At 43.8% G+C, this 72089-nt stretch overlaps 1 protein-coding gene across 1 annotated transcript; it reads left to right on the top strand.

Moving 5' to 3' along the window:
* Positions 1-34452: 34452 nt before the first annotated feature.
* Positions 34453-35632, top strand: LOC123394920 (uncharacterized protein At4g22758-like). Its single transcript, XM_045089806.1, has 2 exons — positions 34453-35148; positions 35236-35632. Exons 1-2 carry the CDS (start codon positions 34878-34880, stop codon positions 35427-35429), a joined length of 465 nt encoding a protein of 154 aa, XP_044945741.1. The 5' UTR covers positions 34453-34877; the 3' UTR covers positions 35430-35632.
* Positions 35633-72089: the final 36457 nt, after the last annotated feature.

Genomic DNA, 72089 nt, shown 5'->3' with positions numbered 1-72089 from the left:
GTGTGTTTGTCGAGATTCAATGAATTGTGGATTTATGTTCAGATTATCTATGAATCTTATTTGAGTTTCTTTTGATCTCTTATATGCATGATTTCATATACTTGTAATTCTCTTTGAGTTGTGGGTTTTGTTTGGCCAACTAGATCTATGATTCTTTCAATGGTAGAAGTGCTTGGTTTTCGGTTCATACCGTGCGGTGACCTCACCAGTGACAGAAGGGGTAGCGAGGCACGCATCATGTTGTTGCCATCAAGGGTAAAAAGATGGGGTTTTCATCATTGGTTTGAGATTATCCCTCTACATCATGTCATCTTGCTTAAGGCGTTACTCTATTCGTTATGAACTCAATACACTAGATGCATGCTGGATAGCGGTCGATGTGTGGAGTAATAGTAGTAGATCCAGAAAGTATCGGTCTACTTGTCTCGCACGTGATGCCTATATGTATGATCATTGCCTTAGATATCGCCATGACTTTGCGCGGTTCTATCAGTTGCTCGACAGTAATTTGTTCACCCACCGTATTATTTGCTATTTTGAGAGAAGCCTCTGGTGAACACTATGGCCCCCGGGTCTACTCCACACCATATTTTCATCCTTACTCTTTTACTTCGTTGCCCTTTCCGCCTTCAGATCTCACATTGCAATCAATCTTGAAGGGATTGACAACCCGTTTATAGCGTTGGGTGCAAGCTCATTTCTGTTTGCGCAGGTACTCTAGACTTGACGAGATTCTCCTACTGGATTGATACCTTGGTTCTCAAACTAAGGGAAATACTTACTGCTCCTGTGTTGTACCACCCTTTCCTCTTCAAGGGAAAAACCAACGCAAGCCCAGCCTCCATCAACGTGTCAATCTCTAGCACTGTTGTCTGTTACCGCAGCATGGTGTGCTAACAGTCTCACCTTGGCAACCAGTTGTTTCACTTCCAAACTATCCTCTTGGGAAGGGCTCTTCGGGCGTGAGTTGAATCGTTTCTTTAGGGGCGGTTGAGAATTCGGACATACCCCTCCGAACTGGATTGAATAAGGGGACATCTTCAATATAGAACCTTTCGGAGTTCCACTCTTCGGAGTCCTTCTTTGGGGTCCCTACAGGGTACCCCGTCCCTGCTATACGCCATACTTTGGATCCGTCTACTTCAAAAATTATCCCTCCTTGATTACGGGGGACGAGACAGAAACATTTCCTCCAGAGATTGAAATGGGCTTCACAGACCACAAACATATCACAAAGGGCAACGAAGCCCGAGATGTGAAGAATGGATCCGGGGGTGAGGTGGTGGAGTTGACTCTCGTAAAATTCTAATGGCCCCCTTTAAAAAGGGTGAAAGGGAAAACCCAAACCTCGTAAGAGGAAGGGAATGGAACATATCCTCTCTTCCTTGCGGGGAATAGGGAATTTCTCCACAAAGGCTTCACCATTTACGGAAGCTAATCCAGAACGAGATGGTGCTCGATCTAAGGAAGGAAGGTATCCATGTACCTCTAGGTCGCACAGACGAAGACAGAAAACTGAGTAGCTTGCCGAGTCACCTGGGAGAGGGCCGTGAGGGCGCGAGGAGGAGCTTGGAGCACTCGCCATGTCTCTGGGCTCTGTGATGATCTCTGCGACGGTTAGGGGAACAGGGTGTGTTTCTTGAGGCACACCTGGCTTATTTAAGAAGTGGTTTCCCCCCTCACGCGTGAAGGGCTTTTTCGAAAAGATTATTGGAACCACCTATCTCCTATTGGTGCACAGGAATAGAGGGGTATCATCAACCCTGCATTGGAATATTCAACTTTGTGGGCCATGCGATGCTTTGAAAATTGGGAATGCACTACAAGCCGAACTGGAGTCAGCAGGACATGAGAGAAGAGGGGAACTCGCCCCGGAAGTAGAAGACTTTGGATGCGTGAAGACACTAGATCAAGACTGCGACATTGGAGGCCAGTTCGGGGGCTACTAAGGGAGTCCAGGACTAAGGGGTCCTCTGGTCGCTTACTTATTTTCATGGGTCGAACTCCTCGGGCATCCTACAATTATCATTGGATCCCGAATTACAAGACGATGTTGTATTCGGAACAGACACTTCCGAAGACTTGGTGTATGCTCCAAGGCAAGATGAGAATCAACATGTTGCCTCCTTGGTCTAACCAACATTGTGTAACCCTAGTACCCCTGGTATCTATATAAACTAGGGGATTTAGTCCGTAAGTCACGTTAAGATCATTACTCCTAGCGTTTTAGTCCACAACATACGATCTCAAGGTAAATCAACTCTGCATTCGATACTCCACCATAAAAATAAACAAAAGCAGGATGTAGGGTTTCACCCATTTCAAGAGGGCATGAACCTGGGTAAGTATCGTCTCCCTTGTCCCATGTTACCCATTGATCTAAGATCCATAGTTCGGGACCCTCTACCGAGATTTGTCGGTTTTGACACCGACAATGCTCTTTTCATTTGAAGCATCCACATAGCCTTTGTGTTGTTGTAGTTGTAGATGTAGTTCAGATTGGTGATCCTCTCTTGCTCCCTCATTGGCATTGGAGCATAACTGGTGACATGTCTCTCACCATGAAGAACTGCTCTCTTGTGCAAGAACATGAGCCATGCCTGAATCACAGCTATCTGTCCTTTTGCCTGAACTACCAACTGTTCGAAATATGCCCTAGAGGCAATAACAAAGTGGTTATTATCATATTTCCTAGTTCATGATAATTGTCTATTACTCATGCTATAATTGTATTATCTGAAACAGTAATACATGTGTGAGTATATATCACAATGTGTCCCTAGTGAGCCTCTAGTTGGGTAGCTCGTTGATCAGTAGATGATCATGGTTTCCTGATCAGGGACATTAGATGTCATTGATAACGGGATCACATCATTGGGGAATGATGTGATGGACAAGACCCAATCCTAAGCATAGCATTAAATCGTGTTGTTCGTCTGCTAAAGCTTTTCTAATGTCAAGTATCATTTCCTTAGACCATGAAATTGTGCAACTCCCGGATACCATATGAGTGCTTTGGGTGTCTCAAATGTCACAATGTAACTAGGTGATTATAAAGGTGCACTACAGGTATCTCCGAAAGTATCTGTTGGATTGTACGAATCGAGACTGGGTTTTGTCACTCCGTGTGACGGAGAGGTATCTGTGGGCCCACTCGGTAGTCCATCATCATATTGAGCTCATTGTGACTAAGGAGTTAGCCACGGGATGATGTGTTACAGAACGAGTAAAGAGACTTGTCGGTAACGAGATTGAACAAGGCATAGGTATACCGACGATCGAATCTCACGCAGGTATCATACTGGTAGACAAAGGGAATTGCATACGGGATTGATTGAATCCCCGACATCATGGTTCATCCAATGAGATCATCGAGGAACATGTGGGAACTAACACGGATATCAAGACCCGTTGTTGGTTATTGATCGGAGAGGTGTCCCGGTCATGTCTGCATGCTTCTCGAACCCGTAGGGTCTACACACTTAAGGTTCGATGACGCTAAGGTTATAGGGAACTAGTGTATGTGGTTACCAAAGGTTGTTTGGAGTCCCCGGATGTGATCCTGGATGTCACGAGGAGTTCCGAAATGGCCCGGAGGTAAGGATTCATATATAGGAAGTGAGGAATTGGTCATCGGAAGTGTTTCGGGCGACACCGGTAATGTACCAGGACCACCGGAAGGGTTCTGAGGGTCCAACGGCAAGGGCCATCAGCCCCGAAGGGGTATATGGGCCATAAGGTGGATGGCAACCAGCCCATATGTGGGCTGGTACGCCACCACCAGCAAGCCAAGGCGCAAGAAGAGGGGAGGTGGGCTAACCCTAGGCGTGGTGGGCTAGCCCACCCTAGGGCGCCACTCCCTCCACCCTTGGTCGCTGCCCCAAGGGCCATCTAGGGCTGCCGCACCCTTAGGGTGGGAAACCCTAAGGGTGGGCACCCTCCTCCCTCTTCTCCTATATATAGTGAGGGTTTTGGGGCTGATTTGAGACAACTTATCTCTCTCTCTCGGCGCAGCCCTACTCCTACTCCTCCTTGTCCTCCATAGTGGTTGGGAAGCCATGTCGGAGTACCACGTAGCTCCATCGTCCCCACGCCGTCATCCTGTCAGAGCTCTCCCTCAACCTCTCCTCCCTCCTTGCTGGATCAATGCGTTGGAGACGTCACCGGACTGCACGTGTGTTGAATGCGGAGGCGCCATCATTCGGCGCATAGATCGGAATCCACCGCGATCTGAATCGCTGCGAGTACGACTCCATCAACCGCGTTCTAGCAACGGTTCCGCTTAGCGATCTTCAAAGGTATGAAGATGCTCTATTCCTTTGCTCGTTGCTGTTTTCTCCATAGATAGACCCTTCTATGGCGTAGGAATTTTTTGGAAATTACTACGATCCCCAACAGTGGCATTTGAGCCAAGGTTCTATGCGTAGATTCTATGCACGAGTAGAACACAAAAGTTGTGGGCGCTGATTTGTCAATTTTCTTGACGTTACTAGTCTTATCTTGATTCGGAGGCATCGTGGGATGAAGCGGCTCGGACCGACTTTACACGTACTCTTACATGAGACTGGTTCCACCGAATGACATGCACTTGGTGCATAAGGTGGCTAGCGGGTGCCTGTCTCTCCCACTTTAGTCGAATTGGATTCGATGAAAAGGATCCGTATGAAGGGTAAATATCATTGGCATATCAACATTGTGGCTATCACGTAGGTAAGAGGCATTCTTGCTAGAAACCCAAACCAGCCACGTAAAACTTGCAACAACAGTTAGAGGACGTCTAACTTGTTTTTGCAGGGTATGCTATGTGATGTGATATGGCCAAAAGGATGTGATGTTACATATGTGATGTATGGGATTGATCATGTTCTTGTAATAGGATTCACGACTTGCATGTCGATGAGTATGGCAACCGGCAGGATCCATAGGAGTTGTCTTAATTTATTGTATGAGATGCAATGCCATGTGATTACTTTACTTCATTGCTAAACCGTTAGCTATAGTAGTAGAAGTAATAGTTGGCGAGACGACACAATGATGGAGATCATGGTGTCATGCCGGTGACAATGATGATCATGGTGCCCCGAAGATGGAGATCAAAGGAGCAAGATGATATTGGCCATATCATGTCACTATATGATTGCATGTGATGTTTATCATGTTCTTTCATCTTATTGCTTAGAACGATGGTAGCAAAGATAACATGATCCCTCGTCAAAATTTCGAGATATGTATTCCCCTAAGTGTGCACTGTTGCGAAGGATCGTTGTCTCGAAGCACCACATGATGATCGGGTGTGATAGATTCTAACGTTCGCATACAACGGGTGTAAGCCAGTTTACACACGCAAAACACTTAGGTTGACTCGACGAGCCTAGCATGTACAGACATGGCCTCGAATACGGGAGACCGAAAGGTCGAACATGAGTTGTATGGTTGATACGATCAGCATGGAGATACTCACCATTGATGACTAGTCCGTCTCACGTGATGATCGGACACGGGCTAGTCAACGTGGATCATGTAACACTTGGATGACTAGAGGGATGTCTATCTAAGTGGGAGTTCATTAGTAATTTGATTAGATGAACTTAATTATCATGAACTTGTCTTTACAAATATTGTAGATCCAATAGCCAACGCAAATGTCTCATTCAACTTCAACACGTTCCTAGAGAAAACCAAGCTGAAAGATGATGGGAGCAACTATGCGGATTGGGCTCGTAACTTAAAGCTCATCCTCACTGCTTCCAAGAAGGCATATGTCCTTAATGCACCGCTAGGTGATCCTCCCGTTCCCACGGTAGACCAGGATGCTAGAAATGTCTGGCAGTCGCGGAGTGATGACTACTCTCTCGTTCAGTGCGGCATGCTTTACAGTTTAGAACCGAGGCTCCAAATGCGTTTTGAGCAACACGGAGCATATGAGATGTTTGAGGAGCTGAAACTTGTTTTTCAATCTCATGCCCGGGTCGAGAGATATGAAGTCTCCGACAAGTTCTTTAGTTGTAAGATGGAGGAGAATAGTTCTGTCAGTGAGCACATACTCAGAATATCTGGGTTGCACAACCGCTTGACTCAACTTGGAGTCGAACTTCCGGATGATGCGCTGACAGAATCCTCCAGTCGCTTCCACCGAACTATAAAGGCTTTGTGATGAATTACAACATGAAAGGAATGGAAAAGACTATTCTCGGGTTGTATTCAATGCTGAAATCTGCGGAGGTAGAAATCAAGAAAGAACATCAAGTGTTGATGGTCAATAAGACCACCAGTTTCAAGAAGGGCAAGGGGAAGAAGAACTTTAAGAAATACGACAAAGCAGTTGCCGTGCCCGGTAAACTAGTTTCCGGGAAGAAGTCAGAGAAAGGACCCAAGCCTGAGACTGAGTGTTATTACTGCAAGGGAACCGGTCACTGGAAGCGGAATTGCCCTAAGTACTTAGCGGACAAGAAGGCCGACAACGTCAAAGGTATATGTGATATACTTGTTATTGATGTGTACCTTACGAGCGCTCATAGTAGCCCTTGGGTATTTGATACCGGTGTTGTTGCTCACATTTGCAACTCTAAGAAGGAACCGCGGAACAAGCGTAGGGTGGCTAAGGACGAGGTCACGATGCGCGTCGAGAATGGTTCCAAGGTCGATGTGATCGTCGTCGGGATGCTACCTCTACATCTACCTTCGCGATTAGTTTTAAACCTTAATAATTGTTATTTAGTACCAGCTTTGAGCATGAACATTGTATCGGGATCTCACTTGCTGCAAGATGGCTACTCATTTAAATCTGAGAATAATGGTTGTTCTATTTATATGAGTGGTATATTTTATGGTCATGCCCCGCTGGTCAATGATTATTCCTGATGAATCTCGATCGTGATGTTACACATATTCATAGTGTGAGTACCAAAAGATGTAAGGTTGATAATAATAGTCCCGCATACTTGTGGCACTGCCGCCTTGGTCATATCGGCGTAAAGCACACGAAGAAACTCCATACAGATGGACTTTTGGAGTCACTTGATTTTAAATCTTTGACACATGCGAACCGTGCCTCATGGGCAAAATTACCAAACACTGTTCTCCGGAACAATGGAGTGAGCAACCAACTTGTTGGAAATAATACATATTGATGTATGCGGTCCAATGAGCGTTAAAGCTCGCGGTGGCTATCGTTTTGTTCTCACCCTCACTGATGATTTAAGTAGATATGGGTATGTCTACTTAATGAAGCACAAGTCTAAAACCTTTGGAAAGTTCAAGGAATTTCAAAGTGAGGTGGAGAATCAACATGACAAGAAAATAAAGTTTCTATGATCTGATCGTGGAGGAGAATATTTGAGTCACGAGTTTGGCACGCACCTAAGGAAATGTGCAATTGTTTCACAACTCACGCCACCTGACACACCGAAGCGTAATGGTGTGTCTGAACGTCGTAATTGCACTCTATTGGATATGGTGCGATCTATGATGTCTCTTACGGATTTACCGCTATCATTCTAGGGATATGCATTGGAAACTGCCGCATTCACTTTAAATAGGGCACCGTCTAAATCCGTTGAGACGACACCGTATGAATTATGGTTTGGCAAGAAACCTAAGATGTCGTTTATGAAAGTTTGGGGCTGTGATGCTTATGTGAAGAAACTTCAACCAGAGAAGCTCGAACCCAAAGCGGAAAAATGCGTCTTCATAGGATACCCTAAGGAAACTATTGGGTACACCTTCTATCTTAGATCCGAAGGCAAGATCTGTGTTGCCAAGAACAAATCCTTTCTGGAGAAAGAGTTTCTCTCGGTAGAAGTAAGTGGGAGGAAAATAGAACTTGATGAGGTAATTGTACCTCCTCTCGAACCGGAGAGTAGCGCAGCGCAAGAAAATGTTTCTGAGGCGCCTACACTGGCTAGAGAAGAAGCTAATGATGATGATCATGAAACTTCGGATCAAGTTGCTATTGAACCTCGAAGGTCGACAAGTGTATGTTCCGCACCATAATGGTACGACAACCCTGTCATGGAAATCATGTTGTTGGACAACAGTGAACCTTCGAACTATGAAGAAGCGTTGGCGGGCTCGGATTCCAACAAATGGCTTGAGGCCATGAAATCCGAGATAGGATCCATGTATTAGAACAAAGTATCGACTTTGGTGGAGTTGCCTGATGATCGGCGAGCCATAGAAAATAAATGGATTTTTAAGAAGAAGACTGACGCGGATGGTAATGTGACCATCTATAAGGCTCGACTTGTCGGTAAGGGTTATCGACAAGTTCAAGGTTTCACTACGATGAGACCTTATCACCCGTAGCGATGTTGAAGTCGGTCCAAATCATGTTAGCAATTGCTGCATTTTATGATTATGAAATCTGGCAAATGGACGTCAAAACAGCATTCCTGAACGACTTTCTTAAAGAAGAATTGTATATGATACATCCGGAAGGTTTTGTCGATCCTAGCAATGCTAACAAGGTATGCAAGCTCCAATGCCCCATCTATGGGCTCGTGCAAGCATCTCAGAGTTGGAACATTCGCTTTGATGAGGTGATCAAAGCGTTTGGGTTTGTACAGACTTATGGAGAAGCCTGTATTTACAAGAAAGTGAGTGGGAGCTCTGTAGCATTTCTCATATTATATGTGGATAACATATTAGTGATGGAAAATGATATAGAACTATTGGAAAGCATCAAGGCCTATTTGAAAAAGAGTTTTCAATGAAGTACCTTGGAGAAGCTGCTTACATATTAGGCATCAAGATCTATAGAGATAGATCGAAACGTCTCATAGGTCTTTCACAAAGCACATACCTTGGCAAGATATTGAAGAAGTTCTACATGGATAAGGCTAAGAAGCGGTTCTTGCGTGTATTACAAGGTGCGAGGTTGAGTACTACTCAACGCCCGACCACGACAGAAGATAGAGAAAAGATGAGTACCGTCCCCTATGCTTCATCCGTAAGCTCTATTATGTATGCCATGTTGTGTACTAGACCTGATGTGAACCTTTCCATAAGTTTGGTAGGGAGGTACCAGAGTGATCCAGGAGTGGATCACTGGACAGCGGTCAAGAACATCCTTAAGTACCTGAAAAGGACTAAAGATATGTTTCTCGTTTATGGAGGTGCCGAAGAGCTCGTCGTAAAGGGTTACGTCGATGCTAGCTTCGACACAGATCCAGATGACTCCAAGTCACAAACCGGATACGTGTATATTTTGAATAATGGGCAGTTAGCTGGTGCAATTGCAAGCAAAGCGTCGTGGCGACATCTACATGTGAAGCGGAGTACATAGTCATGTTCATATAATACGCATAAACTAGGGTTTAAGCTTGTGTCACTCTAGCAACCCATCATCTACTTACTACTTCCCAATGCCTTCCTCTAGGCCCAAATAATGGTGAAGTGTTATGTAGTCGGCGTTCACATAACACCACTAGAGGAAAAACAACATACAACACATCAAAATATCGAACGAATACCAAATACACATGACTATTATTAGCATGACTTATCCCATGTCCTCGGGAACAAAAGTAACTACTCACAAAGTATAATCATATTCATGACCAGAGAGGTAATGACTAGCATCAAGGATCTGAACATAAACTCTTCCACCAAGTAATCCAACTAGCATCAACTACAAAGAGTAATCAACACTACTAGCAACCTTACAAGTACCAATCGGAGTCGCGAGACGGAGATTGGTTACAAGTGATGAACTAGGGTTTGGAGATGAGATGGTGCTGATGAAGATGTTGATGGTGATGAGTCCCCTCCGATGAGAGGAGTGTTGGTGATGACGATGGCGATGATTTCCCCCTCTGGGAGGGAAGTTTCCCTAGCAAGATCGTCCTGCCGGAGCTCTAGATTGGTTCTGCTCAAGTTCTGCCTCGTGGTGGCGGCGAATCCACGAAAAAGCCTCCTCCTGATTTTTTTTCCAGACGAAACCCTTCATATAGCAGAAGAGAGGGGCCAGAGGGCTAGCTGGGTGTCCACAAGCCCCCTAGGCGCGGCCAGGGGGGTGGCCGCGCCTAGCAGGCTTGTGGCCACCTGCCGGCGCCCCTCGGGCACTTCTTCGGCCCAATATTTTTTATAAATATAGAAAAAAATCATCGTTGATTTTTACGGCGTTTGGAGTTGCGCAGAATAGCTATCTCAAACTTGCTCCACTTTCAGGCCAGAATTCCAGTTGCCGGCATTCTCCCTCTTCATGTAAACCTTGCAAAATAAGAGAGAAAAGGCATAAGTATTGTACCGTGAAGTAAAATAACAGCCCAAAAGCGATAAAAATATCAACATGAAAACATGATGCAAAATGGACGTATCGACTCCCCCAAGCTTAGACCTTGCTTGTCCTCAAGCGAAAGCCTAGCTCAATAAATATGTCCACATGTTTAGGGAGAGAGGTGTCGACAAAACAAGATACAAACATGCAGGCATCATGATCGTGATCAGAACAACAATACCAACATATAATCTCTCATGCTAAAGTGACAAATCCTTCACAAAGTAAAGTATGGATCAAGAACCTTACCGAGAAGTAACAACCGATAGCCTTCAGTCATTCAAGCAATTGCAATTTATCACAACATCAGAAAGAGTCAAATAAGAGCTTGTAAAGGAAATCCACATACTCAATCATCCTTTCGTTCTCTATGATTGCTACAGCTCACGTGGTACTCATGGGATCAAAGTTTCAGCTGGACACAGAGAAAGATAGGGGCTTATGGTTTTGCCTCCCAAGTGCTTACCTCAAGGGTAATGTCAACAATAATAATTCATGAATACTTACTTCCAAGTTCACATATGAATATAGATCTTTCCCTAGCATATGACGTTAGCCAAGATAAAGGTGAAATAAGGAATTGGTGTAGATCACCATGACTCTTTCAAGGGAAAAAAGCAAAAGTACAAGATAGGCCCTTCGCAGAGGGAAGCAGAGGTTGTCATGCAATTTTGAGGTTTGGATGCGTGTCCTCTTAGTGCGGAGGAACGTCACTTTATATTGCCTCCTGTGATCAAGAACTTTATTATGCAGTCTGTCGCTTTTATGTCTTCCTCATCACAGGTTCGTACAAAGCTTGTTTTCCACACACTAATAGATCATACATATTAGGGAGCAATTTTTATTGCTTTCACCGATGACAACTTACTTGAGGGATCTTATTCAATCCATAGGTAGGTATGGTGGACTCTCATGGCAAAACTGGGTTGAAGCTTTATGGATGCACAAGTAGTATCTCTACTTACTGCGGGGTTTTTGGCTAATATGAGGTGGAAGCAATCGTCACATGCTAAGGGATCTCTAGTCATATAACATTGTTCGGAACCAAGCAAACATAATTAATTATGTTGTCTTCCTTGTCCAACATCTACTTCTAGGCATGTAATAGTTTAGTGAGTGTTCACAATCATAGATGGTGTCAAAGATGATATATTTATATGTGAAACTCCCCTTCTTTATCACTTCCTATTAATTGCAACAATGACCAAGGTCTACGTTTGTCTACCCTCAACAAGTTTCAATCGTCATTCTTTTTATATGTGAAGCCATCACTTCCCATAAGATCACTACATGATCTTTCATGCTTTTGTTCTTTCTCATCCTTTTGATCATGGCATGAGGCAAAGCCCTTCAACTAAGACACTCTTTATTATATGGCTCACGAGCTCGAATACATTGGGGGTGACACAAAGCAAAACTCAAGACTAAAACACTAAGACTTTTATTCTACTAGAGAAAGAGAAAACTGAAAAAGGAACAGACTAAAACAAAGGTAAAGGCAAAATATGTGATGGTGATACGATACCGGGGCAACTCCCCCAAGCTTGGCACAAGCTAAGGGGATTGCCCATACCCATGTTTAGTTGTCTTCCTTTGGAGGTGATGGTGGTGGAGTTGTTGCAACATGAGTTTGATCCTCCATCTTCCAAGGCATAGGTGCTCCATCATGGAAAGATGAACGAGTCTCCGGAATCCTCAAATCTGCAGCCAACCGTGTCTATTTAAATCTATACTCATACTCACAGTTTTGGTTCTGCAGGTCATAGATCTGGGCCTCGAGGTGATCAATCCTGTCATAGAGCCTGGAGAGGTGCTTCCCAATGTCATTGGCATCGATCATGTGCTTGCTGGTGAACTCCGTGATCATCATGTGGTTGGCGTTGAGTCCACGCTCCACCATCCCTTGGCACTTGAAGACTTGTTGCTCCATTGTTTCAAGCCTTGCCTCCACGCTTCCGGTCTTCTTGGGCCCCTCAACATCACAGATGTGCAACATCCCCTCACGCATCTCGATAGATTGAGGGTGTTGCAGCACTCCCGAGAGGTAGGGATTGATGACCTTCTCGAAGATCTTGTCTTTCGGAGCTTTTGGGGACGTCATAGCGATCTAGGTCTGCAACAGAAATAGGCTCGAAACGAAAACAGAGGAAATCTGCATGATACAAGGGTTAGATCAAACGGTAGAATATATATTGATTTTTTCAAACCAGAAGGAGTACTCCGCACGAAAACGGAGTCCGGGAGGCGCACGAGGTGGCCACAAGCCCACCAGGCGCGACCAGGGGGTGGGCCCTCGTCTGGCAGGCTTGTCGCCTCCTCGCGCGCTTTCCGGACTACTTCCAATTTTTGTATTTTTTCAAATATTCCAAAACAGAGAAAATTTCCTACTAGAAAAGTTTTGGAATCTGTTTTCTTACCGAATCACATACCTCTTCGTTTTCGGAGTCTGAAACAGGCCGATAAATATCCCTTAGGTATTCTTCCGTAGTTATGGTATTGATAATATTACTTTCAACATTTATGGGAGTACCTCAGATATAATGCTTGATTCTCTACCCATTTACCACTCTTGGACAATTACCTTCCGTGTTGTTGATCTTGATAGCACCGGAACGATATACTTCCTCAACAACATAGGGACCTTCCCATTTAGAGAGAAGCTTGCCTGCAAAGAATCTTAAACGGGAGTTATATAGCAAGACATAATCACCTACATTGAACTCACGCTTTTGTATCCTTTTATCATGTCACCTCTTAACCTTCTCTTTGAACAACTTGGCATTCTCATATGCCTGAGTTCTCCATTCATCAAGCGAGCTAATGTCAAATAACCTCTTCTCACTAAAAAGTTTGAAATCAAAGTTGAGCTCTTTGATTGCCCAATAAGCCTTATGCTCTACCTCAAGAGGTAAATGACATGCTTTACCGTACACCATTTTGTACGGAGACATGCCCATGGGATTCTTATAGGCAGTTCTATAAGCCCACAGTGCATCATCGAGCTTCTTAGACCAATTCTTTCTAGACTTGTTAACAGTCTTTTGCAGAATTAGTTTAATCTCTCTATTGCTTAGCTCTACTTAACCACTAGACTGAGGGTGATAAGGGGACGCAATTCTATGGTTGACATCGTACTTAGCAAGCGTTTTACGGAAAGCACCATGAATGAAATGTGAACCACCGTCGGTCATTACATATCTAGGGACTCCAAATCTAGGGAAAATAACTTCTTTAAGCATCCTCATAGATGTGTTGTGATCAGCACTGCTAGTGGGGATAGCTTCTACCCACTTAGTGACGTAATCAACAGCAACTAGGATATGAGTATACCCATTGGATTTTGGAAAAGGTCCCATATAATCAAAGCCCCAGATATCAAATGGTTCAATGAAAAGTGAATAGTTCATAGGCATTTCCTCACGTTTACCGATATTACCTATTCTTTGACATTCGTCACAAGACAAGACAAACTTACGGGCATCCTTGAAGAGAGTGGGCCAATAGAAACCTGATTGCAATACCTTGTGTGCAGTTCTATCTCCCGCATGGTGTCCTCCGTAGGCCTCGGAGTGACACTTCTATAGGATTTGTCCCTGTTCATGTTCACGTACACAACATCTAATAACACCATCTACTCCTTCCTTATAAAGATCAGGATCATCCCAAAAGTAATGTCTCAAGTCAAAGAAGAATTTCTTCTTTTGCTGGTATGTGAAACTAGGTGGTATATATTTGGCAACGATATAGTTGGCATAATCAGCATACCACCGTGCACTACGTGAAGCATTGATGACATTCAATTGCTCATCAGAAAATCTATCATCAATAGGTTGTGGGTCCTCAAGAACGTTCTCCAACCTAGACAAGTTATCTGCTACTGGGTTATCAGCGCCCTTCATGTCAACAACGTGCAAATCAAATTCTTGTAGCAAGAGAACCCATCTGATAAGTCTAGGTTTAGCGTCTTTCTTCTCCATGAGGTACTTAATAGCAGCATGACCAGTATGAATAGTGACTTTGGAATCAACTATGTAAGACCTGAACTTTTCACATGCAAACACAACTGCTAAACATTCCTTTTCCGTAGTAGCATAGTTTCTTTGGGCACTGTCTAGAGTTTTACTAGGATAGTGAATAACATTCAACTTCTTATCAACTCTTTGCCCTAGGACAGCACCAACAGCATAATCACTAGCATCACACATGATTTCAAAAGGTAAGTTCCAATCAGGTGGTTGAATAATAGGTGCGGTTATCAAGGCCTTCTTAAGTATTTCGAAGGCTTCCTCACAATCATCATCAAAAACAAAAGGAATATCCTTTTGCAAGAGATTGGTAAGAGGCCTAGAAATCTTAGAGAAGTCTTTAATGAACCTTCTATAGAAACCAGCATAACCAAGGAAACTTCTTATACCTTTGATATCTGTGGGGTATGGCATTTTCTCGATTGCATCAACCTTAGCCTTATCGACTTCAATACCTCTTTCAGAAATTTTATGTCCTAAGAGAATGCCTTCATTAACCATAAAGTGACACTTCTCCCAATTCAAGACAAGATTGGTGTATTTACATCTCTGCAAGACTCGATCAAGGTTGTTGAGGCAATCATCAAAGGAAGACCCGTAAACGGAGAAGTCATCCATGAAAACCTCAACAATCTTTTCACAAAAGTCAGAGAATATAGCCATCATAGATCTTTAAAGGTGGCAGGTGCATTACATAAGCCAAAAGGCATACGTCTATAAGAAAAGGTACCGAAAGGGCAGGTGAAAGTGGTTTTCTCCTGATCAGATTGTGCAACTGGTATTTGAGAGAAACCAGAATAACCGTCTAGAAAGCAGAAGTGTGTGTGTTTACCCAACCTTTCTAGCATTTGGTTGATAAAAGGCAGAGGGTAATGATCTTTCCTAGTGGCTTTATTCAATTTCCTAAAATCGATCACCATCCTATAGCCAGTAATAATCCTCTGTAGGATCAATTCATCCTTATCATTAGGGACTACGGTAATGCCTCCCTTCTTAGGGACGCAATGCACTGGACTCACCCAATCACTATGAGCAACATGATAGATAATACGTGCTTCCAGGAGCTTTAGTAGTTCTTATCTTGCTACCTCTTTCCTCTTAGGATTCAATCTCCTTTGATGATCAGCAACTGGTTTGGAATCAGGATCAGTTTTGATCTTGTGCTGGCATAGAGTGGGACTAATCCCCTTAAGATCATCAAGAGTATATCCAATAGCAGCACGGTGCTTCCTAAGAGTTTTTAGTAACTTCTTTTCTTCATGCTCTGAGAGGCTAGCACTAATAATAACATGATATATCTCTTTTTCATCAAGATAAGCATACTTAAGAGTATCTGGCAACTGTTTAAGCTCAAACACAGGATCACCCTTTGGTGGAGGTGGATCCCCAAGCAGTTCAACAGGCAGATTATTCTTAAGGATAGGATATTGTTCTAAGACGACTCTATCTATCTCATCCCTTTCTTCCATATGCATATCATTTTCATGCTCAAGCAAGTATTGCTCTAAGGGATCAGTAAGAGGCACGACAATAGAGGCTAAGGCAATAGTTTCATCCTTACTAGGCAACTCTTTTTCATGAGGTTGTCTACCAAACTTGGAGAAATTGAACTCATGTGACACACCTTCAAAGCCAACAGTGACAGTTTGCTTCTCACAATCAATATGAGCATTGACGGTATTGAGGAAGGGTCTGCCAAATATGATGGGACAAAAGCTATCTTGTGCGGTACCAAGAACGAGGAAATCAGCAGGATACTTCGTTTTACCACACATGACTTCAACATCCCTAACAATTCCCATAGGGCAGATAGTATCTCTATTGGCAAGATGAATAGTGACATCAATAGGCTCCATCTCAATAGGTGCAATCTCGTCTTTGATTTCATCATATAAGGATTGAGGTATTGCACTAACACTAGCACCCACGTCATATAAACCATGATAACAATGATCTCCTATCTTAACAGAAACAACATGCGTGCCAACAACAGGCCTATGTTTGTCTCTAGCGTGAGGTTTAGCAATTCTAGCAGCATCTTCACAGAAGTGAATATTATGTCCCTCAACATCGTCGGACAGAAGATCTTTGATGATAGCAATGCTAGGTTCAACTCTAATTTGCTCAGGGGGTGTAGGTGTTCTAATGTAGCCTCTACGTATCACAGTTGAAGCTTTAGAATGATCCTTCATCCTAATAGGGAAAGGTGGTTTCTCAATGTAAGCACTGGGAACAATAGGATCATTATAGGCAATGACTTTCTCTTCAACTGGATTGGGTTTAACTACATTGACTTCTAAAGGAGGATGATATTTAAACCACTTCTCTTTGGGGAGATCAATATGAGCAGCAAATGATTCACATGGTGAAGCTACTATCTCAGAGTCAAGTCCATACTTAGCGCTAAAGTCACAAAAAGTATTTGTTTCAACAAAGGATTTAACGCAATCAAACTTGAAATTCATACATGACTCCTTACCTTCTTCAAGCTCCCAATCTTAAGAGTTGCGTTTAATTCTCTCCAATAAATTCCATTTGAAGTCAATATCTCTCTTCATAAAAGAACTGGTACAAGAAGTGTCAAGCATGGTGCGATCATCATGAGAAAGCCGAGCATAGAAGTTCTGAATGATAATTTCTCTCGAGAGCTCATGATTGGGGCATGAATATAACATTGATTTAAGCATCCCCCAAGCTTGAGCGATGCTTTCTCTGTCACGAGGCCAAAAATTATAAATATAATTCCGATCACGATGTACTAAATGCATAGGATAAAAGTTTTGATGAAATTCCAATTTCAACCGATTGTAGTCCCATGATCCAGTATCATCACATAGCCTATACCATGTCAATGCCTTATCCTTCAAAGATAAAGGGAAGATCTTCTTCTTGACCTGATCCTCGGGCAAACCTGCAAGCTTAAATAAACCACAAACTCCATCTACATAGATTAGATGCAAGTCTGGATGTGATGTTCCATCTCCTGTAAAAGGATTAGCCAGCAGTTTCTCAAGCATACCCGAAGGAAATTCAAAGCAAATATTTTCAGTAGGTGCAGCAGGTTGAGGAGAAATTCTTTGTGCTTCCATTCAAGGTGAAGATGCCCTGAACAAGCCCCTCAAAGGATTAGTTTCCATAGTGACACGTGACAATAAATTTCAGCACACTATATGAATGTTTCCTTACCAAGTTCCACTTACCAAAGGCGCTTCACTCCCCGGCAACGGCGCCAGAAAAGAGTCTTGATGACCCACAAGTATAGGGGATCAATCGTAGTCCTTTAGATAAGTAAGAGTGTCGAACCCAACGAGGAGCAAAAGGATCTCACAAGTGGTTTTCAGCAAGGTAAAATTTGCAAGCACTGAAATTATCGGTAACAAGTGATTGTGTGGTGAGATGATTCGTAGCAAGCAACAAGTAACAAAAGTAGCAACGGTGCAGCAAAGTGTCCCAATCCCTTTTGTAGCAAGGGACAAGCCTGGACAAAATCTAATACGAGGAAAACCGGTCCCGAGGAAACATGGGAATTTCTGTCATGTTAGTTTTCATCATGTTCATATGGTTCGCGTTCGTTACTTTGATAGTTTGATATGTGGTGGACCGACGCTTGGGTACTGCCCTTACTTGGACAAGCATCTCACTTATGATTAACCCCTCTCGCAAGCATCCGCAACTACCAAAGAAGAATTAAGACAAAGTCTAACCATAGCATTAAACTAGTGGATCCAAATCAGCCCCTTACGAAGCAACGCATAAACTAGGGTTTAAGCTTCTATCACTCTAGCAACCCATCATCTACTTACTACTTCCCAATGCCTTCCTCTAGGACCAAATAATGGTGAGTGTTATGTAGTCGATGTTAACATAACACCACTAGAGGAAAAACAACATACAACACATCAAAATATCGAACGAATACCGAATTCACATGACTATTATTAGCATGACGTATCCCATGTCCTCAGGAACAAAAGTAACTACTCACAAAGAATAATCATATTCATGACCAGAGAGGTAATGAGTAGCATCAAGGATCTGAACATAATCTCTTCCACCAAGTAATCGAACTAGCATCAACTACAAAGAGTGATCAACACTACTAGCAACCTTACAAGTACCAATCGGAGTCGCGAGACAGAGATTGGTTACAAGTGATGAACTAGGGTTTGGAGATGAGATGGTGCTGATGAAGATGTTGATGGTGATGAGTCCCCTCCGATGAGAGGAGTGTTGGTGATGACAATGGCGATGATTTCCCCCTCCGGGAGGGAAGTTTCCCCGGCAGGATCGTCCTGCCGGAGCTCTAGATTGGTTCTGCTCAAGTTTCGCCTCGTGGCGGCGGCGAATCCACGAAAAAGCCTCCTCCTGCTTTCTTTCCGGATGAAACCATTCATATAGCAGAAGAGGGGGGCCAGAGGGCCAGCTGGGTGCCCACGAGCCCCCTAAGCGCGGCCAGGGTGTGGCCGCGCCTAGCAGGCTTGTGGCCACCTGCTGGCGCCCCTTTGGCACTTCTTCGGCCCAGTTCTTTTTATAAATCCAGAAAAAAATCATCATTGATTTTTACGGCGTTTGGAGTTGCGCAGAATAGGTATCTCAAACTTGCTCCACTTTCAGGCCAGAATTCCAGTTGCCGGCATTCTCCCTCTTCATGTAAACCTTGCAAAATAAGAGAGAAAAGGCATAAGTATTGTACCGTGAAGTGAAATAACAGCCCAAAAGCGATAAATATCAACATGAAAACATGATGCAAAATGGACGTATCACATAGCTGCTTCAGAAGCAGCACGTGAAGGAGTTCATCACCGACCTACGAGTGATTCCAACTGCGTTGGGCCCGATGACTGTGTTCTATGACAACACTAGAGCTATTGCCATTGCAAAGGAGCCCAGGTTTCACAAGAAAACCAAGCACATAAAACACCGCGTCAACTCCATTCGTGGATACATCCATGGTGGAGATATATATATTTGTAAAGTACGTACGGATCTGAATGTCGCAGTTTCATTTACTAAACCTCTTCCACGAGCAAAATATGATCAACACCGGAACTCTATGGGTGTTCGATTCATCACAATGTAACTAGATTATTGACTCTAGTGCAAGTGGGAGACATTTAGAAATATGCCCTAGAGGCAATAATAAAGTGGTTATTATTATATTTCCTAGTCCGTGATAATTGTCTATTACTCATGCTATAATTGTATTATCCGAAAACTGTAATACATGTGTGAGTATACAGATCACAATGTGTCCCTAGTGAGCCTCTAGTTGGCTAGCTCTTTGATCAATAGATGATCATGGTTTCCTGATCATGGACATTAGATGTCACTGATAACGGGATCACATCATTGGGGAATGATGTGATGGACAAGACCCAATCCTAAGCATAGCATTAGATCGTGTTGTTCGTCTGCTAAAGATTTTTTAATGTCAAGTATCATTTCCTTAGACCATGAAATTGTGCAACTACCGGATACCGTAGGAGTGCTTTGGGTGTTTCAAACGTCACAACGTAACAGGGTGATTATAAAGGTGCACTACAAGTATCTCCGAAAGTGTCTGTTGGGTTGTACGAATCGAGACTGGGATTTGTCACTCCGTGTGACGGAGAGGTATCTCTGGGCCCACTCGGTAATCCATCATAATATTGAGCTCAGTGTGACTAAGGATTTAGCCACGGGATGATGCGTTATGGAACGAGTAAAGAGACTTGCCGGTAACGAGATTGAACAAGGTATAGGGATACCGACGATCGAATCTCGGGCAAGTATCATAGCGGTAGACAAAGGGAATTGCATATGGGATTGATTGAATCCCCGACATCATGGTTCATAAGATGAGATCATCATGGAACATGTAGGAACCAACATGGATATCCAGACACCGCTGCTGGTTATTGACCGGAGAGGTGTCTCGGTCATGTCTGCATGCTTCCCGAACCCGTAGGGTGTACACACTTAAGGTTCGATGACTCTAGGGTTATAGGGAAATAGTGTCGTGGTTACTGAAGGTTGTTCGGAGTCCCGGATGAGATCCCGGGCATCACGAGGAGTTCCGGAATGGTCCGGAGGTAAAGATTCATATATAGGAAGTGAGATTGGTCACCTGAAGTGTTTCGGGCGACACCAGTAATGTATCAGGACCACCGGAAGGGTTCCGGGGGTCCATCGGCAAGGGCCATCAGCCCCGAAGGGGTATATGAGCCATAAGGTGGATGGGAACCAACCCATGTGTGGGTTAGTGCACCACCACCAGCAGCCCAAGGCGCAAGAAGAGGGGAGGTGGGCTAACCCTAGGCGTGGTGGGCTAGCCCACCCTAGGGCGCCACTCCCTCCACCCTTGGCCGCCGCCCCAAGGGCCATCTAGGGCTGTCACACCCTTAGGGTGGGAAACCCTAAGGGTGGGCACCCTCCTCCCTCTCCTCCTATATATAGTGAGAGTTTTGGGGCTGATTTGAGACAACTTATATCTCTCTCTCGGTGCAGCCCTACTCCACCTCCTCCTCGTCCTCCATAGTGCTTGGCGAAGCCCTGTCGGAGTATCACGTAGCTCCACCGTCACCACGCCATAGTGTTACCGGAGCTCTCCCTCAACCTCTCCTCCCTCCTTGCTGGATCAAGGCGTCGGAGACGTCACCGGGCTGCACTTGTGTTGAACGCGGAGGCGCCGTCGTTCGACGCATAGATCGGAATCCACCGCGATCTGAATCGCTGCGAGTATGACTCCATCAACCGCGTTGTTAGAGCATATATCTCCATATGTGGTTTTGGTAATTGATGACAATTCCTATGGACTAATGGTTGCCTTAAGTTATATTTATAGGATTTGTCCATAGGCACTTCTTGAAGTCCATCTGTTGGGTTCAAGGAGTTTATATGATGACCAATGTAGTATTCAAGGTATTATACAAAGAATGGTCATAGAGACACAAGGTTGATCAAGATCGTCGGACAAAGAGTAAATCAAGATGATAAACACACAAAGCGTACAAGATGTACCGAGAGGGATCATGTGATACCATGTTGTGGTAAGCATTGTCCAGTACGTATTTGTGTACTAACCCATGGTCTTCTTGAGAGTTCTATGTGGGGTTAGGTGTGTTTCCATGGGCTTGCGTCAAGAGGAATATCTCATACAACACATGGAGGATGATGTCAAGTGATGGAGGATGGTGGCAATGGACTTGTGAAGATATGCTGAAGAGCGGCTCACCCATAGTGTGTATGGGGGAGCAATCAACTAGTCTTCATCAAGCCAACGCAAGCAAGAGGAATATCTCATACAACCCATGGAGGATGACGTCAAGTGATGGAGGATGGTGGCAATGGACTTGTGAAGATATGCTGAAGAGCGGCTCGCCCATAGTGTGTATGGGGGATCAATCAACTAGTCTTCATCAAGCCAACGCAAGCAAGAAAGGTGGTCCATCTTGAGGAAGCCAAGATCATCGTCATCTAGCTCAAGAGGACAAGGTGCAAGGTATAGGTTTGCCCTTGATAGGTTTTCTATTTTAGGATAGATTGTCGTACTGTCAAGGGGGGCTCTCAAGTGAGTAGCTTGATCGTATCGTTCGTTGAGAGCTCAAACCATTTGCATCCTTGCATCATACTTCTTGGTTCTTGTTTGGTATTTATCTTTGTTAGTTTTAGAGCTTATGGTCATCTTCATGACACGCTGGAGTTCATCGAAAACGGAGTCCATATGCATATTCTATGATGTTTTTGATGTTCGGAGTTTTTACCGGTCTTATTCGAAGAAGGGTTCTCACCATTCTCTTATGGGACTTTTCTCACTTGCTTATTACTGATATTTCTATCAAGATTGTGTTATCCCATGTCGTTAGCTTTCCAACAAACTTGGTTTCATTGAATTCGGAGTCTGTATGCAAAAATTAAAATAGTTTTAGTATCGAGCGGTAGTACCGCTCCTGGTGCGAGCGGTAGTACTGCTCCTGTAGCGGTAGTACCGCCCCCGGAGAGGTAGTACCGCCCCCGGAGCGGTACTAATTTTTTACTACCGCTAGGGAGCGGTAGTACCGCTCCGTCGGACTGTTTTTTGCATACTTTTTGGCCTCGGCATGCTTGGTGAACCTACCGAGCGGTAGTACCGCTCTGTGCGGGATGTGAAGCATAACGGTTGGATTTTTCCCCACCTATAAAAGGGGGTCTTCTTCCCCATTGAACCTTATCTCTTTAGCTCGTGTTCTTCCCCCATTGTTGACCTTCTTCGAGCTTGCTAACTCTCAATCCCTCCAATGATTCTTGCTAGTTCTTGAGGGAAAAGAGAGAGGAGATCTAGACCCACATTTCCACCAATCACTTTCTCCTCTAAGTGAGGGGAACCCCTTGGGTCTAGATCTTGGAGTTCTTCGTGTTCTTCTTCGTTCTTCCTCTCATTTTCCTCCCTAGCATTAGTTTCTTTGGTGGGATTTGGGAGAGAATGACCTTGGCACCCCATGTGGCCTTGCCATTGCATTAGTTGCATCGTTTGAGTTTTCCACGGTGATACGTGGAAGTGAAGTTTGAGAAGCCTATTACCTTTGGTACTTAGTACCCTAGATATTGTTCTTCGTGGATGCTTTGGCGTCCTAGAAGCTTGGTGGTGTTTCGGAGCTCAATCATTGTGGTGTAAAGCTCCGGGCAAGCGCCGGGGTCTCCAATTAGGTTGTGGAGATTTCCCCGAGCAATTTGTACGGGTATCGGTGACCGCCCCCAAGGTTTGCCATTTGTACGGGTTCGGTGACCGCCCTCAAGGGTCCCTTAGTGGAATCACGACATCTTTCATTGTGCGAGAGAATGAGGAGATTACGGTGGCCTTAGTGGCATCTTGGGGAGCATTGTGCCTCCACACCGCTCCAATGGAGATTAGCATCCGCAAGGGTGTGAACTTCGGGATACATCATCGTCTCCGCGTGCCTCGGTTATCTCTTACCCGAACCATTTACTTATGCACTTTACTTTGTGATAGCCATATTGTTTATTTTTATATATCTTGCTATCAGTTAGTTGTTTATCTTGCTTAGCATAAGTTTTTGGTGCACATAGGTGAGCCTAGTTGTTGTAGGTTTTGTGCTTGACAAATTAAACGTTAGTTTTATTCCGCATTTGTTCAAGCCTAAACCGTAATTATTTTAAAGCGCCTATTCACCCCCCCCCCCCCCTCTAGGCGACATACATGTCCTTTTAATTGGTATCAGATCTAGGTCTCTCTTTATTAGGTTTAACAACCTAGAGAGTAAGGATGTCGACTAGGGGTTTAGGATTCACTGACACTCTTAGTTTCGATGGCACAAATTTTGATGTTTGGGTAATGCGCATGCTTAATCACTTTCAGGTCTTGGACCCAAATTTAGAGCGAATTGTAGATATGGGTTTTTCTCCTCCAAAGGATTCTCAAAATATATCTTTAGAGGATGAGAAAAACTCTTATCTCAATGCTCAAGCTTCTAATGTGCTTTTTGATGCTTTGAGCAATGTAGTTATATTTCAACTCATGCCATTCCGGGATGCTCATGAGTTGTGGACAAAGCTTCAAGATAAATATGGTATGTCCAAGATTTGTGGGAATGATTGTTCTCCCTCCACCTCCGGTCGTGTGGTCTTATCAACTTCATCTACTTCACATACATGTGGATTGCCACAAGGTAATGATATGGTGAGTAGTGGTGATCATTGCAATGATGATAGTGGGTTTATTGTTGATGATCCCTCATCACTATATTATTGCAATGATTCATCTTTGGGCATTAACCCTTGGAGCACTCTAAATGTTTTACATGCTTGTGTTGATAGTCCTTGCATATCATGTAAAAACTGCTTGACTAAATCTCATGATGATATGCTTCCTATATCTTGTTGCCATGATAAAAATGTATATATTTCCTCGAGTTGTTGTGCTAACAATGTAGAGGAAATTCATCACTCCATGGAACAAGATGTGGCCTTGAATGATGCTTCAAGGGATCCTACATCATCATCTATTGTGACTCACTTTTGCCTTATGGCTAAGGATTCAAAGGTATCTCCTACTTTGAATCCCAATATATCTCATGATGATGATGTTGATGATAATGGGGATGAGAATAATGATGAAGAGAATGATAATATTGCATCCTTAAAAATTAAGGGTGAAATGATTTTTAAATCTCTTTATAAGAATAAACTTGCTTGTTCCAACTTCTTGGAAATCTTGTTTATTGCCACTGAGGGCAAGAAATACATTGAGGAGTTGGAAGCTCATCTCGAGGAGCATGAGGCCACTATTGAGACAATGGAAGGTCATGAGCGTGAATACGCTAACGAGATCGTGGAGCTATCTCAAGCTCTTGAAAATGAACAAACCACCAAGGAATCTCTTGAGGAAACCTTTGCTATAGAATTATCTAGATTAAAGGAATCCCATGATAGAGCTCTTGAGGTGGCTAATGATTTTAGAACTAAAAACGATAAGCTTGAAGTTGCACATGCTAAACTCGTTGAGGACTATGAGCACTTCGAAAATGGCTCAAACGCTATTAAGAGTTCGCTCATCGAACTCACCGAGTCTCATGCTCAACTTCAAGCTTCATATGCTAAAGATCTTTCCAAGTTGCCTTCTCCTCTTATTGTTAATAATGATGCTTGTGCTACTAATTCTACTTCTTGTGAAGCATCCATTTTAAAGGAGAATGTTGAGCTAAGGGCTCAACTCGAGTTGCTATCTAGCAATTATGGGAAATTGGAAAAAAGTCATGTAATGCTCACAAGCTCTCATGATGATCTTCTAGTATCCCATAAAGTGCTAAAATTAGCTCATGAGGCTATTACTGCCAAGGTAACATCGAGTGAGCCTCATGTGGACATTAGCACTACTTCTAGTCAAAAAGCTATATTGCCATGTGCTAGTCCTCGTAATTCATCTACTCACAATGTTGCTACATCTCGTGATGAATTACTTTCCATTCCTTGTTGCTCTAACAATGAAGCTTATACTTCCTCTAGTACTTGTGTTGATACTAACCATGTAGAGGAAATCAAAGAGCTCAAGGCCCAAGTCACTTCCTTGAAGAAAGACTTGGAAAAGAGTCATGAAGGAATGTCCACACTCAACAATATCTTGTGTGGGAAAAAATCCCCAAATTACAAATATGGACTTGGATTCAACTCCAACAAGAAGAATAATTCCAAAAGCTACAAGAAGAAGGGCCAAGAACAAGTCAAGAATTCGGCCAAAATTATTTGCTTCAAGTGCAAAATTGAAGGGCACCATGTTAGATCTTGCCCACTAAAGAAGAAGCCCCAAAGTCACAAGCAACAAGGGAAGAGGCCACAAGTGCACTCACATACTCAAGTACAAGTTGAAGAAAGGCCCCTTCCCAAGAATACCCAAGCCAACACTCCTCATGTTGAGAAATCAATAGGGAAGAAATTAAAGGGTAGATGTTGCTACTTATGTCGTGAGAAGGGTCACTTCGCTTCTTCTTGCACGAGAGGTAATTTATCCAACCCAATCATTATTGATGATATCTATTCACTTGGGAAGGATAAGGTTGGAAATGTGTTTGCCAAGTTTGTTGGTACTCAAAGTGGTGTCAAGAAAAGTACCATTTGGGTTGTCAAGCCTATTGTGACTAACCTCTTAGGACCCAACGTGGTTGGGGACCAACAAGCTCAAACTTGATCAATAGGTGTTTGTGGAGGACATTAGAGACTTGGATACATAATGAATAATTAAGGGGTCTTCATCATTCATATTTTCTCAAGCCAAGTCATTTGGATTATCGAGTTTCTATCTTATATCCAATGTGCCTCCTTACGGTAACTTGTACTTAAACTGTTTACATTGTTAGTTGCTTGCCCCTTTGCATGTTGTGGTTTTGTACCTTGCATGTGTTTGTACATGTTGTGCTTCCAACTTACTTATGTTGAGTAATCGAGTATGTGTATGTTGGTTTGCATATCATGTACATGTGAGTCTTGTATTGAGCCTTTTTGCATCTTGTTTGTATCTTTGTTGGATCTTGTGAGAGATTAATGGATTATCCCATTGTGGGGGAGTGATGTGCTTTGCACACCTCACAATCCTATAAATGTGTATACATGGGGAATACCACTTAGGATTTATATTTCAAGATTATCTAGTTTCTATGTGGTATGGCTTACTCATGAGAAATTCAAATTCTATACGGTCCATTAATTATCTCTTGTTGGTTTTAATTTGCCACTTGTTAATATTGTTGGGTTATCACATTATGGGGGAGTAATATGCTATGTGCATATTACAAGCCTAGAGAATGTGTACATTTGAGGTATTGCCACTTAGTGTTGATATTGTAAATTATCATGTTCCTAGGTGGCATGTTTGCTCTACAAGTGTCATTTGCTTGCGTTTTATGGGTAAAGATGATCTTGGATATATTTGCGATCTATCAATGAGTATCATTTCCAAAATACTTCTTGTCCTTGACAATTGGTATTCCCATCATGTGGTAGGAATTGCTAATCGTCTTTACATTGGATTTTGTGTTTTGTTTGTCTTCCTTGCCTCTTATGGATCTATTTTAACATGTCTAGTGTTTTTATAGATATAGAGAAAGTGATGATCCCATCTTGTGCATTTTGTATTTAAATGCAAATTCTATATAATGCACATCCCTTGGGGGAGCTATCCTATTTTCTTTAGAACACTCTCATTATTCGCCCATCATAAAATCTTTTGATCCCCATCAAGTGTGTGTTGATGGGAGGCAAGTCTTGCTCTTTATGATGCTTTGTGCCATCATGAAAATTTGTCGAGGGTTTGGTTTGTTGGAACCTAGCTCTCTTTTGGAAACTAGATACCTCGTGTTTGTTTTCCTTCAATTGGAATCTTGTTTCCTTTTATTTGGCATGTGTAAATGGATATCTCATTCCTTGAGGTATCTTTTAATTGATATCCTTCAAGTGATAGTTTTTCGTTTGGTATCTTATTATCACTTGATACCTTGTCTTTTGGTGTATTATCAACTTTGTGTTGAGTTGATTCTTGAAAGCCTTGAGCATGCATATTTACTATATATAGCATCTTTTGCTTGCTTTCTTTCTTTGACCCAATATATAAGGGAAACTCCACCTTGTCATAAATTGGCTAAAGTGTGCATGAAATTCAAATTCATATATATGTGCACAAATGTATGTGGAGTTTGTCCTATGTATTGTTGGTTTTCTAACTCTTTGGTCCCAATGAGCTTGGGCACCATTTTGTTTGTTTTGTTGTTCCAGGAACAATTGGAGATGTGTTGGATGCTCGGCTCACCTATAAGGAAGGTGTTGAGACCATGTGGTTATTGGAGCCAAGTTAGGATGATCAACGAACAACTATCTACTACATCAATCCAATGTTGTCTCGGTAACAAGTATCTACTTCATGCATTCATTTCTTGCAAAGGCCCAAACCTGTCTTTTCTTTTCCAGGTTGCATCATGGCATTAATCTCTTGATTCGTTCTTGTAGTACTTGTTTCCTTTCTCAAAGCATCCGAACGATGATGTCTTATTGCTAGTTGGGATGTCTTTGATGTTCGTATGTTGGAAGTTCATATTGTACAATAAGAAAATATTAGGCCATGTGCTATGCTTCCAAGCAAATATCTTATTGATATATTTATGACTTCCTTTTGGATATCTTGTTTGTTCCTTCTTGTAACCATTTCGTCCGTACATCCTTCTTTGTGGATATATATCATCATGATTGTATTCTACTTAGAATCTTTTACACATGAGAGAAGTTACATCTCTAATTGATATCCTCTTTTCTTTCACGTCCACCGTTGCATTTCCTTTTTCAGTTTTTGGTGGCTTCGTGAAAGGATTTGTCTTGAGTGTGTATCTTATTTTCCTACATCTTGATGCATTCCTTGGTCGTGAAGATTATTTTTCCTCATGCTTGTCTTGATGAGGGTTTTGCCATTTCGATTGGTATCCCTCCTCTTGACAATGTTCTTATTTCCTATCTTCACCATGGGTTGTCACAAGCGTTGGTTCTTATTTTGTTTATTAGTAAGCTTGTGAACCCAATTTCTAGAATGTGTGTGTGGGAATGATATGTCTTGCACTTTGTGTCTCATTTCATCAAGACTATGTTGATGAGTAATGCTCATCCTTATCTTAGTCTTCTCAAGTGCTTTGCCACGACTCACGCACATTATTTTGGTTGAGCCTATTCTTAAGTTGCTTCTTTTACATGTTGCTCAACCATTTGTTTTGTACAAGTGATATGCTTATTGTCTCATTTATCTTCTTGCACTCGTTGTGTGTTTTTATTAATTTTGGGGGAGCAACGATCCTATTTTGTGCACTTGTATCAAATACAAAAATCTCTTATTAGTGCACAAATCATGGGGAGCTTCTCTAGTTTTGATAAAACACTCTGTTGTCTTTATCATAATATCTTTTATTCATGTGGTTCGAAGGACCATATGGTTGTTTGTTCCATCTGGTGTCTTTTGATTGCTTGCCTCTATTTTTGTATGTCTTTGTGGCATACGATCCTTTTATTTACAATCTTTGGGTCCTCAATATAGTTTGTTTTCCTCCAACTACTTATCATTGTATTTGTGTATTTCTTTGCACTCATTTGCTGAGAAGTACACACTTTTTGGAGGACCACAAAATATATTGGCTTTCTAAACTTTTCGTCCATTTTGGCAATCGATGCCAATGGGGGAGAAGTTTACAGAGTTTACTTTGGATATGTTTAGAGGGTTTTGCTTTTATTGCGTAAGCATTTACATCTTGCACGCATGCACTATTGCTTTGTATGTGTGCGCTTGGTTATGCTTATTTCCTTATATAAACTCTCTTGAAGTGGTTGTCATCAATTACCAAAATGGGGGAGATTGTTAGAGCATATATCTCCATATGTGGTTTTGGTAATTGATGACAATTCCTATGGACTAATGGTTGTCTTAAGTTATATTTATAGGATTTGTCCATAGGCACTTCTTGAAGTCCATCTGTTGGGTTCAAGGAGTTTACGTGATGACCAATGTAGTATTCAAGGTATTATCCAAAGAATGGTCATAGAGACACAAGGTTGATCAAGATCGTCGGACAAAGAGTAAATCAAGATGATCAACACACAAAGCGTACAAGATGTACCGAGAGTGATCAAGTGATCCCATGGTATGGTAAGCATTGTCCAGTACGTATTTGTGTACTAACCCATGGTCTTCTTGAGAGTTCTATGTGGGGTTAGGTGTGTTTCCATGGGCTTGTGTCAAGAGGAATATCTCATACAACCCATGGAGGATGACGTCAAGTGATGGAGGATGGTGGCAATGGACTTGTGAAGATATGCTGAAGAGCGGCTCACCCATAGTGTGTATGGGGGAGCAATCAACTAGTCTTCATCAAGCCAACGCAAGCAAGAGGAATATCTCATACAACCAATGGAGTATGACGTCAAGTGATGGAGGATGGTGGCAATGGACTTGTGAAGATATGCTGAAGAGTGGCTCACCCATAGTGTGTATGGGGGATCAATCAACTAGTCTTCATCAAGCCAACGCAAGCAAGAAAGGTGGTCCATCTTGAGGAAGCCAGATCATCGTCATCTAGCTCAAGAGGACAAGGTGCAAGGTATAGGTTTGCCCTTGATAGGTTTTCTTTTTTAGGATAGATTGTCGTACTGTCAAGGGGGCTCTCAAGTGAGTAGCTTGATCGTATCGTTCGTTGAGAGCTCAAACCATTTGCATCCTTGCATCATACTTCTTGGTTCTTGTTTGTTATTTCTCTTTGTGAGTTTTAGAGCTTATGGTCATCTTCATGACACGCTCGAGTTCATTGAAAACGGAGTCCATATGCATATTCTATGATGTTTTCGATGTTCGGAGTTTTTACCGGTCTTATTCGAAGAAGGTTTCTCACCATTCTCTTATGGGACTTTTCTCACTTACTTCTTATGGATATTTCTATCAAGATTGTGTTATCCCATGTCGTTAGCTTTTCAACAAACTTGGTTTCGTTGAATTCGGAGTCCGTATGCAAAAGTTACAACAGTTTCAGTATCCAGCGGTAGTACCGCTCCTCGTGCGAGCGGTAGTATCGCTCCTGTAGCGGTAGTACCGCCCCGAGAGAGGTAGTACCGCCCCCAGAGCGGTAGTAATTTTTTACTACCGCTCCAGGAGCGGTAGTACCGCTCCGTCGGACTGTTTTTTGCATACTTTTTGGCCTCGGCATGGTTGGTGAACCTACCGAGCGGTAGTACCGCTCTGTGCGGGCTGTGAAGCATAACGGTTGGATTTTTCCCCACCTATAAAAGGGGGTCTTCTTCCCCATTGAACCTTATCTCTTTAGCTCGTGTTCTTCCCCCATTGTTGACCTTCTTCGAGCTTGCTAACTCTCAATCCCTCCAATGATTCTTGCTAGTTCTTGAGGGAAAAGAGAGAGGAGATCTAGACCCACATTTCCACCAATCACTTTCTCCTCTAAGTGAGGGGAACCCCTTGGGTCTAGATCAAATCACTTTCTCCTCTAAGTGAGGGGAACCCCTTGGGTCTAGATATTGGAGTTCTTCGTGTTCTTCTTCATTCTTCCTCTCATTTTCCTCCCTAGCATTAGTTGCTTTGGTGGGATTTGAGAGAAAAGGACTTGGGCACTCCATGTGCCCTTGCCATTGCATTAGTTGCATCGTTTGAGTTTTCCACGGTGATACGTGGAAGTGAAGTTTGAGAAGCCTATTACCTTTGGTACTTAGTACCCTAGATATTGTTCTTCGTGGATGCTTTGGTGTCCTAGAAGCTTAGTGGTGTCTTGGAGCTCAATCATTATGGTGTAAAGCTCCGGGCAAGCGTCGGGGTCCCCAATTAGGTTGTGGAGATTGCCCTGAGCAATTTGTACGGGTATCGGTGACCGCCCCCAAGGTTTGTCATTTGTACGGCTTCGGTGACTGCCCTCAAGGGTCCCTTAGTGGAATCACGGCATCTTGCATTGTGCGAGAGCATGAGGAGATTACGGTGGCCTTAGTGGCATCTTGGGGAGCATTGTGCCTCCACACCGCTCCAACGGAGATTAGCATCTGCAAGGGTGTGAACTTCGGGATACATCATCGTCTCCGCGTGCCTCGGTTATCTCTTACCCGAACCCTTTACTTATGCACTTTACTTTGTGATAGCCATATTGTTTATTGTCATATATCTTGCTATCACTTAGTTGTTTATCTTGCTTAGCATAAGTTGTTGGTGCACATAGGTGAGCCTAGTTGTTGTAGGTTTTGTGCTTGACAAATTAAACGTTAGTTTTATTCCGCATTTGTTGAAGCCTAAACCGTAATTATTTTAAAGTGCCTATTCACCCCCCTAGGCGACATCCACGTCCTTTCACGCGTGCTAGCAACACTTCCGCTTAGCAATCTTCAAAGGTATGAATATGCTCTACTCCTTTGCTCGTTGATGGTTTCTCCATAGATAAATCCTTGTATGGCGTAGGAATTTTTTTGAAATTACTATGATCCCCAACACCAACCTCATCCGTGCGTCCATGACTTAATCGACATCGAGGGTGCGTTGAGCAATGGGGAAATTGATCCCACACCTTGCCTAATGGCCTAATAGCCGACTTAACACATGGGAGAGGGGTTGTTACGTACTGGCATCGGAGATGAGGTCGATGAAGGGGGCCATGGTTGTGTCAAGGATGAACCGACGATGGCAAATAGGAAGGGAAGCACCAACTCCTGTTGCCGGATAGTGTTGTTTCCACGTCCGCCACCGCTTCATGCGCATAGCTGAGTTGTCGCCGCCGGTGGTGAGGTTAATGGAAGTGACTGTCCTAGAGGCAGCGGTGATCAAGTAAATTGGGGTGAGGCTAGATTTGATGTCGGTCGGACGCGCCCGATCTTGGTCTCCCGCCAACCCCACTAGCTTTCGGGTTGCTGCCTCGCGTGCGAGCTTGCGCCACACTCACCCTGACTCGCTGAAAACTACCAATTCGAGGGTTTTCAGCGAGCTAGGCTCTGTGTTGTTTTAAGGTTCGTGCTGATGCGAGCCAGCCCACCCCGTATTCAACCAAACACACTTTTCTTGGCCCAACTCGTCCTGAGGCCTAATGCATGCAATCAAATACACCCTTAGTGTGCATAGGTCTAGCTTCCCAACAGTGAATGGGTGGCAGGCGCTAGAGTGGCCCACGACGACCGCGAGGGAGGGAGACGGGGATGGGTGGTCGGCGGCGAGGAGCTTGGAACCCCTTGAGGGACTTGGGGGTCGGGGAGGGGAGGGGAAAAGCCCCGTCTTTCGGTTGAAATCTTAAAGCTACAACGAGTCAAAGCTATATGACTAATTTTTCAATCCTAGTAGCAGCTTGCTCCTTAGGAATGAGTGGAATGAGTGTGAGAAGAGAGAAATGTTTTTTTTCGACGTGCAAGGTATGAGCACTGCCGATTTTCATTAAGAGAGGAAAAAAGAGAACAAAGTGGACCTGTATATAAGGGAAACTAGGCCAAAAAACCTTACAACACACGATTAAAACAGAGGACAATCGTGCAACAACCCAACCCTTGCCGACATCGACAACTCAAAACTCCACCACCAACACGCCCACAAACCTGAAGAGGTGTGAGGACTATTCGGCGACGCCTTCAAGAAGCATCGTCGCCGGTATCCTTCGACCCCCATCGAACCAAGGCTTTCGCCCACAGTCATCCACAACAACTCCGTCGGACCTCGGGAAAGTCCAGCCACACCAAACAGCCTACACGACAACCCTAGAACCGACAAACCACGAACTAGTGAAGGGGAGGAACTCTTCAACGACAACTTCAAGAAGCAATGCCACCGGTATCCATCGATCCCCATCGAACCAAGGCTTTCGCCTAGAGCCCTAAGCCTCTCCACCTATACAAGCACCGGGGAAGGAGCTTAGCCACTGCCAACAGAGAGCGATCTCCCGCAGAAGCAGACCAAAGACGTCGGACCCAGGAATCATCGATCGAGCCACACAACACCAAGGAGACGAGCAACCGTCGATGAACAACACAACCTGACCACCACCAACATCCACCAACGAACCGGATCTGAGAAAGGATGGCCCCGCCAGACATACCACCGACAGGACCACCTACACCACGTAGAGGCCACTGCACCAGGGAGACTAGCAGCTCCAACCAGCACCGCACCAGCCGGAGCACACCACAACCTTGACAGAACAAGCCATCGGCCCGACCAAGCAGGCCGCCTCCGATCAGGAAAGGCGGGAGCAGCAGCTCCAAACCTGGCCCCGACCAGCGTGCACCACCACGCACCGGCCAGCAACGGCCGAGCTGCACCACCCCCGTCGCCAGTCCGACCCCACCAAGAGCCCCCACCGCCGCGTCCACCACACGCCACATCCGGGTGAAGCAGCCCCGGATCTGCGCCCTGTCAAGCACGGACGCCGCAGCAAACGCCACCACCACCCAAGGCACGCCGGGCCAGCTCGTCTCGGGGACGCCACCCCGGCCCCTCGCGCGAAAACGCACCAAGGACCACCATGGCCGCCGCACAAGATCGGCCACCCCCGCGGCACCGCGAGAAGAGGGAGCCCCGCCACCACCGTCATGGCGACAGGCTTCGCCCGACCATGTCAGCCGACGGTGGCGAGGGGAGAGGGCAGGGAGGAAGGGGCGCTGGCGGCAGGATCTGGGGCTTCCGCCCGTGTCGCCCCTGGAGGAGCGACGCGGGGGACGGGGCGGGTGTGGTGAGGGGGGGGGGGTTGAAGAGAGAAATTTTGTCTATGGAGGTCCAGCTCTCCTTTGTGCCAATCTCTAAAGAGGAACGATGGTTTCTTTTTCGAATATCCGGTTGTATGATTTATTTATCGTTTTATTAGAGTGTAAGTACGCGCGCTAGCCAAGCAGCGTTTCTTTGGCTAGGCGTGTCTTTATTTTATTCATAATACTATAATCAATTACCTCTAATTAAATGCGCCGGTATCCCGAAAACCTTGCGTGTAGGGGCAGCTTGGGAGCCAAACACCGTCCCAACCGCGTGGACGCCCTAAAACCGCATCCACCCGTCCATCCACCGCCACCAACCGCCCAGATCGACGCGCTCTCTCTGGAAACAAGGAAGAAGACCAGCGCAACCCCGCCTCACCACGCGGCCGCCGCCTCAGCCCCAGCGGAGCCATGCCTTATATTCCGTCCCCCCACGCCACGATCCCGTTCACAATCGAATACAAACCCCGTCTCCTCCTCCTCCTCCCCCCCTCGCCGACGGGAGCCCAGATCTCTTCCTCCGCCGCGCCAGGACGAGCTCAGCCCCCTCGTGAATGGTGGGAACCCACACGACCTCCGCCTCCCCCTCCTCGCCGCAGCAGACGGAGAGGGACTCCTCCGCCTCCTTCCGCTGCTTCGGCGCCTGCATGCAGGGCTGGTACCACCGCTGCATCGGCCTCGACCCCTGAGCGGCCTCCCTCCTTCCCGTCGGCGACCCGACACACATTTTTCGATCCCCCCCGCCCGCGTTATTTTGATCTCCAGTTTTTTCCTTGCCGAGAAAGAATTCAACAGAAAAGAAAAGAGAGGAACAAGCGAATTTTGATTGATAGGTTTCGTTTGGTTTGATTGAATTGTCCGTCGCTATGGCTGTCGCTGTGCCCTCGACGCTGCCGATGAAGCTTAGGAGGGTTGAGCCCCGTGGCAAGGCCGCTGCGGCAGGGGTGGCGCGCGTGCTGGTGACGGTCACCGTGCTCGGGAGCGCCGGGCCGCTCCGCTTCCTGGTCGACGAGGGCGAGTCGGTCAACGGGCTCATCCGCTCCGCGCTCCGATTCTACGCCCGAGAGGGCCGCATGCCGCTGCTCGGCGCCGACGCTGCCAACTTCCTTCTCTACACCGCCAATGGCAGATCCGACGGTAAGCATGGTTTCATCATATAGATTGATAATTTATACTCTATTTCTTGGCGAGCACGTCCCTGAATCCCAAATTCGTTCGTTGCAGCTCTCAAGTCCGATGAGAGGATCAGCTTCAATGGATGCAGGAGCTTCATGCTATGGCAGAAGACTGTCGCCGACAAGAATGGGTCTGAGCCAGTGGTGGCTACCACGGTTAATTCTAGCCCAGGCAGAAAGGGGATCGGCGGCTGGAAATTTGGCCTAAACAAGATCCTTCTCAACTTCAGCTTCAAGGTGTGACCCATCGATGAGTTTGAAACTAATAAATATTTGAAACTAATAAATGCGATTCGGCGAATCGATTGTAATCGGCTGTCAATTTTACTGAATTTGGAAGTCTGTTGCTTCTGCATTGTCTTTTTTTGTTTGTTTGGTTCAGTTGCTGTTCCATCGTCCTCTACATGAATGAATGAATGAATGAGATTATAAGTTTTATTCATGCATTCAGAATTGTTCAGTGTGAAACTTATATGCATTGAAGTTAAATTTACTCTGGTTCGATTCTTATGCTGTGTTTATGTGCATCAAATAGCGGATCGATCAAAGGAATCTGCTGAGGGTAATCGCAAAACTACCCAAGGGAATGAGTTGTTTTGGCCGCACTGCTGTAAACCAAGTGGTTATTTGCAATCTTTGTGATGATTCAGTGCTTCTAATATGCTGCCATTTATGTTCGATACATCTAGATACTGTCATTTGTCACAATTCAGTACGCTGTCATCTGGCGTTTTGTATCTCGTGTCAGGAGATACTTCGTGTAGAATGTCACGCAGCACTCGGTTCTCAAATCATCAATAAGCAATGACATGTGAATTTCCAGAAACCTGAATGTTTATCATACATTTTAGGGTTCCTTTGGAATTTTTCCTATAGGATGTTCTAACCATCCACTCAAATCTCTTCTGCTTCAAATCCTCTAGGATGGAGATGAGCATGACATCTTCTGCATCCGTTTTGAAGGAAAAAAAACTCAAAATCCTGTAGGATTGAGATGAGCATGACATTCAAATCCTATTTTTTATATCTATTCCCGTGTTTCACGAATCACAGAGGCCCTTACCCAAAATGCTGAATGTGTTATGCGTCAAAGGTTGTCGCTTTAGAAAACCACAAATTCAGATAGTGACATGGATCGCAAAAGGTTGTACTGGTTCTTGGCAGGCAGGCTATACAAATCGCTGACCACAACGTGTAGCTGTTGCTGTGTTCATCTTGGCAGGCAGGCTATACAAATCGCTGACCAGAACGTGTAGCTGTTGTTGTGTCGGCTGGATAATGGCCCCTTCTGAACTATGGCTATCATCACCATCTGGACCGTTCGATTGCCTGTCCAAACGAATCCCGACCATTAGATCTTCGGGCGAAATGATCCTGGCCGTTGGATCAGATTTGATCCCAATAGCAATGAATAGTGTTTCTTCTTTCTTACTTCTTTTTTCTTATCTCGCTGACATGTGGAGCGCTCGGTGAGTGGGTCGCTGCTGTCAGTGACCGCCCAGCCCTGCGCGACTGGTGCCGGTTCGTATAGTACTTGGCATGTGTGCTTGTCTGGTGTCCTAGGTACTTAAGTCAGGAGATGTAAGAGCAACTCTAGCAGACTCCCCAAAACACACGGACCCCCGAAATTTCGGGGAGTATGCAGGTTCGACCTATTTTTTGATCAAAACAAAGCCTATACGCATAATTTTTTTTTTTACCATGGCCCGCAAACGCACGCCCCGATCGCTATATCTACGGCTATGCGGCTCGTTTGCGGGTCGAAACCCTATCCCCCGCCGTCGCCGACCCCCCGCGATTCCCCACCCCCTTCTTCACATTTTTCGTCGCCGGCGACCACCTCCCCGCCTCCAGCCGCATGTGGAGCTCCGGACGCTGCTCCGGCAGCAGATCCAGCGGCGGAAGTGACCCGGAGCGCGAGCGACGCGTCCGCTCGGACGGCGCGAGGAAGCGCGGGGCCCGGAGGTGGACCAACCGCGGCATGTCATTGTCGGCGAGCTGCCGGCGAAGTGAGACGGAGGAGTACGACCGCCAACGTGTGTCCTCCTCCGCGAGATGTTCGTACCCCGGAAGCTCCTCCTCCTCTCGCGCAGGCCTTCTCCCCGTGAAGCGGGAGTGGTCAGAGGACGAGGAGGAGCCGGAGGAGTCGGACGAGTTCGACTTCGTCCCCGTCAAGGAAGAGCCCGAGGAGCCTGTTCCACTCGGCCGTCGCGGCGTCGTCGGGCCGGAAGACTACGTCGACGCCGTTGCGGCCGCCATCACCGAACGGAGCGTGCGCGAGGAGGCGTCACGACGGCGTCACGCCGAGGAGCTCGAAGACCTCGAGTGGCGGGAGGCGGTCGCCGCCAACCTCGCCGCCAAGGAGAAGTACGAGGAGTGACGCCGCATCCGCGAGGAGCAGAGGGCGAAGTACATCGACCTCTGCAACTCCCGCGAGGAGGATTGAGCGTCCTTCTCCTCCACGGCGTCGTCCATTTGACGCGACCTCGTCGCCGTCGGATCTGACCCCCTCTAGTACTAGTATTAATGTAGCATGTAGCATGAACTATGTTTGTAGTGTATTGATCATGATCTATGTAGTATGTGATGAACTACTCGCGACAACGAGGTGCAATTTCTTCCGCGAGAGTGCTTTTCAAATTATGCAGTTCTAGATACGGTTTCTGTTCGGCCGCGCTAGTTTTTGACCCGCAAATACAATCTTCGTGAAACCGCAAACGCGTTTTGCGGATCAAATTTTTATGGGTCTGCTAGAGTTGCTCTAACTGAACATTGCATTGCTGATGTGAAGAATAGAATTTCCAATTCCCCTCCTACTCTGCCTCTCTCTATCCCTCTCTGTTTCTTGTTCCTTGGGTTAGCTTCTCAGATCATATAAGGCCTCATGCTGGCAACCATAACGACCAGGGGTTGGTACATGCCATCAATCTAAAAGTTTGAGAGCAATGAGCTTTATGCAATCTATTTTGACGTGCAATTATCAACTGAGCTTAAGATACGCACTACTTGCGCACGTTTTTGTGTTAAATTTTTCCCCATAATAACGATGTACTCCTTATCAATGGAGTAGAATAGAGAAGCCATATTCACTGAAGTCTACATCACACAATCACACATGAAAGTTCGTTAAACTATCGCTTCGTGTGTAGAAGTAAACACTTTTTTTATGCGAGCAGTAAACACATCGCTACATTTGGAGTGCAACTCATGTGTTAGCTACAGGTCTTAAAGAGTATCATTTGTTTTAATCTGGCAAATGATAGATGTTCAGGTACAGAAAAGAAATTTGTATAAACAAATACTCCATCCATTTTAAAATAAGTATTGCAAATTTTATACGTACTAAATTAGTATAAATTTTGTACTAGATTAATACTACGTAATACTTATTTTGGAACGGTTGGAGTATCAGGAACACAAGAAAAACGCCTAGCAGCTGAGGAAAATAAAAAGTCAAGAACCAGAGGTCATAGTCCACGCACCGACATCAGAGGGGCAAAAAAACATGAATAGAGGACAGTAGGTACCAAATCTATACCTACTAATATAAAAAATAGGTATTCTTAGTTTGTTATATATTTCTATAAAGAAATCCATTGCTTTTTTATTTTTGAACCTGCAACCCATTAAAATTGATTTGTCAGTTACTCCCTCCGTCCCAAAAGAACTGTCTTGACTTTGTACTAACTCTAATACAAAGTTATATTAAGCTTTAAGACAGTTATTTTGGGACGGAGGGAGTATTATTTTGGTCCGTCCCGGATGGGCCCGCATACTGTTTCTACGGGTTTTTTTCCTTCTGTTACTTGCATGGGGCCCGATGGATGACGCACTGTTTCTACATTTGTTTTCTTCTGTCACTCCCATGGGCCGAGGTAGGCCTTCGATCGAATTGTAAAAATATATAAGCTGTTTAGGATAAGAACTCTGGATCACTACTTCCGTTCTGATCACAGCAACCAACTGAGCTATAATATGTTTCATGCTAGAATACGGGTCGCTACAGAAATAACCAAGTCACTCGGAAGGCCAAATAAAAGAGGACATGCATTGAAATCAGCTAAAACGTGCAATGTGTTGACCTTGAAGCAATCATGGCGAGAATTGCATCGCGCTCATCATTCATACACTAATTGAAGTCAAACACATCAGGCCGCATCCGCACAAATGCGTTTGCTTACGTGCTGCAGCGCGCGACTGGAGGATGGACGATCGGCGCGTCGTTGCTGATTAAACGCGACCGAGAATGCAAGCAGACACTGGAACGTACGAAAATCGTTGTTCACAAAGAAAACCTACCACCGTGCGAATGTAGGATTATTGACAACTCCCATCCCAGCCGAAAAAGAAGAAGACAAAGGAAACGACATGGAAGGAAGAAGAGAAAGGAAGCGTGCTGCTGCGTACGTGCATGAGCATGCGTGTAGCTGAAATGTCCGTACGATGGTATGAGCTCGAGGATTCCTTCCTGTAGATTCATTCAATGGCAAAGCAAAGAACAAAATAAAAAACATTCAATCGCAAAACAGGATAAAGAGAATTGAAGGGTAATCTTCACATGTCACTATCAAGTCTGAGGCAAGCCATTGCAAAAAGATCTAAACCGTACAAATACGTACTCACGGTGTATGTGACTGATGGGGTCTGCTTCTCAGGTGCCAACGTGACAAGTTTTTTTGTAGTAACCCCCTTGCTATATTCTTAATCACATAAATACCCTTTATTTCACACAAAAAAAAATAGAATTTTTTTCATTCATAACTTTTTAAGACCAAATATTTTTTGTTTTGAAAGTTTTCGTCGAACTTTAAGGAAAAAAAAAAGGCTGGAGCGCGCGCCGAAAGCCATCGTGAGTTGCTGCCATAAAAGGGACAAGATCCTAGACGATTTGACTGACACATGATGGTGTGCACAATCAAGAAAAGGTTACACTAGTATTTTCATCAGCGTCTCAACACCATCGTGAGTTGATGCCATAAAAGAAAAAGGAACAAGTCCCTTAAAAAGAGAGTACACATGAGTACTCCCTCCATCTAAGTCATCTTAAAAAAATCAAATAATCTTCAAACACTAAAGGACAATGCATTAACTTCCACCTCATTTTTTATTTAATATTAATTAGCAAGTTAATATTAACTTCGAACACTAAAGATAATTGAACGATAATCTTTACATGTCACTACCAAGTCTGAGGCAGGCCATTAAAAAAGAACTAAACCACGTATAAATACGTACTGACGGTGTATCTGACTGATGAAGCCTACCTGTCAGGTGCCAATGTGACAAGTTTTTTTGCAGAAAATCTCCTAGCTATATACTTAATCACATAAATACCATTTATTTCACAAGAAAAATCATAGAAGATTTTTCATTCATAACTTTTTAACATCAAATCGATTTTTTTGAAAGTTTTTGTCGAACTTGTAAGGAAAAAAAGTAAAAAAAGGCTGGATCGCGGGGCGGAAGCCATCGTGAGTTGCTGCCATAAAAGGAACAAGTCCCTAGACGATTTGACTGACACATGATGTTGTGCACAATCAAGAAAAAGTTACGCTAGTATTTTCATCACCGTCTCAACACCATCGTGAGGCCGTGTTTCTTTAAAAAGTTCTAGGATTTTTTTTAGTCCCAACTAAAAAGTCTATAGTCCCTATCTGTTTTTTCCAAGGACTAAACATGGACTAGAGATCATTAAATGACATGCAAAAAGACCATGCTACCCCTAGTAATACACTAGATGTTATTAAATGACATACTAAAAGTAGGGGCACTGTTGTAAAAAGTTCCAAAAAGTCCCTTCCATAGGAACTTCTTCCTTTAGTCCCAAATACCTCCTTTTAGTCCCTAAAAGTCCCTCCTCTTTCTTTCACATGGGACTAAAAGGGACTTTTTTTAGTCCCTACACCAAAAAGTCCCTTGAAAGAAACACCCCCTGAGTTGATGCCATCTATACCTCTGTACCTAATAATAAAGCGGCTATTGCTTTCGTTGAAAAACCCACCACGGTACTTTTTATAAAAAAGCCTCTGTAATTTTTGTTATTCAACCCGCGCTCCATTATTTATCTGCAAGGTAAAAGAAAAAAACGATTCGCTGCAAAAATTATACCGTACGCATCGCCTCCTTCCGTCGACCCTGGACCACCCTGACCTGTGCCCAGGCCGCCGCCACACCACTCGCCGCTGCGGCCGACCTCAACCGCCACCGCTGCCGATCTCAACCCACCCGCCTCCGCGGTTGTACCTCTCCCCGCTCACTGCCTCCGTTTCGGTGCTCGAGCGCATCGCGTCGACCCTAGTCCACCCTGGCGTGTGCCCAGGCCGCTGCCACACCACTCGCCGCCGCGGCCGACCTCAACCACCACTGCTGTCGATCTCAACCCACCGCCTCCGCGGTCGTACCTCTGCCCGCTAGCTGCCCCCGATTCGGCGTTCGAGCACAACTTTTGGATCAAATCAACGCGACAACTACAACTACTTGGAATGATGCGTCTACTCGATGCAGAACGAGCGGCGGCGCGCGGATAAGGCGCAACGGAGCGAAGTACTTGCAGGTGGAGGCGGGCCTCCATGGCTCACACGGGGAATTCCGAGGTTATGGCGCGGCAACGGCGACTCCTTATGGCCAGATAGAGGCGCCTAACCCTTGCTTCCCTCATCGTATCCCCTCCTCCGGCAGAAACTCATCATCTCATGAGATCCCCTCCCCATGCCTCCAACCGTGTGCCAAGCACTGGCAAGAAATTTTGTTTTGTGGAAATTTGTTTGCTGATGAATGAATGTATTGAATGTAAGATTGCATTGTTGTAGAAAGAGAGAATGGAACACCACCTTCAGTTTGTTACCTGATCCCACATTCTCTACCCCATGAGTGAAATAAGATAACAGTCCATTGATCAATTCACGTAGCCTTTTTATTTTGCTTTGCTTGTCCCGCTCAATTTCTCATCATGGTGAAATTAACAATGGACGGGTTGATTTCTCAACAAAATAGGATAGGACTGACTACATTAGTTATTTAGCTTATTATTTTAATAAATCAAAATGATTATAAAAATAATAAAAGCGTGTGGTATTTTTTTCTCCCGTTGCAATGCACGAGCCCTTTTGCTAGTAAAGTATAAACATATACGAGCCTGTGTGTGTCGTGGTAGCGGTGACTCCGATCCTCTTGACGTAAGGTTGTGCGAAGAAGTGGGTTGTGCGAAGAGCAGAGAAGTTGTCGGCGGAGGAGATCCTTCCGACGGCGGTCGGGCGTGGGGCCGCAATTAAGCAGGGCGGCGCTGGGGAGGTCGTTCCGCCGGCCACACACGCTCGCTCCGGTGGCTAGAAGCTCTGCTGCATCGCTTCTTTCAGACAATGGCCAAGCAAAGAAGAAGGAGAAGGCTCGGGCTACTGCACATGTATGTACACACATCCACTGCCGGTGGCGGGATTTACAGAGAAGAACTATCTGTTGTGCGTGTTGTTCATCGCTTCTGTTTGTCCCAACTGTTGATTCTTTCAGGGAAGAAAGAAGAGGAGGAGGAAGTGGTCAAGACGATCAACGACATAATCAACTCGGCCCCGTCGGTGGACGACGATGAGGACGACATGTTCTCGGATATCGAGAGCCTCCTGGGCGGGGAGATCGACATCCCGATACCAGGCGACAGGTTTGAGCGGTCCAGGTACAACGCGCACATGGCCAACAACGCCGCCGAGATGGAGCGGCTGCTCGGCCTGGGCGCCTCCACTCTCCATTGCTCTTCATTTTGCACGACAGCAGGAGGGGGCCTGATAGGAGCGAGGCTCGCGGCCCGCCTCACGACTGCGCCGGAGCCGGCGAGCGTGCTGCAAGAGGCTTCATCGCGCTGGCAGCTACTCCCGCCTCCACTCTCCGAGTCTCGCGCCCGTCCGCATGAGAAACAGCAAACACATCCAGGTGCCGTGCTCTAGCGTTGCCCAGACCTCGCGCGTGACCGGAGTGACCTCGAGCGTGCCAGCCGGCGACGAGCATGGCAAGCGTGAGGATGACGAAGCAAAAGCCCATACGCATCGGCTGCATGAACTGTACGTTCGTCGGAGTAGCAAGAACATCGGTGGAGCCGTCCAATGTCGCCTGCAGTGGCTACACCAGAGGAATTTATCCTCTTCAAAGCTAATCACTGGATGGAATCCCCTGTTTTTGTTATTGTTTCTGTCCCCCGGCTCTGTCTGCGACGATATATAGGGATATACATACAGTTTTCAACAACAGCAGACAAGGTTGCCCAGTCTGAACTTTGCGAATGTTTCCTCAGTTCATGTTCAACGTTGATCCTTTTTCAGTTCAATTCCCAAGCAACTTTTCTGCGTGAATATGAGAATCTCGCTGAAACTTGTGTTTCATTGTGTATATCTAGCCTATCGTGTCGAGTTTCAGACTGATCATAAACAGATCTCAGTTTAAGCTGTGAGGCTGATTTGATTTGTGTGCTGCACCATCGCCCATATTTTATATTTCAAACAGTTCCATGACAAATCAAATACTTCTTTTATTTTCCTATGGCAATACATATTTGACAGGTTAAAGCACATACTATTGTGCATACTGAAGTGTAACAAGCCTTTCCCAGTAGCAAAACTGAAAGTATATATAGCCTATGTATATTGTACTTTCAGTGATATAGATGCCAATATCATTACTTTTTCATTTAGGGGGTGGTGGGGATTCACTCACAGTCAGGTCCAATGCTCATCATGTTATATCCATAAAAAAGAAATAGTGAGATGAGGGCATCATCATCTAACAAATAAGAAATTAGTCAATGCCACCCACGAAAAAATGAGGTCAACACTGTTCAGAGAAAAATGGAACTCACTGTATTAGGATACCGAATTCTTACTATACGCTTTATCAGTTTAGGTTTTTGAAAGTTTTAGAGGCGGTTGCTAGCTTTGCAAAGGTACCTTGTATCGTTAGAATTTGAAGATAGCGTACATGAGGCCAAATCTTGACATGGTTCACTCTTGAGCTTTGCGCCAATCAATTTCTTCCTCTATGTATGACTTAACGTTCATTTCCTACTGATGTACATGTAATTTTGCTTTAGGGTTGGCCATAACAGCTCTTCTGAGCCACCAGGCATCAATTGACAAGGAAGAAAGTGTTTCTATTATGTGAAGTATGTATAATTAGATCACTCCATCGCCATGTGTATGAAAGCTTCTATGTTAGTGTAGTATACTGGTCATGTATGATTAGTGTTTGTATGCAGACGAAGATCTAATTTGACCCATTGCTCCATGTCACCAACTCATGGAAGGAGGACTAAGTGTTTGCTTCGCAGTGAACCCGTTGCAATGCACGGACACATTTACTAGTAAAAGAAAAATGAACAAGTCCCTTAAAAAGGAAGTACACATGAGTACTCCCTCCGTCTCGGTTTATAACTCATCTTACGAAAATCAAATAATCTTCATGAGTTTTTTTTTTTGACTTGAATGTAGGAATCAACCAATAAGAAATGTGGGCGTGTATGTTTTTAATGACTTGAGGCTAACTACTCCCTCCGTCACGGTTTTAGAAGACGTGCATGGAAATTCTCTAGAACCTAGATGGTTATGGATTGGCTGTGAAATAAGTTAAAAAATAGCATTCACACTACGCATGCATATAAAAATAGTACAATGTTTTAAGTTTTTTTTAGAAAACCCCCTTGCTATGGTCTTAATCACATAAATGTCCTTTTATTTCACCAAATCAATTCTTTTTTAAAGTTTCCATCGAACTTTAAAGAAAAGAATAACAAATGGGTCGTAGCGCGCGGAAGGAATTGAACCCGCAACCTCGACCTTACGTCAAGAGGATCGGAGTCACCGCTACCACGACACACACAGGCTCGTATATGTTTATACTTTACTAGCAAAAGGGCCCGTGCGTTGCAACGGGAGAAAAAAATACCACACGCTTTTAATCTTTTTATAATCATTTTGATTTATTAAAATAATAAGCTAACTAACTAATGTAGTCAGTCCTATCCTATTTTGTTGAGAAATCAACCCGTCCATTCCACCATGATGAGAAATTGAGCGGGACAAGCAAAGCAAAACAAAGAGGCTACATGAATTGATCAATGGACTGTTATCTTATTTCACTCATGGGGTAGAGAATGTGGGATCAGATGACAAACTCAAGGTGGTGTACCATTCTTTGTCTCTACAACAATACAATCTTCCATTCAATACATTCATTCATCAGCAAATAAATCCCCACAAAACAAAACTTCTTGTCGGTTCTTGGCACACGGTTGGAGGCATGGGGAGGGGATCTCACCAGATGATGAGTTCCTGCCGGAGGAGGGGATACGATGAGGGGAGCAAGGGTTAGGCGCATCTATCTGGCCATAAGGAGTCGTCGTTGCCGCGCCATAACCTTGGAGTTCCCCGTGTGAGCCATGGAGGCCCGCCTCCACCCGCAAGTACTTCGCTCCGCCGCGCCGCCGCTGTTCTGCTTCGAGCAGACGCATCATCCCGAGTCACCGTAGCTGTCGCGTTGATTTGATTCGGAAGCTGTCCTCGAGCGCCGAAACGGGGGCAGCAAGCGGGCAGAGGTACGGCGCGGAGGCGGGTGAGTTGAGATCGACAAAAGTGGTAGTTGAGGTCGACCGCGGCGGCGAGTGGTGTGGCAGCGGCCTTTGCACGGGCCAGGGTGGACCAGGGTCGACGCAATGCGCTCGAGCGCCGCAACGGGGGCAGTGAGCGGGGAGAGGTACGGCCACGGAGGCGGGTGAGTTGAGATAGGCAGCGGTGGCGGTTGAGTTCGGCCGCGGCAGCGAGTGGTGTGGTGGCGGCCTGGGCACAGACCAGGGTGGCCTAGGGTCAACGGGAGGAGGCGACGCGTACGTGTATAATTTTTGCAGCGAATCGTTTTTTCCTTTTGCGTTGCAGATAAATGATGGAGCGCGGATTGAATATAAAAATTACACGGGCTTTTTTTTATAAAAATGGTGCGGTGGGTTTTCCGACAAAAACAATAGCCTCTTTATTATTAGGCATAGATACTAGCTCACAACCGATAGGGTATCTTTTATACTAGCTCATATATATGGGCCGGTAATTGGGCCCATCGAGGCTTGCTTTGTTTTTTCATTTCTCGTTTTATTGGGACTGTTTATTTGCTCAGTTTCTTTATACGAACGGTGAACTTTTTTATAATATAATGATTTTTTTGTAAATATACGATGAATATATTTTAAATGCAAAATGAAAATTCTTGTAACGTATGTTGAAAACAAATTAGGATATAAAAACATTTTAAATAATCCGTGGTGAACTTTTTGAATTTATGGTGAACATTTTCTTAATATAATATTTGTTTGAAATTTTTTATTTCAAAAAATGTTCAGAGAAAACGTACGAAAAATGTTCAAAACACTGAAAAAACGGGTGCACATTTTTACCATACATTATTTGCACATTTGAAAATAAAGATTTTGAACATTTAGAAAAACATAAAGATTTTTAAACATGCAAACATTTTGTGATATGTTTATGAAATTTTTCCTCAATGCCACATACATTTTTATATATTATGAATACATTATAAAAACCGCAAGAACAATTTTTTACTTTTGCTGAACATATTATGAAATATTATGAAACATATTTTCGTATGTATGTCCGTTTTTTTGAATAAATGCTAAACATTTCCATGTACAGTCAGATACATGTTGAACATGTATTAAATACCAATTAATAATATTTAAATACATGGCAAAAAAAATATAAGAAGACTTGATTTTTTTTCAAAAGTGTTATGAGCAACTTGTTACTGACATGCTCCCTTTTTCAGTGTTTTGAACATTCTAATACGTTTTTTCTGAACATTTTCCGAAATAAAAAATTTCAAAACAATTAATGTATTAAGAAAACGTTCACTATAAATTACAAAAAGTTTGCCGCACATTTTTTAAAATGTTTTCATATCCTAAAAAAATTCAACATACGTTACAAGAATTGTTAATTTACATTTTAAAGATGTTCATCGTATATTTCCAAAAAATTATTATATTAAAAAATCTTCACCGTATTTAAAAAGAACCTGGGCAAAAAACCAGCCTCAATAACACGCGAAACTAAAAAACAAAGCAAGCTTGATGGGCAAAATTACCGGCCCATATATACGAAGAGCATCCTGCCGATTGTCTAACCTGAGCGCGTGTGTGGCGTCGGGGAGCTCCTAGTGGGCGCCTTAAGCTTCGGCTAGGACAACCAGCGCCCACATGCATATAAAATGGGCTAGCCCAGTTTCAGGGCTAAATATTTTATCAAAAAACCCAAAAAGCAAAAAACAAAAGTGAACACAAAAAGTACATAAAAGCGGAAAATGGTTTACAAATTTTAAAAGAAAATATAAGAAATTCGAAAAAATTCACGTATTTTGGAAATTAGTATATGAATTTGAAAATAAAGTTTTAAAGAAGTTCGTTCAACTGAAAAAAGTTCACAAATCTTCAAAAATTCCACAAATATTAAAAAAGTTCATCATTTTCGAAAAAAAAATCATCAATTTCAAAAGAAGTCCATCAAATTTCCAAAAAGTTGATCAAAATTTGAAAAAAGTACATCAATTTTAAAAAAGTTCATAGAATTTTAGTTAGAAAATTCGTAATTTTTTGAAAAGGGTTGAGTGATTTGTAAAAAACTCTCTTCATTTGAAAAGAAGTTAATCAAAAAATGGCTGCGCTTTTTCAAAAAAACTAGAATTATATAAAAAATCAAATGGTAATGAAAAAAAGAGTAAAAAAAGAAACTAAAAAAGAAAAAGAGAAAAACCGAAGAAAGACCAGTCCTGAAAAAACTTAAATGAAAAACCCATCTAGGAAACTTCTAGAAACTTCACAAAACCAAAAAAATCTCTCTCCCACCCGGCCGGTCCATGACCAATCGCTGCATGCAACAGTTAAGAAGAAAAATGCACTTTAAGGGGCGCGTGCATCGCCAAATAGGATTTGTCATGGCGTTGTGGTGTTGACTGTGATCCTCGTCACGAGAGGTCTTGGGTTTGATTCCTGCTCCACGCGTGACTCGTTTTTTATTTTTTTATTTAAAGCTCAACGAAAATTTTCAAAAAAATTGATCTAGTGTTAAAAATTACGAACAAAAAAATTCATATGATATTTTTTTTCGTGTGTAATAAAGTGCATTTATGTGATTAAGCATATAGGAGGGGGTTTTCTTCAAAAAAAACTTCACGTCGGTACCTCACAGGTGGGCCCCATCAGCCAGATACACCATCAATATGTATTTATATGCGGTTTAGATCTTTTTGCAATGACTTCGTGAAAACTGATACGTCTTCATCGTATCTACTTTTCCAAACTCTTTCGCTCTTGATTTGGACTCTAATTTGCATGATTTGAATGGAACTAACCTGGACTAACGCTGTTTTCAGCAGAATTGCTTTGGTGTTGTTTTTATGGAGAAATGAAAGTTCTCGGAACGTCCTGAAAATTTAGGGAGCATATTTCTGGAAATTATAAAAAATACCTCCGCAAAGATCCACACGAGGGGATGGGCCAGTGGGCCACAAGCCCTGTAGCCGCCACCCCCGGTGGCGGCTAACAAGCTTGTGGGGCCCACGTGGCTTTGCCGCCCCCGAACTCAGCTCTATATATTCACTTTCGTCCCAAAAAAATCAAGAGAGAATATTTCGTCGCGTTTGCGATACGGAGGTGCCGCCACATCCTCTTCTTCATCTGGAGGGCAGATCTGGAGTCCGTTTTGGGCTTCGGAGAGGGGAAATCGCGCCATCGTCATCATCAACCTTCTTCCCTCTCCAATTCCATGAAGCTCTTCATCGTTCGTGAGTAATCTATTGTAGGCTCGCTCGGCGGTGATGAGTAGGATGAGATCTATCATGTAATCGAGTTAGTTTTGACGGGGATTGATCCCTAGTATCCACTATGTTCTGAGATTGATGTTGCTACTACTTGCCATCCTTAATGCTTGTCACTAGGGCCCGAGTGCTATGATTTCAGATCTGAAATTATTATGTTGTCACCAATATATGTGTGTTTTAGATCCGATCTTGCAAGTTGTAGTTACCTACTATGTGTTATGACCCGGCCACCCGAGAGTGACAATAACCGGAACCACTCCCGGTGATGACCATAGTTTGAGGAGTTCATGTGTTCACCAAGTGCTAATGCGTTGGTCCGCTTCTTTATTAAAAGGAGAACCTTAATATCCCGTAGTTTCTTTTGGACCCCGCTGCCACGGGAGGGATGGACAATAGATGTCATGCAAGTTCTTTTTCCTAAGCACGTATGACGACACACGGAATGCATGCCTACATCACATTGACGAATGGAGCTAGCCACATATCTCTCCGTGTTATAACTGTTGCATGATGAATATCATCGAGACAAATCACCGACCCATTGCCTACGAGTTTGTCCCACTTCTGCTGTTACTTGTTTTGCTCTGCTGCTGTTACTACTCTCGCTCCTGCTGTTACTTGTTTTGCTCTGCTGCTGTTACTACTGTCGCTGCTACTGTTACTTGCTTGCTCTGCTGTTACTTGCTACTTGCTACTGATGTCACTATTGCCATTCCTTGCCACTGTTGTTACCTGCTACAATACTTGTTCGCACGACGTTGACGGGAAAGAATATTTCACGTCCACGCGCAACTTCTCGCGCCATTGATACAATCGTTAGGAATAGTCTGCCGTTAACAGATCGTTTCTGACACCATTGTTATCATACTACTTTGCTGTTGATACTTTGCTTGCAAATACTAATCTTTCAGGTGTGGCTGAATCTGACACATTCAGCTGCTAATACTTGAGAGGATCCTCTCACTTCCTGTCCGGCGAACCAACAAATATGGGTTGAAAACTCTACCCTCGAAAACTGCCTCGATCCCACGCGCTGGTGGGTCATTGCAAGACAATTTATAATTGTTGAGCAATCGAGAATAGCATTTTTCTAGCCATTGCCAGGGATCTGCTAAACAACGTTTTTCTGGCGCCGTTGCCGGGGATCTGCTAAACGGCATTTTTCTGGCGCCGTTGCCGGGGAAGCAATTGCTATATTCTCTGAGTCACTTGGGATTTATATCTGCTGATCACTATGAAGAATTTGAAAGATCCAAAAACCAGAGTTTTGCCCTCAACTACGAGGGGAGGTAAGGAACTGCCATCTAGCTCTGCACTTGATTCACCTTCAGTTATGAGTAAGTTTGCGACATCACCTCCCGCTAGAAATCTTGATATCTCGCCTGTGCTTGATGATGCTTATGATGCTGCTATGCCTGATACTGCTAGAGATGATATGCCTGATACTGTTAGAGATGCTATGCCTCATACTGCTAGAGATGCTATGCCTGATACTGCTAGAGATGCTATGCCTGATACTGCTATGCCTGATATTGCCTTGCCTGGTGATGCTATGCTTGATACTGCTAGAGATACTACTTTGCCTGATGTGCCACTAGGGGTGTTCCTTGATGCTCATATTGCTACAGTTACTGCCAATGCTCGTGTTGCTTCTGAAACTACCGATACTATTGAGATAGAACCTGTTTTTGCTCCTGCTAGATCTAGATCTCCTAGATATGAATTGCCTGATATACGTGAGGGTTACGTTATGGAGGGAGAGATAGCTGAGGATTTTCTTGCGTGTAAGGATCCCTATGACGCTGAGAAATTACTTCTCAAGTGGAAGGAAAAATCTCTGAAAGCTAGGATGAAATATGACCCGAAGTTTGCCACTTCACCTATCTTTATCACCGATAAGGATTATGAATTCTCTGTATACCCTGAGATAATCTCTCTAGTCGAATCTGATCCTTTCCACGGTTATGAGTCTGAGAAGGTCGTAGCCCATCTTACCAAACTACACGATATAGCCACCCTTTTCACTAGCGAGGAGAAGATCCGCTACTACTATATCCTTAAGCTGTTTCCTTTCTCTCTAAAGGACGACGCTAAAGCCTGGTTCACTTCTCTTGCTCCTGGATGTGTGAGTAGTCCCCAGGATATGGTCTATTACTTCTGTGAGAAATATTTCCCTGCCCATAAGAAGCAACCTGCCTTGCAGGAAATATACAACTTTACTCAACTCAAAGAAGAGAGTCTCCCACAAACTTGGGGGAGGCTCATCCAGCTACAGAATGCTTTGCCTGATCACCCACTTAAGAAGAACGAGATACTTGATATCTTCTATAACGGACTTACCGACGCCTCTAGAGACCACTGACTCCGTAACATCAGACCTTCCCTTGCAACGGCACCAGAAAAATGCTTGATGTATGTGCTTCCCTGGCAACGACACCAGAAGAATGTTGTTGACGGCCCACCAGCGCGTGGGATCGTAGCAGTTTTTGAGGGTAGAGTATTCAACCCAAATTTGTTGGTTCGCACGATGGGAGGTGAGAGAATACTCTCAAGTATTAGCAGCTGAATATGTCAGATTCAACCACACCTGAAAGATTAGTATCTACAAGCAAAGTAGTAGTAGCAAAGTAGCGACTAACAGCAGTGGCAAGGAACAACAGTAGTGACAGCAGTAGCAAGTAGCAACAGTAGCAAGCGACAATAGTAGCAACAGTAGCAGCACAGCAAGACAAGTAACAACAGTAACAACAGTAGTAACAACAGCAGTAGGACAAACTCGTAGGCAATGGGTCGGTGATTTGTTTGGATGATATTCATCATGCAACAGTTATAACACGGAGAGATATGTGGCTAGCTCCCGTTCGTCAATGTGATGTAGGCATGCATTCCGTGTGTCGTCATACGTGCTTAGGGAAAAGAACTTGCATGACATCTATTGTCCATCCCTCCCGTGGCAGCGGGGTCCAAAAGGAAACTACGGGATATTAAGGTTCTTCTTTTAATAAAGAACCGAACCAACGCATTAGCACTTGGTGAACACATGAACTCCTCAAGCTATGGTCATCACCGGGAGTGGTTCCGGTTATTGTCACTCCGGGGTTGCCGGATCATAACACATAGTAGGTAACTACAACTTGCAAGATCGGATCTAAAACACACATATATTGGTGACAACATAACAATTTCAGATCTGAAATCATGGCACTCGGGCCCTAGTGACAAGCATTAAGCATGGCAAAGTAGTAGCAACATCAATCTCAGAACATAGTGGATACTAGGGATCAATCCTCATCAAAACTAACTCGATTACATGATAGATCTCATCCTACTCATCACCGCCCAGCGAGCCTATGAATAGATTACTCACGAACGACGAAAAGCTTCATGGAATTGGAGAGAGAAGAAGGTCGATGATGACGATGGCGACGATTTCCCCTCTCCGAAGCCCAAGAAGGACTCCAGATCTGTCCTCCAGATGAAGAACAGGTGGTGGCGGCGCCTCCGTAACGCAAATGCGACGAAAACTTCTCTTTTTATTCTTTCTGGGACGAAAGGGAACTTATAGAGCTAGAGTTGGGGGCGGCAGAGCCGTGTGGGCCCCACAAGCCTGCCCACCGCCACCAGGGCGGTGGTGGCGGAGCCAGGGCTTGTGGCACACTGGCCCACCCCCTCAGGTGGAACTTGGCGGAGATATTTTTCATATTTTCCAAAACTGCTCGCCGTAAATTTTCACGATGTTTGGAGAACTTTTATTTCTGCACCAAAATAACACCAAGGCAATTCTGCTGAAAACAACGTTAGTCGATGTTAGTTCCATTCAAATCATACAAATTAGAGTCCAAAACAAGGGCAAAAGAGTTTGGAAAAGGAGATACGATGGAGACGTATCAACTCCCCCAAGCTGAAAACCTTGCTTGTCCTCAAGCAACTCAGTTGACAAACTGAGAGAGAAAGAAAAACTTTGATAAACTCCGTTTGATCTTGTTGTTGCAACTATGTCTAACTCATAACCAGAATTTCAGCAAGATCACAAGTTCACCACATAAGCAAGTGACACAAATGTCTCACAGTAAACTAATATGAATGGTATAATCAGTTAACGAGCAAATAGTAATGAGTTTCAAATACCAACACTTTAATCAAAACAAGCATGAAGCAATATGAATAGGTGGTATCTCGCTAGCTCTTTCTGAGACCGCAAAACATAAATGCAGAGCACTTTCAAAGATCAAGGGCTGACTAAACATTGTACTTCATAGCAACGAAGATCCAGTCATAGTCATACTCAAGATCAATCAAAAGCAAAGAATAAAAATGACAGAGGTGCTCTCTAATTGGTGATTATATAATAGGAGGATGACTCGATAGGAAAATAAATAGACAGGCCCTTCGCAGAGGGAAGCTTTGATTTGCAGAGGTGCCAGAGCTCAAGTTTTGAAAACAGAGATAATAATTTTGGGTGGCATGCTTTCATTGTCAACGCAATGACCAAGAGTTCTCAATATCTTCCATGCTACTCATGCTATAGGCGGTTCCCAAACAGAAAAGTAAAGTTTTAACTCCCCCACCACCAATCAATCACACTCCACAGCTAGCCGAATCCTCGGGTACCGTCCATACTAACATCAATCCGGGGGGAGTCTTGTTTTACAGTTATGTTTTCGATTTAAGCGTGGAACTGGGCATTCCAATTACCGGCCCCTTTCTCGTGAATGACAATGAATAAACACATGTCGAGGATAACACTCCTAGCATGGAAGATACCAATAGCCCCCTGTCACCACATGAGCGGTTCGGGCATGCAAAACAAATTATGTCTTGAAGGTTTAGAGAATGGCACATGCAAATTTACTTGGAACGGCAGGTAGATACCACAAATAGGTAGGTATGATGGACTCTCATGGAAAAACTTTTGGGTTTATAGAAGTGGATGCACAAGCAGTATTTCGCTTAGTACAAGTGAAGGCTAGCAAAAGACTGGGAAGCGACCAACTAGAGAGCGACAACAGTCATCAAGATGCAATGAATTTGACTAACATTAAATGCAAGCATGAACAGGATATAAATCACCATGAACACGAACATCATAGAGGCTATGTTGATTTTGTTTCAACTACATGCATGAACATGCGCCAAGTCAAGCCACTTGAAACATTCAAAGGAGAATACCATCCTATCATACCACATCATAGTTATTTCAAAATCTATATTGGCATTCAAGACAAACCATTATAAACTCTCAGCTAAATAAGCATGGCATCAGAAACTATGATCTCTAAGTTGTCATTGCAAACATGGTTCTCTCACAACAAAGCTGAATCTGGGTCGATAAGCTAGTCATATTTACAAAAACAAAATAGATAGAGTTCATACTAGCTTTTCAGTCTCAGTCACCTCATCATATATCATCATTATTGCCTTTCATTTGCACGATCGAATGATGTGAACAATAATAAGCGCATTGGACTAAGCTGAATCTGCAGGCAAACACAAAGGAGAAGACAAAGTAATATGGCTCTTTGAAAGCTAAACAGGTATGCATGCAAGAACCACTAAACATTGTAACCAATATCTTCTACCTTGACACAAAGAAAAAGAAAACTATTTACACGGGAAAGCTCCCAACAAGCAAAATAAGAAAGAAAAATCTTTTTGGGTTTTCTCAAAAGGACACAAAACAAGAAAACAAGAAAACGGAAATAAACTAGAATGGATAATACAGTGGCAAAGTGTAAACACCGGCTAACAAAGTGAAAGCATAAGCATGAATGTAAAGTCGGTGAGAACACATACTCCCCCAAGCTTAGGCTTTTGGCCTACCTTGGTCTACTCCCAAGGTGGGAAATAACCAGCTCCAGGATACTCCGGAGCAGACCGTGGATGCCACTCCTGTGTGATCTCCTCTGGCTCCCACTGATAAACTGGCGTCTGGTACTCGAGTGGCGGATCGGGCACGGGCGCCTGTGGTTGGGCCAAGCCCCAATATGCGTAGATGTACGAGGGCATAATAGTGTACCTACCTGCATGAAGATCGAACAAAGAGGGAGGAGGCAAAGTAATAGTCTCTCGAGTACCGTGACTAAATACAGGTTATAAATCATCCGTCTACTAGCATCTCTATCCAGAAAATCATGGCGAACCATGCTGCCATAATCCAAATATTTCTCAGGGAGAAGCATCTCTCCTTCCTCTCCCAGTCTAATGGGTATCTCAAAGTGTGTGGCAAGACGGGTAGCATAGATACCTCCATAGACAACACCTTTAGAACGGTTCAGGTTCAACCGTTGAGCTACTATAGCGCCCAAGCTATAAGTCTTACCGTTATAAAGGCCTTCGTGCAAAACCACAAGGTCTGGGGAACTAAGTGATCCAGCCTCCCCACGGCCAATCAAACATTTTCCCACAAATAATGAGAAGTACCGAAGCACAGGAAAATGCATGCTAGCAATTCTAGCGCGAGACACTCCTCTCTCCTCTCCAACAGCAATAGTACCAATGAAATCCTCCAAGTCCCGTGGACGAGGGTCACGGATATCCCCAACATAAGGTAATGTGCATACATTGCAAAAATCATGCAATGTCATGCATTGGGGGACATCGTATATCATGAACTCAACCATGGGAGGATTCTTCCTCGGATAAAACTTGAAGCTTTGAACGAAAATATTGGTGAGGAGGAGGTATTGTGAGCACTTATTTTCAACGAACGTAGTAAGACCTGCGTTCTCTACCAAGTAATAAAAGTCTTCATAAAGTCCGGCGGCGCGCAAAAATTCATCACTTGGCCACTCGCACGCTCGAACTTCTGTGACTCGAGGACTATGTACTTGGGGTGGTTCTTCTCATCCTCCTTGGGGTTACGGCTTGAAGTGCCTCTCAAGAACCTCCTCATCTTTTCCTTTTTCTAGCTCTGAAAAATTCTGAAATTTTTAGAGACTTCGAAAGAAAAGTGAACAAGGATCAACCCAACTTGTAGCAACTACTCCTACTAGAGCTTAGAGACTGTATCACGCGCTAAAACTACTTGGGACCAGCTAAAATCAACATTTCTAGCTCAAGAACAGGGTCACCAAGGTAGCAAGAATACACGAAGGATAAAGCACTAGAGCAAAAACTAATTGGACCAATGGAGGAGTCACTTACCAAGGAGTAATTTCCCCAAAACTGTTCGAAGAATGGTGCTTTGAGCAAGCAGATCGAAAATCACAAAAATGAGCAAGAACACGGGTTTGAGCTGCGAAACAATTTTTTCTGGAGGTGGAAGAAGAGGCTGGGAGCTGGAATGAGTGGAGGGGGTCCCCGTGGGCCCCACAAGCTTGCACTCCGCCACCAGGGGGGTGGGTGGCGGTGGCAGGGCTTGTGGCCCACTGGTCTGGCCCACAGGCCAACTCTCAGGCCCGGTAATTTTCAAAAATTCCAGAAAAAATCATACTAAATTTTTAGGACCATCGGAGAACTTTTATTTTCGAGGTATTTTCTCCAGGACGCTAAAACAGAAAACAGGAAAAACTAAACTAACTCTATCTTTTTCTTCTAAGCAAAAGAAAATGAAAGCTTTAAAACAGAGGTATGTGACTCTTTGATTCATCCGTTTCATGGTCATCGAAAGAAATCCGTCAATGGGATTGATCAAGTCCTTATGACAAAACCTTCTCGAATCGCAAGAGAGAACGGAGAATTTTCGAATAGCCACTAAGTCACCTCAATGGGGATATGTATCTCCCCAACAAGCAAATCATACTTCATCTTGACACGAGGAATAGGGCATTCAAAGCTCCCAATAAGAACCGATGAAGTCTTTTCGATAGCATTGATGCAATGTACTTGATATCGTTTCTTCGGAAAGTGCACTGTGTGCTCACTACCGTTGACGTGGAAAGTGACATTGGCTTTGTTGCAATCTATAACAGCCCCTGTAGTGTTTAAAAAGGGTCTTCCGAGGATGACAGCCATGGCATCATCCTCGGGAATATCCAAGATAACAAAGTCTGTTAAGATAGTGGTGTTAGCAACCACAAGAGGCACATCCTCGCAAATGCCGATAGGGAAAGCAGTTGATTTGTCGGCCATTTGCAGAGAAATTTCAGTGGGTGTCAACTTATCCAATTCAAGTCTACGATAAAGAGAGAGCGGCATAACACTAACACCGGCTCCAAGGTCACATAAGGCAGTTCTTACGTAGTTTCCTTTAATGGAGCAAGGTATAGTGGCACTCTTGGATCACCAAGTTTCTTAGGAGTTCCACCTTTAAAAGTGTAATTGGCAAGCATGGTGGAGATCTCAAGATCTGGTATCTTCCGTTTATTAGTAACGATATCTTTCATGTACTTGGCATACGGAGACATTTTGAGTATATCAGTTAACCGCATCTGCAGAAAGATGGGTCTTATCATCTCAACGAAGCGCTCAAAATCCTCATCATCCTTTTTCTTGGATGGCTTAGGAGGGAAGGCCATAGGTCTCTGAACCCATGGCTCCCTTTCTTTACCATGCTTCCTACCAGTGAAGTCATTCTTATCGTATTTCTTAGGTTGTGGGTTATCAGGATTAACCGTAGGTTCAATCTCCACATCCTCATCATTGCTAGGTTGAGCATTATTATGAACATCACTTTCCATATTGTCACCAGGTTCACGTTCATCACCAGGTTGTGTTTCTGCATCAGACGCAGAAATATCATTAGGTTCTTCAGGTGTGACAGTATTTGGTGAACTGGCATGTAGGCTTCTATCATCATTCTTCTTCTCCTTAGGATGACTGAGTGTATCAGCATTGATTCCTTGAGAATCTTGATCAATTCTCTTAGGGTGTCCTTCAGGATACAAAGGTTCCCGAGTCATTTTGCCTCCTCTAGTAATGACTCTGAGAGAGTTGTCATTTAATTCATTGAGCAGGTCATTCTGAGCTTTAAGTACTTGTTCTACCTGAGTAGTAATCACAGAGGCATGTTTACTCAGAAGCTTCAGATCGTTGACATTTCTGTCTACACAAGCACTTAAATGGCTAACTATACGAGTACTTTGTTCCAAATGTCTGCTAACATAATCATTGAAACTCTGTTGTTTGGCAACAAAGTTGTCAAATTCATCAAAGCATAGGCTAGCAGGTTTATCAAAAGGAATATCACTCTCATCAAACCTACGCAGAGAATTCACTTCTACTACGTGTATCGGGTTATCGAGACCATGGATCTCTTCGATAGGTGGTAGATTTTTGACATCTTCAGATCTAATGCCTTTCTCTTGCATAGATTTCTTGGCTTCTTGCATATCTTTGGGACTGAGGAATAGAATACCTCTTTTCTTCGGAGTTGGCTTAGGAGGTGGTTCGGGAATAGTCCAAGCATTATCGTTGATCAAGATGTTATTCAATAGGGTCTCAGCTTTTTCTACAGTTCATTCCCTAAAAACACAACTGGCACAACTATCTAGGTGGTCTCTAGAGGCATCGGTAAGTCCGTTATAGAGGATATCAAGTATCTCGTTCTTCTTAAGAGGGTGATCAGGCAAAGCATTCTGTAGCTGGACGAGCCTCCCCCAATCTTGTGGGAGATTCTCTTCTTGGAGTTGAGCAAAGTTGTATATTTCTTGCAAGGCAGCTTGCTTCTTATTGGCAGGGAAATATTTCTCACAGAAGTAATAGACCATCTCCTGGGGACTACTCACACATCCAGGAGCAAGAGAGGTGAACCAGGCTTTATCATCATCCTTGAGAGAGAAAGGAAACAACTTAAGGATATAGTAGTGGCGGATCTTCTCCTCATTAGTGAAAAGGGTGGCTATATCGTGTAGTTTGGCAAGATGGCCTACGGCCGTCTCAGACTCATAACCGTGAAAAGGATCAGATTCGACTAGAGAGATTATCTCAGGATCAACAGAGAATTCATAATCCTTATCGGTGATAAAGATAGGTGAAGTGGCAAACTTCGGGTCGTATTTCATCCTAGCTTCCCGAGATTTTTCCTTCCACTTGAGAAGTAATTTCTCAGCGTCATAGGCATCCTTACACGCAAGAAAATCCTCAGCTATCTCTCCCTCCATAACGTAACCCTCGGATATATCAGGCAATTCATATCTAGGAGAGCTAGATCTAGCAGGAGCAAAAGCAGGTTCTATCTCAATAGTATCGGCAGTATCAGAAGCATCACGAGCATTGGCAGTAACTCTAGCAATATGAGCATCAAGGATCACCCCTTGTGGAACTTCAGGCAAAGTAGTATCTCTATCAGTATCAAGCATAGCATCATCAGGAAAAATAACATCTCTAGCATCATCAGGCAAAGCAGTATCAAGCATAGCATCTCTAGCCGTATCAGGCATAGTATCTCTAGCAGCATCAAGCATAGTATCAAGCATAGTATCATCAGGCATAGTATCAAGCATAGTATCTCTAGCAGTAGCATCATAAGCATCATCAAGCACAGGCGACATATCAAGATTTCTAGCAGGAGGTGATGTCGCAAACTTACTCATAACTGAAGGTGAATCAAGTGCAGAGCTAGATGGCATTTCCTTACCTCCCCTAGTAGTTGAGGGCAAGACTTTGGTCTTCGGATCCTTCAGATTCTTCATAGTGATCAACAGATATAAATCCCAAGTAACTCGGAGAATATAGCAATACCACCCCGGCAACGGCGCCAGAAAAATGCTGACTCCATAACAACAGACCTTCCCTTGCAATGGCACCAGAAAAATGCTTGATGTTTGTGCTTCCTTGGCAACGGCACCAGAAGAATGTTGTTAACGGCCCACCTGCATGTGGGATCGTAGCAGTTTTCGAGGGTAGAGTATTCAACCCAAATTTGTTGGTTCGCACGATGGGAGGTGAGAGAATACTCTCAAGTATTAGCAGCTGAATATGTCAGATTCAACCACACCTGAAAGATTAGTATCTGCAAGCAAAGTAGTAGTAGCAAAGTAGCGAGTAACGGCAGTGGCAAGGAACATCAGTAGTGACAGCAGTAGCAAGTAGCAACAGTAGCAAGCGACAGTAGTAGCAACAGTAGCAGCAGAGCAAGACAAGTAACAGAAGTAACAACAGTAGTAACAGCAGTAGTAGGACAAACTCGTAGGCAATGGGTCGGTGATTTGTTTGGATGATATTCATCATGCAACGGTTATAACATGGAGAGATATGTGGCTTTCTCCTGTTTGTCAATGTGATGTAGGCATGCATTCCGTGTGTCGTCATACGTGCTTAGGGAAAAGAACTTGCATGACATCTATTGTCCATCCCTCCCGTGGCAGCGGGGTCCAAAAGGAAACTACGGGATATTATGGTTCTCCTTTTAATAAAGAACCGGACCAACGCATTAGCACTTGGTGAACACATGAACTCCTCAAACTATGGTCATCACCGGGAGTGGTTCCGGTTATTGTTACTCCGGGGTTGCCGGATCATAACACATAGTAGGTAACTACAACTTACAAGATCGGATCTAAAACACACATATATTGGTGACAACATAATAATTTCAGATCTGAAATCATGGCACTCGGGCCCTAGTGACAAGCATTAAGCATGGCAAAGTAGTAGCAACATCAATCTCAGAACATAGTGGATACTAGGGATCAATCCCCATCAAAACTAACTCGACTACATGATAGATCTCATCCTACTCATCACCGCCCAGCGAGCCTACGAATAGATTACTCACGAACGAAGAAGAGCTTCGTGGAATTGGAGAGGGAAGAAGGTTGATGATGACGATGGCGACGATTTCCCCTCTCCGGAGCCCAAGACGGAATCCAGATGTGCCCTCCAGATGAAGAACAGGTGGTGGCGGCGGCTCCGTATCGCAAACGCGACGAAAACTTCTCTTTTTTATTTTTTCTGGGACGAAAGGGAACTTATAGAGCTGGAGTTGGGGGCGGCAGAGCCGTGTGGGCCCCACAAGCCTGCCCACCGCCACTAGGGGGGTGGTCGCGGAGCCAGGGCTTGTGGCCCACTGGCCCACCCCCTGAGGTGGAACTTGGCGCAAATATTTTTCATATTTTCCAAAACTGCTCCCCGTAAATTTTTAGGACGTTTGGAGAACTTTGATTTCTGCACAAAAATAACACCAAGGCAATTATGCTGAAAACAACGTCAGTCCAGGTTAGTTCCATTCAAATCATGCAAATTATAGTCCAAAACAAGGGCAAAAGAGTTTGGAAAAGTAGATACGATGGAGACGTATCAACCACCTAGATAGTTGTGCCGGTTGTGTTTTTAGGGAACGAACTATAGAACAAGCTGAGATTCTACTGAATAACATCTTGATCAACGATAATGCTTGGACTATTCCAGAACCACCTCCTAAGCCAACTCCTAAGAAAAGAGGTATTCTATTCCTCAGTCCCGAAGATATGCAAGAAGCCAAGAAATCTATGCAAGAGAAAGGCATTAGATCTGAAGATGTCAAAAATCTACCACCTATCGAAGAGATCCATGGTCTCGATAACCCGATACAAGTAGTAGAAGTGAATTCTCTGCGTAGGTTTGATGAGAGTGATATTCCTTTTGACAAACCTGCTAGCTTATGCTATGATGAATTTGACAACTTTGTTGCCAAACAACAAAGTTTTAATGATTATGTTAGCAGACATTTGGAACAAAGTACTCGTATGCTTAGCCATTTAAGTGCTTGTGTAGACAGAAATGTCAATGATGTGAAGCTTCTGAGTAAACATGCCTCCATGATTACTACTCAGGTAGAACAAGTACTTAAAGCTCGAAATGACTTGCTCAATGAATTAAATGACAACTCTGTCAGAGTCATTACTAGAGGAGGCAAAATAACTCAGGAACCTTTGTATTCTGAAGGCCATCCTAAGAGAATTGATCAAGATTCTCAAGGAATTAATGCTTATACACTCATTCATCCGAAGGAGAAGAAGAAGGATGATAGAAACCTACATGCCAGTTCACCAAATACTATCACACCTGAAGAACCTAATGATATTTTTGCGTGTGATGCAGAAACACAATCTGGTGATGAACATGAACCTGGCGCCAATATGGACAGCGATGTTCATAATGAGGTTCAACCTAGCAATGATGAGGGTGTGGAGATTGAACCTACGGTTAATCCTGATAACCCACAACCTAAGAAATACGATAAGAATGACTTCACTGCTAGGAAGCATGGTAAAGAAAGGGAGCCATGGGTTCAGAGACCTATGCCCTTTCCTCCTAAGCCATCCAAGAAAAAGGATGATGAGGATTTTGAGCGCTTCGTTGAGATGATAAGACCCGTCTTTCTGCAGATGCGGTTAATTGATATGCTCAAAATGTCTCCGTATGCCAAGTACATGAAAGATATCGTGACTAATAAAAGGAAGATACCAGATCTTGAGATCTTCACCATGCTTGCCAATTACACTTTCAAAGGTGGAACTCCTAAGAAACTTGGTGATCCCGGAGTGCCCACTATACCTTGCTCCATTAAAGGAAACTACGTAAGAACTGCCTTATGTGACCTTGGAGCCGCTGTTAGTGTTATGCCGCTCTCTCTTTATCATAGACTTGAACTGGATAAGTTGACACCCACTGAAATTTCTCTGCAAATGGCCGACAAATCAACTGCTTTCCCTATCGGCATTTGCGAGGATGTGCCTCTTGTGGTTGCTAACACCACTATCTTAACAGACTTTGTTATCTTGGATATTTCCGAGGACGATGCCATGGCTGCCATCCTCGGAAGACCCTTTTTAAACACTTCAGGGGCTGTTATAGATTGCAACAAAGACAATGTCACTTTCCACGTCAACTGTAATGAGCATACAGTGCACTTTCTGAAGAAACGATATCAAGTACATTGCATCAATGCTATCAAAAAAACTTCATCGTTTCTTATTGGGAGTTTTGAATGCCCTATTCCTCGTGTCAAGATGAAGTATGATTTGCTTGTTGGGGAGATACATATCCCCATTGAGGTGACTTAGGGGCTATTCGACAATTCTCCGTTTCCTCTTGCGATTCGAAAATGTTTTGTCATGAGTATTTGATCAACGTCATTGACGGATTTCTTTCGATGACCATGAAATGGATGAATCAAAGAGTCACATACCTCTGTTTTAAGCTTTCATTTTCTGTTGCTTAGAAGAAAAATGATAGATTTAGTTTAGCTTTTCCTGTTTTCTGTTTTAGCGTCCCGGAGAAAAATACCCCGAAAATAAAAGTTCTCTGATGGTCCTGAAAATCTAGTATCATTTTTTCTGGAATATTTGAAAAATACTCGGACTGAGAGCTGGCCTGGGGGCCACACCAGTGGGCCATAAGCCCTGTAGCCGCCGTCCCCTGGTGGCGGCTAGCAAGCTTGTGGGGCCCATAGGGACCCCCTCCACTCATTCCAGCTCCCACCCTCTTCTTCCACCTCCAGAAAAAATCATTTCGCAGCTCAAACCCGTGTTCTTGCTCATTTGGCTGTGATTTTTGATCTCCTTGCTCAAAGCACCATTCTCCGAACCGTTTTGGGGAAATTACTCCTTGGTAAGTGACTCCTCCATTGGTCCAATTAGTTTTTGCTCTAGTGCTTTATCCTTCGCGTATTCTTGCTACCTTGGTGACCCTGTTCTTGAGCTAGAAATGTTGATTTTAGCTGGTCCCAAGTAGTTTTAGCGCGTGATACGATCTCTAGGCACTCGTAGGAGTAATTGCTACAAGGTATGGTTGGTCTTCATTCACTTTTCTCTTGAACTTCAAAAATTTCAGCAAAAGGAAATTATATTCAGGAGGAAGTTTCATGGTGGTTCCTCAAGTAAGAAGGGTCCCCGTCTTTCTTTTCGGGAGCCCGAACCTTATCAACTAAGGGACGCACCGGTACAACCATGTGGATGGCCTTCCGATGAGTTCATGATCGAAGCAGGCTTCAAAGATGAGTTTGATACACTTGTCCGCAATGCCGGGTTAGAAGAATTCCTCTCAGATAAATGTGAACAGTATGCTATACTCACTGCCTCTTTCGTGCGTAGATTTAAATTTTCAGTTGGCCGTGACTCATCCATACTGTTTGATCTGTATGATAAATCCTATACCATGGATTTGGAGGATTTCAATAGGATTTGCAAGATACCCGATGGGTGTAGTCTTAATGATCCTGCTATGTCTTCGGTTAAATACTTTGTCTCGAGCATAATTGTTGGAGAAACTAGAGATATCACGCAAGCTACCATAGGAAGCATTCATTTCCCTGCCTTGCACTACTTTGCCCTCTTCGTAGGTAGGTGCATTAACGACAAGGGTGCACATTTTCACCTATGCGCATCCCACCTTAGTATCCTTAAGAGCGCAGTAACAGGTGACATGAGCTTCAACATGGGAGCTATAATAGCAAGGAGGCTGAATAATAATGCCATTGAGGGGGATTTCTTTGGTGGAATTTATGCTACACGCTTAGCAAATTTTCTTGGAGTATCCATCCGTTCAGGAGACCCCCCTCTCCGTACAGCCTACCTTGATCGTGTCGCTCTAACACGCTACCAGTTCCTTGAGAGGGATGATGGATCCCTCCTATACTGTTTGATATTTAACCGGCAGCGTGTTTTCCATATTACCGTTCCTGCTCCTGCTTTCTTTGACTTTCACGTAAAACGAAGATACTACATAACCATAGGAGAGGCAGAGGAGTATGAGAGGGAGGCGACGGCTGCTCGACTTCGTGAGGTAGCTATTTAGGCAGTGGCTGCAGCACTCCCGTATAACATCCATTATGATTTTGGGTTTCGCCAGGACCATCCTTGGGAGTAGACCAAGCTAGGCCAAAAGCCTAAGCTTGGGGGAGTACGTGTTCTCACCGACCTTACATTCATGCTTATGCTTTCACTTTGTTAGCCGGTGTTTACACTTTGCCACTGTATTATCCATGCTAGTTTATTTTCGTTTTCTTGTTTTATTGTTTTGTGCCCTTTTGAGAAAACCCAAAAAGATTTTTTCTTTCTTCTTTTGCTTGTTGGGAGTTTTCCCGTGTAAATAGTTCTCTTTTTCTTTGGGTCAAGGTAGAAGATATTGGTTACAATGTTTAGTGGCTCCTGCATGCATACCTGTTTAGCTTTCAAAGAGCCATATTACTTTGTCTTCTCCTTTGTGTTTTCCTGCAGATTTAGCTTAGTCCAATGCATGAGCACTCTTATTATTGTTCACATCGTTTGATCATGCAAATGAAAGGCAATAATGATGATATATGATGAAGTGATTGAGACTGGAAAAGCTTGTATGAACTCTAACTATTTTGTTTTTGTAAATATGACTAGCTTGTCATGCGTGATTCAGCTTTGTTGTGAGAGAACCATGTTTGCAATGACAACTTAGAGATCATAGTTTCCGATGCCATGCTTAACTAGCTGAGAGCTTATAATGGTTTGTCTTGAATGCCAACATAGATTTTGAGATAACTATGATGTAGTATGATAGGATGGTATTCTCCTTTGAATGATTCAAGTGGCTTGACTTGGCGCATGTTCATGCATGTAAATGAAACAAAATCAACATAGCCTCTATGATGTTCGTGTTCATAGTGATTTATATCCTATTCATGCTTGCATTCAATGTTAGTCAAACTCATTGCATCTTGATGACTCTTGTTGCTCTCTAGTTGGTCGCTTCCCAGTCTTTTGCTAGCCTTCACTTGTACTAAGCGGAATACTGCTTGTGCATCCACTTCCATAAACCCAAAAGTTTTTCCATGAGAGTCCACCATACCTACCTATATGCGGTATCTACCTGCCGTTCCAAGTAAATTTGCATGTGCCATTCTCTAAACCTTCAAGAAATAATCTGTTTTGCATGCCCGAACCGCTCATGTAGTGACAGGGGGCTATTGGTATCTTCCATGTTAGGCGTGTTATCCTCGACATGTTTTATTCACTGTCATTCACGAGAAAGGGGCCGGTAATTGGAATGCCCAGTTCCACGCCTAAATCAAAAACATAACTGTAAAACAAGACTTCCCCCGGATTGATGTTAGTATGGACGGTACCGGAGGATTCGGCTAGCCGTGGAGTGTGATTGATTGGTGGTGGGGGAGTTAAAACTTTACTTTTCTGTTTGGGAACCGCCTATAGCATGAGTAACATGGAAGATATTGAGAACTCTTGGTCATTGCGTTGACAATGAAAGCATGCCACCCAAAATTATTATCTCTGTTTTTAAAGCTTGAGCTCTAGCACCTCTGCAAATCAATGCTTCCCTCTGCGAAGGGCCTGTCTATTTATTTTCCCGTTGAGTCATCCTCTTCTTATATAAGCACCAATTAGAGAGCACCTTTGTCATTTTTATGCTTTGCTTTTGATTGATATTGAGTATGACTATGACTGGATCTTCATTGCTATGAATTACAATGTTTAGTCAGCCCTTGATCTTTGAAAGTGTTCTGCATTTATGTTTTGCGATCTGAGAAAGAGCTAGCGAGATACCACCTATTCATATTGCTTCATATTTTTTTGATTGAATTGTTGGTATTTGAAACTCATTATTATTTGCTCGTTAGCTGATTATTTCGTTGATATTAGTTTACCGTGAGACCTTTGTGTCACTTGCTTTTGTGGTTAACTTGTGATCTTGCTAAAATTCTGGTTATGAGTTAGACATAGTTGCAACAACAAGATCAAACAGAGTTTGTCAAAGTTTTTCTTTCTCTTTCAGTTTGTCAACTGAGTTGCTTGAGGACAAGCAAGGTTTTAAGCTTAGGGGAATTGATACGTCTCCATCGTATCTACTTTTCCAAACCCTTTTGCCCTTGTTTTGGACTCTAATTTGCATGATTTGAATGGAACTAACCTCGACTCACGCTGTTTTCAGCAGAATTGCCTTGGTGTTGTTTTTGTGCAGAAATGAAAGTTCTCGGAACGTCCTGAAAATTTACGGAGAATATTTCTGGAAATTATGAAAAATACCTGCGCAAAGATCGACCGGAGGGGATGGGCCAGTGGGCCACAAGCCCTGTAGCCACCACCCCCTGGTGGCGACTAGCAAGCTTGTGGGGGCCACGTGGCTCTGCCGCCCCCAAACTCAGCTCTATATATTCACTTTCGTCCCAGAAAAAATCAAGAGAGAAGATTTCGTCGCGTTTGCCATACGGAGGCGCCGCCACATCATGTTCTTCATCTGGAGGGCAGATCTGGAGTCCGTTTTGGGCTCCGGAGATGGGAAATCGTCGCCATCGTCATCATCAACCTTCTTCCCTCTCCAATTCCAAGAAGCTCTTCATTGTTCGTGAGTAATCTATTCGTAGGCTCGCTGGTCGGTGATGAGTAGGATGAGATCTATCATGTAATCGAGTTAGTTTTGACGGGGGTTGATCCCTAGTATCCACTATGTTCTGAGATTGATGTTGCTACTACTTTGCCATGCTTAATGCTTGTCACTAGGGCCCGAGTGCCATGATTTCAGATCTGAAATTATTATGTTGTCACCAATATATGTGTGTTTTAGATCCGATCTTGCAAGTTTTAGTTACCTACTATGTGTTATGACCCGGCAACCCCGGAGTGACAATAATCAGAACCACTCCCGGTGATGACCATAGTTTGAGGAGTTCATTTGTTCAGCAAGTGCTAATGCGTTGGTCCGGTTCTTTATTAAAAGGAGAACCTTAATATCCCGTAGTTTCCTTTTGGACCCCGCTGCCACGGGAGGGATGGACAATAGATGTCATGCAAGTTCTTTTCCCTAAGCACATATGACGACACACGGAATGCATGCCTACATCACATTGACGAATAGGAGCTAGCCACATATCTCTCCGTGTTATAACTGTTGCATGATGAATATCATCCAGACAAATCACCGACCCATTGCCTACGAGTTTGTCCCACTGCTGCTGTTACTTGTTTTGCTCTGCTGCTGTTACTACTGTCGCTGCTGTTGTTACTTGTTTTGCTCTACTGCTATTACTAGTGTCGCTGCTACTGTTACTTTCTTGCTCTACTGTTACTTGCTACTGTTGCTACTTGCTACTGTTGTCACTATTGTCGTTCCTTGCCACCGTTGTTACTCGTTACACTGCTGCTACCTACTACAATACTTGTTCGCACGACGTTGACGGGAAAGAATATTTCCCGTCCACGGGCAACTTCTGGCGCCATTGATACAATCGTTAGGAATAGTCTGCCGTTAACAGATTGTTTCTGACACCGTTGTTATCATACTACTTTGTTGTTGATACTTTGCTTGCAGATACTAATCTTTCAGGTGTGGCTGAATCTGACACATTCAGCTGCTAATACTTGAGAGTATCTTCTCACTTCCTGTCCGGCGAACCAACAAATTTGGGTTGAATACTCTACCCTCGAAAACTGCCTCGATCCCACGCGCAGGTGGGTCATTCCAAAACCATTTCTAATTGTTGAGCAATCGAGAATAGCATTTTTCTAGCCATTGCCAGGGATCTGCTAAACAATAACCTATACTAACATGTAAAGATTACCAATCTTAATATAAATCTGCATATAATATTCCAATTGTGGTACTTATGTGCAATTTACTCATTTTAAATGGATCTTGGCCAGTGTCTGAACAATGCGAGATGATTCGACGCGCGCACCCAAACCAATGTACCTCCCGTCTCGCCTGACGCCGGTCCCACGTATGAGATGCACAACGGTGGCGCTCAGATCGCCGTCGTCACGATCCAATCTACAACAACATGTCCGTCCGAGGCTTGCTCACTCAAGCCGTCCAATGGACGTTCGTGAGTCGCCGATCTCGCGGCCCGATCTCCAACAAAATTGGAGCAGAAGGAAAAGTTACATTTGGAATCATCTTACGCAATGTTGCTAAAGAACGCACGAGCCTTCGCTCGCACCGGGTTTCCCAATGGATAGGCGCACAACCTTGCTATCCCCCGGGCCGGTATGCTTTAGCACTTCAAAGTTATAAGAGAGTGAGACATGAAGAAACGTCATGTGGAGAAGCTACAATTTCAACCGAACACCATTGAGTGGTAATTCAAAGCCAGTAGAAAAGAAAAAGAAATGCCCTAGAGGAGCCAGGAGAGCCACCAAGTGAGAATAGCAAAGATTGGGTCAAGAGGCATATGCACTCAATTTGGCCACGACATTTGCCAAGGACATATGATGAGCATCACGAGAATCATCAACTCGCCACATCGACTCTTGTTTCAATAAATTTCACCATTCAGCCGTCAACCTTATGCCGACTTATGCCACAACCAAGTATGAAGACTCTTAAGCCGCCTCCTCGAGTCGACTTAAGACTCGGGGGCTACACAGACACGGCTCGGCAGATTTGATCGGTTTCAACAAATACAAGAACCCCGGGTAGTTACAAGGAAGATAACTCGGTCCCGGAGGATGCTGTCTTATTGGATCATCATATTATTATATTATGATCAATGGAATCAAGCTGGCTTATCTGGACCCGAGATGTTTTGTAGTAGTAGCATTGTCTCCTGTAATCCTATGTTGAACTTTTCAATGATCATAGCTTACTTGGGGGCTTCCAACTCATTGAGTTTAGCTTTCTCACCCTCTTGATCCGGCTCATCAATGCCACAAAATGGTTAAACATGCATGTATGCTTGATGCCACTCCGATCAGGTGACCCCGTTTACTCTTGAGTAGTCAATCCATCTGGACCCTGGACTTATCAAGGTTAAAACACTAGTTGAGTCACGTGAAATGCATCGCACCGCAGGCGGGGAATGCATCCGGATCCAGTGGTGCATCGTGCAACCAAACTGAACCGTCGGTGATGAAGCGAAGGCTCCCGAAAAGGATCTCACCCCCGAGTGCCAACCTAATTAACGGGAAAACTAAATCTCCACTTGCGCTGGAGTTTGCTAGACGTGCAACTCCATGGTGGGCACCAATTGTCGTGGGAGTAATACTAACAGTAGTATGGGGGTACGTACTAGTAAGGGAGAAGCCTAGCTACGGAGCAAGTGTAACACTCGGATTTACGAGTTCGGACCCCACTCGGAAGTGGTCAAAGTCCTACATCTCGCGCCCTAGGGCTTTATTGTTTGCTTGTATGTGTTTTTGATTACACGGAGTTCGTAACCCTTGCTCGCCCCCCAGGGGGTGGCTTATATAAAGTGCGCCACCACCGGACGAGCGCCATTACAAGGACTGTTAATACTAGTAACTGTTGGAGCTACTAGAAACTGTTGTGTTAACTATGAGCATTACATGTAACTTAGTATTCGCATCGCTTTATGTGAGTTAAGTCTCTCGAACCTTGCGGCTCCTGCGGCGCATGTGCTTCTTCTCGTCCGAGTGCCAAAGTGTGGTCGATTGGCTAATTGACATCCGAGTGACTCCAAGGATCCGAATGGATCAAACACATTAGTCTGAATGTTAAGGTAGTCCATAGACTTCCATGAACTTGTATGATCCCACGTGTGCCCTAGATATGAGGTCTATGACCCTACCATGGGTAGGTGACCTCATCACTCGTCCAGCCAAACCCCAACTGATTCGGGGGCTAATGATGAGGCCGCCTACTAGTGGTAGGGTCACTGAGTGAACTTCTTGGGCCTACATAGGGTTGCGCACGGGAGGAGAAGTCTTAGGACTACACACGCACTATGGCGACAAGCCTCGATCCACTCGGACCTATCAAGTCACTTGGATGTTCTCACTCTAGTTGGGCAAACTTTATGTGCGCGACGTGGGAGTTCCAACGGACGAGGACTTAACAATATACATAATCTTTTCCTAATATTAAAGCAAATACTGCTTCCGTCGTCCATCTAAATAAGTACCCTCAAACTTGCTACAAATTACCCAGTATGCCACCCATGAATAAAGAAAACATTTCGTTTTTTCTGTCATGTCGTACTACATTGTTGTATAGAAACATTACTGATTAAAATCGTACATACACAAGCAGTCGAGTGGCTAGGGCCTCCCAATTTTATTGGGGAGACCACAGATCGAGTCCGAGCCTCCACCTTTTTCCCTCCCTTCCTTTTCTCCCGCAAATCATTACCCACATATACGTTACTGGACCGGCCCATGTGCGGGGCTTTTCTTCCCTATTTTTTCATTTCATTTTTTTGTCTTTTCTTTTCTCATTCTGTTTTCTTTCCTTCTTTCAACCAATTCAGGGTTTTTAAATTTTAAAAGTTGTGAGTTTTCAAAAACATGATCGAGAAATCATAAAATTTATGTGAATTCAAAAATGTTAAGGAAATCATAATTTTTTTAGATTAAAATATGTTGGTAGTTTTGCAAAATTGTTCACCAACTATAATAACTAATCGTGATTTGGAAAACTGGTCAGGGAAAAAAACCATGTTCATGATTTTGAAAAAATGATAGTTTATTCACAACATAATAAGGAATCTGAAAACAAATGTCCATGAAATTTCACATAACTTAAAAAATACAAAGTTTTAAATTTTGTTCAACTTTTTTTGAAAAAATCTGATCAATTCAAAAAATGTTGGTGACTAAAAAAATGTTCATGAATTCAAAAATTGTTCATGCATTCCAAAATATTTGTCATTTTTTGAAAAAAATAAAATTTGAAAACAATGTTTGTCAATTCGAAAAACCGTTCACCGATTCAAAAATATACGTCTAGGATTCGATTAGATTTATGAAAGTCTTTATATGTCTAGGCGCTGGGAGTACTTCGTGGTCGATGAGATTTTTTTAAAGTTTTAAAGGTTCATGATTATTAGGTTAGGACGTGTTGTATGATTTGCTCCCGTTGCAACGCACGGGCTTTTTTGCTAATGTATAATTACCAGTACTTAGAGCCACAGTTACCAGTAACCCCCATAGTTACTCTCATTAGATGCCCTTGTAATGTCGTTCGGCGGGTCTTGGCGCACTTTATATAAGCCACCCCCAAGCTTCCGGACAAGGGTTCAACAGTCCATTGTATTCATACACCCCCTCCCACCCGAGAAAAAACACAAGCCTCTGGATACGAGATGTAGCGTCTTTACCTCCGCCTAGAATGGTGTGAACTTGCTAAATCTGAGTGCTACACCTGCGCCGTAGCTAGGCTTCGTCCTTTCATTCGTACCCCTAATATTATTTCATGGAAAAAGTCCATTTTAAACCCTGAATTCGTAGAGGTTCGACGAAT

The sequence above is a fragment of the Hordeum vulgare genome, chromosome 5H, assembly GCF_904849725.1.
Source record: "Hordeum vulgare subsp. vulgare chromosome 5H, MorexV3_pseudomolecules_assembly, whole genome shotgun sequence".
In the NCBI taxonomy this organism is placed as follows: Eukaryota; Viridiplantae; Streptophyta; class Magnoliopsida; order Poales; family Poaceae; genus Hordeum; species Hordeum vulgare.
The sequence above is the reverse complement of the archived record's forward strand: the minus strand, read 5'-3'. Positions and strand labels throughout refer to the sequence as shown.

Coding starts and splice junctions, on each gene's coding strand:
- LOC123394920 (XM_045089806.1), top strand. CDS start 34,878: ATGGCTGTCGCTGTGCCCTCGACGCTGCCGATGAAGCTTAGGAGGGTT. Junction 35,149..35,235: donor CGCCAATGGCAGATCCGACG/GTAAGCATGGTT, acceptor CGTTCGTTGCAG/CTCTCAAGTCCGATGAGAGG.